General features: G+C 39.2%; 2 long non-coding RNA genes across 2 annotated transcripts; both read right to left on the bottom strand.

The window, feature by feature from the left end:
- Window positions 1-30,724: 30,724 nt before the first annotated feature.
- On the bottom strand, window positions 30,725-52,891 carry LOC134759515 (uncharacterized). The gene is made up of 3 exons (XR_010135795.1): window positions 52,642-52,891; window positions 49,804-49,852; window positions 30,725-38,083 (listed from the first exon to the last, which is right to left on the bottom strand). It is a non-coding gene; the product is annotated as an uncharacterized LOC134759515 (long non-coding RNA).
- Window positions 52,892-53,986: 1,095 nt separating this feature from the next.
- LOC129049153 (uncharacterized) lies at window positions 53,987-61,690 on the bottom strand. The gene is made up of 5 exons (XR_010135794.1): window positions 61,150-61,690; window positions 60,926-61,035; window positions 58,578-58,691; window positions 55,210-55,255; window positions 53,987-54,220 (listed from the first exon to the last, which is right to left on the bottom strand). It is a non-coding gene; the product is annotated as an uncharacterized LOC129049153 (long non-coding RNA).
- Between the last annotated feature and the right edge of the window lie 10,399 nt (window positions 61,691-72,089).

Genomic DNA, 72,089 nt, shown 5'->3' with positions numbered 1-72,089 from the left:
ATTTTTCAGCTCCCAGATCTCGTTTATTTCCTATCAAATCATTTCCCAAGTATTTTTTACATTTCACAGGAAGTAACATGTTTACATTGGTATTTCTAATATAGGATATGATATTAAAAAGTAAAATATAGGCTGGGTGCGGTGGCTCATGCCTGTAATCCCAGCACTTTGGGACGCCGAGGTGGGCAGATCACGAGGTCAGGAGTTCAAGACCAGCCTGGCCAACATAGTGAAACCCAGTCTCTACTAAAAATACAAAAAATTAGCCGGGCGTGGTGGTGGGTGCCTGTAATCCCAGCTACTCGGGAGGCTGAGGCAAGAGATTCGCTTGAACCTGGGAGGCCGAGGTTGCAGTCAGCGGAGATCGTGCCATTGCATTCCAGCCCAGGCAACAGTGTGAGATTCCATCTCAAAAAAAAAAAAAAAAAGTAAACTATAAATAATTCCATGATTCACATATTTTAAAAGTTTTTAATGCAAGAAGGATTAAGTCTCTATAAGAATTTCTAACCCATGTCTTCATAAAACTATGAATTGTGTATACCATTATTGCAGTTTGCCTATGAAAATGTAAGTAAAATTAATATAAATTAAAGATAATTTTCAGTATCTTGGTGACCTCGATTCCTAAATATGAAAGCCTACTCCCTTTTAAATGAAATTTCTATTCCCAAGTGTCACTTGTGATGGCTCTGGCTGTGACTGAGAGTCATTAAATTTGAGGCTATTGCTAAGTAACATTGTGAAGTTGTAGCTCATAAGAGAAACTGATAACTTAGGGAGAGGCTAGGTTTTTTTTTTCATATACAAATCTGCAAAGCAAACTTTTCTGAATTTGATCTTGATTTGTTTCTCTTAAAGATATATTATTGTCAACACTAAACAAGGTTTTTCACTTTTTTTTTTTTTTTTTTTTTTGAGATGGAGTCTCATTCTGTCGCCCAGGCTGGAGTGCAGTGGCACGATCTTGGCTCACTGCAACCTCCGTCTCCCGGGTTCAAGCAATTCTCCTGCTTCAGCCTCCTGAGTAACTGGGACTTACAGGTGTGCGCCACCACACCAGGCTAATTTTTGTATTTTTCTTAGTAGAGACGGGGTTTCTACTAAGGTCAGGCTGGTCTTGAACTCCTAACCTTGTGATCCCCTCACCTTGGCCTCCCAAAGTGCTGCGATTACAGGTGTGAGCTGCTGCACTCGGCCTGGCTTTTCACTGTTTATTTCAGAGTTGCTAGCTAAGGTTGTGTATGTTATATGCATAGGGTACCATTTCACAAATATTACCACACACCTTCCAGCACCTTACATGCAGTATTGTTTAATCCTCTAAACAACACTATGATATAGATACTGCTATTATTCCCATTTTATAGATGCAGAAACTAAGGCTCAGGGTTAAGAGGCTTGTCCAAGTTCGTATGGCTATGTAGTGCCAGGGCCAGACATGTATTCGAGCCCAGGTATGTCTAATTCCAGACCCCATATTCTTCAAGCCTTTCTGGTCCCCTCAATCTTGGCACCAGGATAATGTAATTAGACTCTCCCAGGTCCCTTAAAAATACCTGAAGATGGCCAGGTGCAGTGGTTCATGCCTGTAATCCCAGCACATCGGGAGGCCGAGGTGGGCAGATCACTTGACATCAGCAGTTCAAGACCAGACTGGACAACATGGCGAAATCTCATCTCTACTAAAAATACAAAAATTAGCCAGGCATATTGGTACATGCCTGTGATTCTAGCTACTCAGAGGCTGAAACAGGAGAGTCACTTGAACCGGGAGGCAGAGGTTGCAGTGAGCCAAGATCACACCACTGCACTCCAGCCTGGGCAACAGAGCGAGACTCCATCTCAAAAACAAACAAACAAACAAACCTGAAGTGTTTATTTTAACATAAGACTCTATAAGGACAAAAGTAACAATTGAGGTAAACTGAATTATATTTTGGATGAATTGTATACATATTTTGACAGTTTATTAAAATATATGTATTCATATGTACATGTGTATATACATAATATATGTAATTATAATTGCATAAAGTTTGTATTTTTATATACATATATAATATTCATTATTCATGTTACAAGCCCAGGATTTTGGTTCAAGTCTTAACAGTGTCATTTGATGTTTATCAAATTACTTAAAATTTCTAACCATTCTTATTCTCTTCATAAGTAATGGAGATATTAGTAGGATATATTCCATTGGGTTGTTATTGTGGCAATAAAATGAGATAATTGTTTGAAATGTAGTAAAATTAAAAATAATTTTACCTGCCTCACGCCTGTAATCTCAGCACTTTGGGAGGCCGAGGCGGGCGGATCATGAGGTCAGGAGATAGAGACCATCCTGGCTAACACGGTGAAACCCCAACACAGTGAAACCCCCACACAGTGAAACCCCGTCTCTACTAAAAATACAAAAATTAGCCGGGCGTGGTGGCAGACATCTGTAGTCCCAGCTACTCGGGAGGCTGAGGCAGGAGAATGGCGTGAACCCGGGAGGTGGAAGCTTGCAGTGAGCCGAGATTGTGCCACTGCACTCCAGCCTGGGCGACAGAGCGAGACTCTGTCTCAAAATAATAATAATAATAATAATTTTACCAGCTGGCACCAGAGTCATACTACCAGACAGAACTATCTGGTGTAGGAAAATAATATATATCAAGGGGCTTGGGATGGGGCTGGGGCCAAGGGCTGGAATAATGCAAGAAAAATAATGAAAATGATCAAATTCTCTGCACCATGCATAAGCAGGACTTGGAGGGAAAGAGTGAAGGGAGGAAAGGAAAGAGGGTAAAAGGAGTAGGGAAGAAAGCTGCGCAGCTTGGGAGTCTTAGGAGAAAGGCACCCAGAGAAGACTTTCTCAAGGGTGAGGAGGCCAAATAATTTTACAAAGAATATCAATGTCTACTGTCTGATGTTAGGTTTTCTGTTTTTCTGTGATGTAAACTCCCTCTGTTACTCCAAAGCTTCAGAAAAGTCTGGTGCACACACACACACACACACACACACACATATTCATGCAGAGTGGCTTGAGAGGGAAGTCAAGGAAAGGAGCCACGTGCCCCCATCTGGGCGGGTGCAGAGTACACAGAAGGCACCAGCCACGGAGACAAGGTGTGGGTGAGACAGAGATTCAGGCCGAAGGGTCCCATGGAATGTGAATCCCTAGAAAATCATAGAAATCTAAGGAGGACCCTGAGCATTTCCTCAAGATGTGGGAAAGGGGCTTCCACCAATTTCTGTTAAACCTCAGAGTAACTAGAATCTGGATTACACATTCATTCAATCAACATTTATTAAGTGCCTACTGTGTACCAGGATATTTTACAGGCTCTGGGATTTCTGTGTTGAAGAAGGCAAACTTCCTGCTCTTTTACCTGACTTTCTAGGTGGGGAAGAGAACAGGAGCAGATGAGGGACAGACAGTAAACAAATAAAAAAACTAACAGGATTGTTTCAGGTAGTGGGCATATTATGAAAAAAATAACTAAAATAGGGACTGTGTTGGGAGTCCTTCAGTAGAGGGGTAGGGTGCCCAGGAGTAGGAGTGGGGTGCTTATTTAGATCAGACCAGGTGCTGTTGACCTGGGACCTGAAGGATAGGAAGGAGCTGGCCATGGGTGAACCCTGGGGCTTTTGCTCCAAGCAGACGGCTTGAAGACATGTATAGAAGAGAGCAGTGCGACTGACCCTAACGGGCTAGGGAGAAAGAGACTGTAGTAGTGCCCTAGGGTTTTGCCATAAGAAAATACCACAAACTGGGTGGCTTAAAATATTTATTCTCACAGTGCCAGAGGCTAGAAGTTTGAAACCAAGGTGTCAGAACCAAGGTGGTTCCTTCTGAGGGCGGTGAGGGAGAATGTGTTCCCAGCCTCTCCCCTAGATTCTGGTGGCTTGCCTGTCATCTTTGGTGTTCCTTGGATTGTAGATTGATCATGCCAATCCTCTACCTCAAGCAGCCTTCTCCCTGTGGCTTATCACATAGGCTTCCCTCTGCACGTGTCTGTCAATGTTCACATTTCCCCTTGTTATAAGGACACCAGTCATATGGGATGGGTCTACCCTAATTTTAACCTCGTTTGAATTAATTATCTCTTTATTTCCAATTATCTGATCTCCAAATAAGATCAACATTCAGAGGTAGAGAAGATTGGGACTTCAACAGATCTTTTTGGAGAGACCCAATTCAACTCATAACAGTAAGATATGGAAAGGAGTTGGATTTTATTCTAAGCACCCATGTGAAATGCCTGGCATAGTGCCTGGCACATGGAAAACAATAAATTTTAGTATCATTATTATGCAGAGAACTTATTTAAAAATACAAAATTTAACAGGAGAGTCTTTAAAAACATGAAATTGGATTATGTCACTGCTCTGGCTAAAATCTCTCCAATGGCCCCCTTTTGTACTCCAAAAAAATTCCAAGTCCTCACAGGGCCTTCAAACCCCCTAGGGTCTGAGCCCTTGGTGATCTCAGACCTTGTGTCCCACCAGCCCCCACCTGCTCCGTCCACTCCATTCACCCTGGTCTCCTTGCTTGTCCTCAATCACCCCAAGCTGCCCCTCCCACTTCAGAGCCTCTTCCTGTTTGTTGCTTCTGCCTGGAATGCTTATCTCCCAATATTGGCAAGGCTGGCTCTGTAATGTCATCCAGGCTTCACCTCAAATACCTCCCAACCTTGCCCAGAAAGGCTGTCTCCAAGAGCCCTCTTTAAAATAATGCCCACAGCACTTTCTATCTCCTTCTCTACTGAACTTTTCCTCATACCTTTTACAACTACTTAAAATTATTCTCTCTCTTTCTCTCTCTCTCCACACACACACACACACACACACACACACAACTACACTATATCTAAAAATATATAGTTAATTAATTGTGTCTGTCCTTGCCACCATAATGTCAGCTCCATGAGGACAGGGAAAGGTATGTTCGACGACAGAACCTCAGCCCTTAAGAACAGCACCTGGCACCTAGGAGATGCTCAATATATGTTTGTTGAATGAATGAATCAAGGGTGCTGATACAATCAGAAGTAATGAGGTGGTTGGTGAACCTATTCCCATTCAAGTGCAGTCTTCCCTGTGTCTGTGCCTGCAACCCATCAATTTCCCACTATATTTTTGTTTCACCAATGATGAGTCTTGGTCCCCTATACATTTGTCTTTATTCATTGTAGAGCACTCAGAGATGCATATTTAAAAGACAGATTTTTATCTCAGGAACATGGAGTTCAACAGTATGTTTCTATTTTATTTTGTAGTTTTTATCTAGCTGTTGCATAAATCTGAGTTATGCAGGGATGGCGGATGAGATGCCTTTAAAATACATCTGAATACCTACAGATGCTCTTTTCTGTACTGCAGTGGTAAAGAGATTCCTGAGCTCCAAAAGAGTAATTAAGTCAGATGATTACTGGGAATCTAAAACATTTTCCTCTATAGCATAGAAGTAAATTAAACAGCAATCAAATAGGAAACAGAAATATTTATCGCAATTCGAAAAGTGACTTCAGATGCACTCTGAACCACTCAAGAAAATTAATGAAATACTTTTAAAATCCCATGTTCTTATATTGCTTTGTCTATAGTTCCAAAGATTATAACACAAGTTGATCATTTATTTTATAAAACTGATTTAAGAACAAATAAATTTTGACTATTTCTAACATTCAAATCAGTCTTTGATGGAAGAAAATCTGCCATTAACAATATTCAAAAGAAAAGAATTAATAAGTTCTTAAATTAATTACAAAGACACAGCCCAAAAATATTTTGGAAAAGGTAACATTGCTGAAATAAATTAATAGCTTTCCAATGTGACTGCTCAATTAAATGCAAAAATTTTGCTGAGATTTCTAAAATACAACACATCTCATGATAAACTTACACATATTTAGTTTATGGTACATTAACTTTTCCAGTATACATCTTAGCCTATTTAAAATGGTTCATTACAACTTTTACAAATTACAGTATTTATGACAGAACTACATATTCTCCAGGAAAAAGAAAAAGAAAAGATTATTTAATTTGAAAATGCATGGTACTGGTCAAGCATTTTAAACTATGCAAATAGTTATAAAATGTATTTCATTATTATATAACTCCATTAATTCCCTTGAAGTTCTTACTTTTAAAGAGGCCTTCCTTAAGGGTATTTATTCAAAAGACATCCCTGATTAAATGCCTTTATAAGTAATGAAACTATTAAGAGGAAGGAGGAAGGGAGGGAGGGAAGGAGGGAGGGAGCGAGGGAGGGAGAAAAACAAAAACTTCTGCGTGACTTAAAGATTTCTAAATCCCAGCCAACATACCAGTAATTTCAAATAGTATTCACTACAAACGTTTTAGCAAACCAAAATCATGAAGCCTTTAGAATTTCATTCCCAAACTTGATTGGCAGTGAATTCAGATGTGTATCATGTGTATCTCTTTTGAGCTATTATTATATTTATCATTTGAATTTAGTAGCCAGTTCACCCAGGCTGGCCCATTCCTTCAAGTCAACACTCCGGTATTTTTTCGCATGGCCTGGATAAGCAACTTCAAATAATTTACCATCCAATTCAGCCCAAAGAGGCAGATCAGTAATATACACAAGCTCATTCATTATAATCTCAGAAAAAGTCACGGTGGTATATTATAAGTAATTGCAGCCTGGGAGACTAATAAAGAAAGGTAGCCTTAGAAAGTTCTCTGCATCATAGAATGCTCCCCTTTATTACTTTGCTAAAGGCTTGTTTGGGCTTCATTCTATGTGACAAAAATTTTTCATAATGGGCTGGTAAATGCCCCATGGCGTATTTCAAGGAAAAGAAGAGAATGATTAATGGTAGGATAGCTTCATGCTAAGGTCAAAACCTCTTTTGTGGAGGCAAATAACACACAAGTTTCTACTTACTAGAGAAGAAATGGGAGGGAGGAGGAGTTCCATCGTAGATACAATAAAACAGAGAATGTGTCTTACTCCAAATCACTTCAGAGACGTAGATTGCTCTAGAAACCTAGAGCTAGTTACAGAACACTGGCCTTGAAATGAAACTGCCACTGGGGAAAAATGGAAACAGAAAGGCTTAAATACATTCCCTTAAAGCTCCCCAGGGCTTTTCTTTATGCCCAAGGCATTTCTCGTGGAAACAGCCTTAAGAGACAAGAGTGATGTTTTAAAAATTATCCTCGTTTCTTTGGAACATTGAGAAAAATACTTACGTACTTCAGTTCTTCCACGCCTGCCTGCTTTTTGACTAAAATTTATCTTTAAAATATTTTATTTATCTCTCAGTTGGCAAAATCATTTAATTTTGCCACTCTTCTAAAATGTATGTATTTATTCAATATTTCAGCAATTTTAAAACTTCATAGCTAAATGTATTTCTTAATCATTTATACAAGATGTAATTACTGAGCTCCTACTACGTTCTAAGGATACAGCAATGAAAAGACTGCCAAGTTCCTTATTCTTCTGAAGGTTACTTTGTAGTTAGGGGAGAGGAAGAACTAAAAAATTAATAAATAAATAAATAATAAAATAGCAGGTGGTGCTAGTGCTGCAAAGAATCAAAGTAGGGCAGTATGATAGAGAGGGACAGGTGGCTACCCTAGACTGACCGGTCAGGAAAGTCCTCTCTGATGAGGTTAACAGCTGACCTGAGAATTGAATGACAAGAAGGAGCCAGACATACAAAGATCAAGAAGAAAAAAGCATTTCAGGCCGGGGGAACAGCCAATGCAAAGGCCCAAATGCAGAATCACTGTGGTCTCTTCTGGGGACAGGAAGAAGACCAGGGTGGGAGAGTGGGATGGAATGAGTTCAGAGGAATAGGCATGGACTAAATCCCAGTTCAGAAATTACGATCTACGGCTGGACGCTTGATTGAACTGGGAAACATCAGAGCAACACATTTTAATCTGATTCTAGCCCCTTGCAATTAATACTTCTTCTCCTAATCTGTCCAGTTCCAAAATAGCCTGCACTTCAGTGGCACATTAATTGATTCAACTTCCTTGTTCAAAAATTGCCTTATAGACACCATCTGCTCTATAGAAAAAGTTCAAATTATTTAACTTGACATTTACAGACCTCCAAAAACTTACACTAGCTAAACTATCCACCTTTATGTCTCCTGCTCCACTAATGAATACTCTCCTCTAGCCAAACCTTTTCTCCAACACTCCTTTTATTTTATCCTCTTGATTTTTTCTCATGCCATTTTCTATTGTTCAGCAAGAGCTTTTCCTCCTCTCACCAAATTTATATCCACTTTTATTCATTAAAAGATTTTTGTAACTAGCAAAAGAAAACCCAACACAAAATGGATTAAACAAAAAGAAATTTCTTGGCTCAAGTAAACTAAAAGTCCAAAGTAAAACACACTCAGGCACAGTTTGATTCAGAAGTTCATGATGTTGTTTACTTTGAGATGATCTTGGCTCTGTGTGTTGATTTCATTCTCAGGCTGGTTTCCTTCAGAATAGCAGAAGTGGCTGCAAGAGTTCTAGACCCTGTGCTCAATTGAATCGTGTTCCCCCCAGATTCCTGTCCATCTGGGACCTGAGTACGTGACCTTATTTGGAAACAGGGTCTTGGCAGTGTAATTGCATTAAGATGAGGTCATATTGAATTAGGATGGGTCCTAGTCCAGTGACTGGTGTTCTTACAGGAAGAAAGGAATATGGATTTAGAGACACAGAGGGAGAAGGCCAGGTGAGGACAGTGGCGGATATTTGACTGAGGCAGCCACAAGCCAGGGAACACCAAGGATTGCCATCAACCAGCAGAAGCTAGGAAGATGGAAGGAAGAGTTCTTCCCTAAAGCCTCAGAGGCACCTCAGAAGGCACATCACCTGTCAGCTCCTTGATTTTCGACTTCCAGCCCCGAGAACTATGAGAGAATAAATGTCTGTTGTTTGCAGACAGCCAGTTTGTGGTGATTTCTTACAGAAGTGTTAGGAAACTAACACAGGCCCCCTTTGCTCATGGGCCATCCAGGAGAATAGAGAACCATGTATCTGGCAGCTCCCATGCAAAAGAGCAAAAACTTCTTTTCAGAAGCCTCAGCAAATTTTCCTTATTTCTCCTGTGCCCATGTCTGAATCAATCACTGCATCCAGAGAACTGCCACCTGGAGCTGAAAGAACATCTCTCCTGTTCAAACCACATGGCAAAATGGTGGAGGAGGGATCTCCAAAATAAAACCAGGGTTCTGTTGCCAAGAAAAAAGAGAAAGAAATGCCAAGAGGGTAACCGGCTTATGTCCACTCTACTATTGAAGACAGGATGATTTTGGCTGAAATTTACAGAAAGCCTTTCTCTCACTGGCTAGAGCATTGAGAGAATGTATTGTTTCACACAATAGGTGATCCGGAGGCAAATCAAACTCCAGGCACCACAGGAATGGGCTCCAGATCTGCATCTCCCCTGTTCTCCAGCCTCAGCTTTCCTGCAGGTATCAGCTTTGTCTTCGTGCCATCTCTTAACATGGTCACCAGAAGCAACTGGGGCAACTGATGATGTCTTTTTCATGTCCAGTGGGAGAGAGTAACAATCTGATGCCCAATTATGAAACAAACGTCTTTCCTCTTAGACTGCTTGGACCCAAACTTGGATGGAGTTTGCTTTTCCTGAGACAAGTGTGCTGCACTCCTGTGCCCATTCCTAGATTAATGCCAATTGCTAAGGAACTACCATTTACTGATTGGCATAAGCCTAGTTCCCTGAATGAATCATGAGGGAGGGGAGGGAAGAGATGTTACTGTCACTGGCTTGGCATTAGACTAATTAGGATTCTCCCTTGGAGCTTAAGAGGGAGTTTGCTTTCCCTGAAACAAGTGTGCTGTATGTGGGACGGTTTCTAAAATATGAAAAGAAGAGTGAATAGATGCTGGTTGGGCAACTAATTCAGCCACCACATTATCCTTCCCAGTACATATTGGATCCTGCCTCCTCCATGAAGTCTCTCCAGATTACCCAGAAGCAAACTCTTAGTCTCTGAATTCTTTCAGCCCTTACTGCTCATACCAATATTTCACATTTACCTTATATTCTTTTCTTCTTATTCTCCATCTGCTTTGAATTACCTTATATTCTTAATAATACTTTTATGTACATATTTCTCATCTCCTGACTTAAATTCTTAAAATTAGGGTGTTACCCTTCCCACTATGTTGCAATATATCTAGTACATTACCTTGCCCAGAATATTTTATGCTCAATAAAAACCTGTTGCTTAATTGACTTTTAACAAGCAAAAAGAACCAGGCAGCCTTTAAACTTAGCAGGAGACATATAGATACAGCTCACTAGTTCAATTCTTTCTTCTTCCTAATAGAAATCTCCCCTTGCTCATTATCTCCCGGGAGTCGTTCATGAAGACATATTTGTAGTTCATCTGTGCTTAATAAAATAGTTAGATTTTGGACCTAATTAAATAGTGAGAAACAGTGAAAATACATGACTTGGCTAATATTTTGAGTAAAAATCTGGACAAGATACAAAAACTAAAGCAGGAATACAAATTTCATTATGGAAGCTGAATATGGTAAAGGAAACAAGACCTCTCCAATTGCAAAAAGATGTTTTAGTCACTTTTTCTATTTTAATAATAAGAAGCACCATTGTGCCTATCCACTCAAAGTATAGATTTTTCAGCATCTTCTAGGTCTAACCTAGCACTCAGACATGAATGTTATGAGTTCCATTGCTCAGCACTATACTTTTAAATTTGTATTCTCTCTGAAAAATGATTATATCAGATTTAGTAGCAGAACTTTTAGAATGATTTCTTAACTAAAATCTCAGTGATCTAGCACTTTGATTAATAATTTATTAACAGAATTGTGACCACCTTGAGGACATCTTGAGGACATCTGAAATTTTCTCTACAAATAAATTTCAGTAATTCTGATGGTAATCGTTACCATTAATGAAAAATGTAATGTCCTGATTTAGACATTTACTATGTTTTGAATGTTTTTCCCCTCCAAAATTCAATCTGAAACACAATCCCCAGTGTAACCGTATTAATAAATGGGGCCTTTAAGAAGTGATTGGGTCATAAGGGTTCTGCTCTCATGAACGGACTAATCCATTCGTGGATTACTGGATTAATGGGTTAATGGATTAATGGGTTATCATAGGCTTGGGTTAGTTATCAGAGGGTGGATCTGTTATAAAAGCCAGTTTGGCTCTCTGTGATGCTTTCTGCCGGTTATGACACAACACAATGCCCTCACCAGAAGCAACCAGAGGCAGACCCTCGACCTTGGACTTCCCAGCATCCAGAACTGTAAGACATAAATTTATTTTTTAAAACAATTACCTAGTCTCATGTATTCTGTTATAGCAACAGACAATGGACAAAGACAATAGACAACCAAAAGCGATAAAAGAGGTCAATGTTTTCAAAAAGAATTCATCTTCCAAAGAATGAGAACAAATACATTCTTTACTAAAAAGTAGAAAGAGTTGAGGATCAAATGTCTAGATGAAACCACCTTATTTCCCTCAATGGGAGCAGGAAAATTGGATGCACACTCTCCTATTAACCTTTCTCTAGGTTAATGGAGATAATCAAGCCTGACCTAAGTGCTGAAAATGCATTACCACTTATTTACTACCTGAGTAAACTTTGTTCTTATTTTATAAAAGCATTTGAACCAAGGATCAGTTGGGCTTTAATAGTGATTCAAGTCTCCAGGAACATTTAATGTCCACTGGCCATCTTCAAGTCACTAGACTGAGTAAGGCAAGAATACTGCCAGTAGGTTCAAAACCCAAATTTTAGTTCTAAGAATTTCCAGGCCCATCCTTCCCTCTTGTTTTCAAATTAGGTAGATATTTAATTCTTCTGTAGACCAGCTTTAAGAACTAGGAGAGGTGGGAAAAGAGACAGGTGGAAGGAGGGTATTTCAAACACAACAGCATAAAAATGGTCTTGGCTTGATAGTGACTATTTCTAAGGTGTCAAATTAGAAAAAAAGAGGCTCGATTTGAAACTAGAGGATGAGGCCCCTGGTGGATTATAAATAGTAAGGCCTTTCTTACCTAGCAAGCTTTTAGAAACAATAGAATGTGGTGGTTGAGGAGGCCGTAGGCCTGAGTCCAAATGCCAGCTCCACTCCTTGCTGTGTGACCTTGAGAGGTTGCCTAACTTTCCCAAGCTTCAATTTTCATATCTGTAAAATGACAGTGATAATAGTACTTACTCTGCAGGATGGCAGTGAAGATTAAATTATATAATCCATGTGAAACAGCTAGGAAAGGGCCTGGAATATATTAAACATGCCATAAATGCTAGCTACTATGACAATTACCAGGGGGAAGCCAGCCTGCTTTGGGCCCACTCTACAGCCTCTGGCCCAGAGCTGTCAGCCCACCATACAATTATTTACAGACAAAAAGGGCTGCTTCACTCATTTCTCACTTCCTTGCTTCATTTTGCTTCTAGAATGGTTTATGTCAATGGTTTCATCCAAAGAGATGAAAATAATAATGTCTATTTACATAACATTATCCTTGTTTTCCTTCTTCCCTCAAAAATGCTCTGGTATTATCAAATTAGTCGCATTTTGAAGATGACATCCACTAGAACTAATCAAACTCAACAATCTTTGTTCCTTGATATTACCCTGGATCCTCACCCATTAATGTAACAGCTGCAGTATTTTAAGGGAGACCGGGAACACTCCCACTGCAGACTGTCTGCACTTGGTGACTGCAATCATGATTATTTACTGAATACTAATATTCTGTATGTGTTCTGTGGTTTAGCTTTCTAATGCCAGTGCTTATTCATGGCAGAGAATAATAAATCGTCAGGGAGGAGAGTTGTTCCTGCTTAATCCAAAATCTAGTTCTCTCTAGTTTTCTGCTAATCTTTATAACATTAAACTCTTGCAGACCAAATTTCTGAATAGATATAGTGAAAGATAACCACTTAAATCTTAAACCTCTTGAGATATTGTGGTTTCTAATAAGATATATATCTTTGGTCTTCCTCCCGGCTTCCTGACACACAGCTCCTAGAACCTCTGGGGTCTCCAGAGTGACAATAGTGTCCCTGTATGCTAATGAGATGACCAGTAGCTGCCAGCCCCTGGGTAGCTTCAGGATGGGCCTGCTCACTGAAAAGACCAAAACACAATGAGAGGGTTAGGACTTTCAGCCCACTCCCCAACCTTTGGGGAGGAGAAAGGTACTGAAGGTTGAGTGGATCTGCAATGGCCAATGATGGTAATCAATCATGTCTACATATAAAGTCTCCATAAAAACCCCAAAGGACAGGGTTCAGAGAGCTTCCAAATAGCTGAACACATGGAGGTTCCCCAAAGGTGGTGCACATGGGGAAGGCATGGAAGCTCCCACCTCTTCCCCTAAACCTTACCCCATGCATCTCTTCCATCTGGCTGTTCATCTGTGTCCTATATTATATTCTATATCAATAAACCAGTAAACATAAGTAAAGCATTTTTCTTAGTTCTGTGAGCTGCTCTAGAAAATCAATCAAACCCAAAGAGGTGCCATGGGTCAGAAGCACAGGTCACAACTTGCTCGTGACTGGCATCTGAAGAGGGGGGTAATCCTGTGGGACTGAGCCATCAACCTGTGGTATCTGATGCTATCTCTAGGTAGATAGTGTCATAATTGGATTGAATTAGAACATACCCAGCCGGTGTCCACAGGAGAATTCCTTGCAGACTTGTTTTGGTTGGTATGTTAGAAAAACACCCACACACCTGGTGTCAGAAGTGTTGAGTGACTGTGAGAGTACAGAGTAGAGAGCAGGAAGCAACAGTTTGGTTTTTTTCCTATATCCTTGTATCTCTTGAGTATCAAACTGGGATTTGAGCATTGCATGATCTTCTACTTCTAACAATGAAGTGCTGTTTGAATTTTGTCACTAGGTCTGAAACATACATCTGATGATGTCCTGTACATTTAAACTTCCTTTGTGTTTGAGATGTTACTGACCCTGTTACTTCTTTTGCTTATAAATGTCTCCAAAAAAACAGGAGCAAAATAAAATGCCCTTACCTCATTCCCTTCCCTCCGGGCTGTAGCTCGATATTTCTAACAATGTCTGCATGACAAATGAAAACTTCATTATTTATGTACTTTTCGTACATGATAGAAAATAGATAAACATTTGGTATTATTTAGACTAAGGTTTCAGATGTTTAGCTGAAATTTCATCTTTATATTCTGCTTTTTATCTTAATATCTTGGTGGAATTCCATTTAGAGCCTATATTTATACACACCATTCAAGTGGTAGAAAAAATAATTTAACACAAGACCACCAAATTGAAGTGCCTTTAAAAATCTGTTATATTCTGTTGAGAAAGGTTTTTACTTTTTCAAACCAACTGCTGCTGCTACTGCTAATGATTATTACTCTGCTTTTTGTTAATGCTGTCTAGCTTTATTTCTTTCTTCCAAGTGTAAAATGTGATATATGCTTCATATAAAAATTCAAATAGTGCAGAAAAGCACAAAGAAGACAGTAGAAATCACTTGAACTCCCCTTCTCTGAAGATAGCCACCATTTATTTATATTTTGCTGAAGACAAAATCTTGTCTTGAAGATAAGATTTACATTTTGCCTTGGAGACTTCTTTCTACGAACATGTACATGTAAATGCGATTGGACATAATGTCCTACAACTTGGCCTTTCTAGTCAACAATACTTTTGGACATTTTTCTATGCAAATACATGTAGCTCTGCATCTGTGATTCTCATTATGTCCTTTTTCCTCTTCTAGATAAGAGTATGATGCATAAATTGAATGACATGGAAACATGTATAAAAATGGAGAGACATCAGCATCATAATTCATAATATCATATATCCACTGAACTGATATGCCATACTTTTTTAACCTTATTCCTTCATGGTTGGTGTTTGTTTTCAATAATTTATAATTAAAAGTTTTTTGGGTCTTTATTTCCTCCAAGTTTTTAATTTTTTAACCTATTTGTAGATACTACTTTTATCTTTACCCTGACTCTTATCTATGGTCTGAAATATTTTACACTTGAGAAAGCAAATTCTGATAGTGCTGGATCTGTTCAATTGTAAACCCTTTGTCTGATGCCTTTAATCTATTAGAAAGGGAGTGCCATTCCTTGATAACATGTAAAGCTACCTATGTGAAGTAAAATCTTTATTAGAATATGAAGATTTGTTCTTAACTGACTTTCCTATCTAGCAAACAATGCAAGCTAATGGAAAATTGTTGGTTTGCATGCCAGTTTTCTTTTGGTAATTCTGATAAATTACACAAGCTTATGCAGTTTCCTTTTTATGTTGGTAAGCTCAAGATTTATCAGGGCATGTGGTCACTCATGATTATATTCCAGTCCTCAAAAGTTAACACTTGAAATAAGGTTGAGAAGTTTACCTAAGTTATAGGATCAATCTAATTAGTTAGATCAAAATTCATTTTCAGAAAGGAAGGCAAAGAGATATATTCAAAATTAACATTTCAATTTATGTTTAGAAATATTCATTCTTTTGGACAAACTTCCATATATTTAGTCTGCCTTCCAGAGAGAGAGGCAAGTACATGCAATCATTCACTCACTTATTCAACCCACTAGGCTGTGATGTGCACATCATTGTCCCAGCAGACACTGTATAATTAATGGTCCCAATATACACTGATGCCTTGGGGCTGGGCTAGCCCCAATGTTTTTAGTTTTTACCTGGTTGGTTTCTTGACTTGCTCTTGAGCCAAGTCTATTCTCTTTTCACAGCCATGCCTCTTTCCAGATGAGTCCAGAAGCTGAGTAGCAGCTCAAAATATATCTGACTTGAAGTGAGGAGACCTCAGTGGGATCCCTAGGGAACGTTGACGTACATCTCAGATTTGCTATAATATATTCACATCAAAATGGGGGCCATTTCACCAATCTCACAGAGCTTTTGTGAGTGCTAAATAATGTATATGAAAGACTTGGACACACTGAGGGCCTGTAGGAAGTGTTGTGCTGAGCTACTGTTTTCAGTGTCAAAGCAGAATAATAAAATTCCTTTCTGCTTGCTGTACTGGATGGTTCAAGCCACAAAAGAAAAACAATGGGTAAATCCATCCAGATCCATGTAACTCTCACCTAGCAGAGAATTTTAAGACAATTATTTTCTTGAAAGTCAGACTCCCCTTTTTCTTTTTTCAACACATTGAAAAATATGACGTAGACAACCAGAAAGCAGACACCTTCATTTAGATGCTTTATGGCAGTGGCTAATGTTTAGTTCCTGATTCTTAGATCTTCCCTGGTTCTGAATCACAGTTCATAGGTCCATGTATGGTGATTACATGTCCTTTATTTAAGAGGAGAATCTTAAAAATCAAGGATGGAGAATCTGCAATCTTAGACTTGATTTTATCTTGCCCGTGGAGTGATGGTGTTCTGGCTACCTCCACCGATAACCAGAAAATCATTTCTCCTTGTGGCGAGTTGCTGCTGTGACTGTCTCATTCAGAAGAAAGCTTCTCAAGAAACAGATATTAGAGCTACAAACAACATTGAATCAGCTAATGATTGTGGCAAAATATGTCCCTCATTCCACTGCCCCAAGGAATGGGAGAAGCAATAAGAGGATATATTTGACTAAGTTTCCTCTCATTACCTACCTACCTTCCCATATTTCCCATGTTTCTCCAAGTATTTCTGACATCTTAAAGTTTTCCATCTCCAGTTCAAGTCCTGTCCTAATCCTGTGTCTCTCTTAAGAGAGCACGTTGTAGATATAAATCATTTTAGTCATTAGACTCACACAATCTTAGAGGAAAAATCATTATAATCATTTACTCTGACCCTCTCCTTTTCAGATGAAGAAAGGGTATCAGAACCAAAATTTATTTTATTTTGTTTCATTTTTATTTTTTGAGATAGGATCTGGCTCTGTTGACCAGGCTGTAAGTGCAGTGGCACGATCATGGCTCACTGCAACCTCTGCCTCCTGGGCTCAAGACATCCTCCCACCTCAGCCTCCCAAGTAGCTACGACTACGGGCATCACCATGCCTGGCTAATTTTTGTATTTTTTGTAGAAATGGGGTTTCACCATGTTGCCCAGGCTGGTCTTGAACTCCTGAGCTCAAGTGATCCACCCGCCTCAGCCTCTCAAATTTCTAGGATTACAGGTGTGAGCCACCACGCCTGGCCCAGAACCAAAATTAAAATCAGGTTCTCGGACCTCCAGTCCAAAGCGTTTCAAATTTGCCATATTTATGAGGTAAATGTTGAAGTTACCCACAGTTAGTTTTAAATTAGATGAGCTAAACATTTCCTGTTTGTCTAGGGAAGAAAAGAAAAGACAGAAAGACTTCTCTGCCTACCCTGTAGCATCATGTCTCGTCTAGGACAGTGTATCCACCCTCCCACAATTCATGTCCACTCCAGCAGTTGGACCCTTTTATTGATGGGCTATATCTACACCTGATTAAAAAGTGGAGAAATTCAACCAAGTGACTGATTGTCCTGAGTACCCTTTTTTCTGTCTAACTTAACAAAATCTAAACCTACTGTCTTCACATCCCAGGCAAGAAATGTGTGTTTATGATTCCTGCCCTTCAGTGACTGGTAATGAATAACCATATGTGGAAATCAAAGTCTATATTGCAGTGTTTTGACAAGCATCTTTGTTCAATATCTTCTTCTCATAGGATATTAGATTTTATTTGAATTCTCATGCCAACTTTTTGGCCTCTATTAGAGTATTGTATACTTAAGAACGGCATTGTTTTAAAATTATGGTTTTTATTAAAAATTACTTAGCTTTTTTCTGTATTTGCTATTTTTTTGCAGTAAATTGTGATATTTTCCTATTCTTATTGTAGGAAGACAAATTCACTTTGGGAAGGTAAATGTTACATTTTAATAAAAGCCAGCTTACAGTTTACATGGGGATAGTGAACCTAAAAGGGGAACAAACAGGTGTAAACTTTGACATTTCTCATTCTCTTAACTGCAGCATAAGATTTACCTTTATTTTTTAATATTGGAGAACTTGCCATGTAAATCCTAACATGTGGATTAACTAAATACCTGGGGTGTTCATCATCTTTCACAAATTAAATCCAAAGAAAAAACTTCCTGACACAAGAAAAAATTGCAGTTAAATGGAAAATAAAATAAAGCAAATGAAAATTGGAATGTGGAGCGTTTTGCATGCCAGATAAGAAAGGGCATGCGACAAAGGAGAGCCATTGCTTCCATTTGAGGTTGGAGGGGGAAGAGTCCAAGGCTAGAACCATGTGGCTGACCAGGCTCCTGGGACTTCCATATCTGCACAAGGGATCATGCAAAGGTGAGCTACATAACTAAATGGAATTTTTACTTATAAATTCACATAGTTCATGCAGTGGACATTTATCATCTTTTTAGGTGCTCAGCATCTGCACTTCCTTCCTAGGTTTAGGGATTTTTTCTATGGTGAGTCATGGTGGGAAGCAGGGCCTACCTTCCACTACAGAAGTGGAAGAGAGCGGATATCAAGCTTCTACTCTCCAAGGAATAAAGTGCAGGTGTGTTGCCTGTACTGCCAACCAGGTGCTCTCACTCATGTCTTAGAGACTGGAACAGTTATGGTAATAGGGATTCACTTCAGCTGCACAGACTACAAACCCAGTGACCATGAGTAGCCGTGGAAGCTGAGGGCCTGATTGTCTAGAAGCCCTCGCTACTCAAAGTGTGGTCTGGGGACTTGTTAGGAAGGCAGAATCTGGGCCCCACCCTAGACCTACTGAGTCAATATATTATAGTGCCTTGCACATAGTAGGGTCCTAATGAATATATCTTGATGTATAGACATATGAAAATATATTGAAATTTGATCTTGTGGAAGTTATCTGAATTATATTTCTTCGAAACATAATTATGTGAACAGCCCTTAACCCAATGACTGTACTCTTGAAAACATATTACATGATATTGTGTATAATAAATTGCATTTTACTTGCATTTCATTGATATTTAAAAGACTCTTACAGTGAATCCTTCTGTAAAGTCATTATGCCTTTTTAAAGTGAATAATCACTCCTTCATTTATCTGTTGTTAATATATGTTCCCTAAAGCAGGGCACACCCGCAGTAAAGATTACTGTAATCATATGAGTTGTCACTGAGATGACCAGTGGAATTCTCTGCATGGCCCTTGTTATTTTGATCCTTGTCTGTCTTTCTTTCGGTTCCTAAAGTGCCAGCTCCACATGATCTTGGTGTGTACTAACACATAGCTAAGCAACCAAAATGGATAAGGAAAACAGTTCCCTGTACAAGGTCAGCCAAGTGCTGTAATTCCAAAGCGCTGCACTGTATTCGGCTACCTGCAATTCCTGGACATTGAGGGCAACCTGCCCTTCCCGTTGGCATTGTGCCAGTCTCAAGAGCCTTCAATGGCCATCGCAAGCCCATGTTGGTGGAGTGCCACAAATACAGTGCCTGAGAGAACATAAAGCTCTCCCACTCTCACCTGGAAGAGGACGGCTCCTGAAAAGCAAACTTATTGTTTAAAAGCATTGTTGAAACAAGCTGGAGAAGCAACAGAGTAAGAATTGTGAGGAGGGACAGGAGCTGTTACAACTTTGCCATCAGACAATCAGCCAGTTACCTTCTCAACTGTGTTCTCAGGGAAGTTCCTTAACCCCCTAAGACTTCAGTGTCCTCCTAGATAATCTGCAACTAGTAAGGATGCTTATCTAATGGGTACCATGGGCAGTAAGTGTGAGAATGGATATGAAATACAGTATCAGACACATCATTATTGCTCTAAAATTATTAGCTATTATGATGGTTATATTTCTACTGCAACATGCCAGCTCATCGACAATTTATGAAGACTTTAAAACCAGGCTTGGCAACACACATGGCATAGATAACAGGATGATTTTCAGTGGCTTAGAATCTGATCCCCATCCTCCTGCTCCCAAAACCACAACTTTTAAAAGCTGTAGCCACCATAGATTTTAAGAGGTGTTGTGTTGCAGATAAATAAACACAGACTTTGCCCTCAGATAGATAGGGATTCAAATTTCAGTATCATAGATGTGACTTCCCTTTTCCCTTCCTAAAGATACCCGGATTTTTTATTTAGACATCAGTCCCTGCTCCCCACAACCCATATGCTTCAGGGGAACTGGCCCAGACAGTAGACTTAATGGGCCTATGAGAAATTCCAGCCCCCTTGTCAGGGTGATTGGCTCAAGAATTCAGGCCTCAGCCATTGAGGTCATTAATCCCCTGAGACAAGGACTGATTTAATAATGGACCAATGATATGTGAGGAGGGAATTAGCAGTCATGAGAATGCACCCAGAACACCTCCTTCTATGGCAGCATAATTGACCAAGGGCTCCAGCTGCTGCACTTTGGAATCCGTCCCCAAGTTTGTGAATCCTAAGGAATACTAAGACAGACTAATTTCTGGGAGACACAACTCCTATGTCAGCTGATTTGGTGTGAAGGATTCCCCTAAGATTTGCTTAGACTGCACAGTATAAGGCACTTCCATTCGGCCTTTCTCTCCCTTTCCTTTAATTGAAGTCAAATTTCCATCAGTGCCTGATGCTCTTGCAGCCTTCCCAGCTCCCTGCCTATTTCCATTTACACATTCATTTTCCCTAGTAAAATCCGAGCACATATCAGTCCATCTTAACATCCGCTTCTTGAAAGACCCTAACACCAAAACTTTCCTGGAAGTTTTGAGGAAATAAGTTTCTTTGTTCTTAAGAGGTAGGCACTGGGAAAATGCTCTTTTTTGCTCTGGATTTTATGAATATCATGGAAAGCCTAGAATTGCTCCAGCCATTTTCCTAACAAGAGTTGTCTTCTCCAGGTTAAATATTCCTAGATTCTTCTACCTTTCTTTATACTAAATGGTTTTCAAACGCTTACTATCCTGGGGGTACCTAGAAATGAGAACATTTAGAGAAAACAGAAAGTGTAGCGAGACTATTCTCCGTTGCTTCTCATATTGCAGCATTATATGGCTTGAGCTTTTGGAGGAACTGTAAATCCTTTTTTTAGGAATTTGGTAGGCATCTCCACATATCTGAAAAACTGACACATACAATGCAACAATCAAATGTAGATTCGTTAACTCTTTGGTAAATACAGCAGCAGAGAACCTGGACTCCAGAGCCAGACTGAGTTTTACTCACAGCTCTGCCTCTTACAAGATGTGTGTGCTTGGAAAATGTAATTAACCTCTCTGTGACTCAGCTTCCTTCCCTGTAAAATGTTCTTCTACCTCATAGTCTTCTGTGTGTTACTTAGAAAGTTCTTAGAGTAATTCTATCATATAGTAAGTGCTAGGTTAGTATTAAATTTTTTTTTGTTTTTGAGATGGAGTCTCACTCTGTCACCCAGGCTGGAGTGCAGTGGCGCGATCTTGGCTCACTGCAAGCTCCACCTCCCGGGTTCACGCCATTCTCCTGCCTCAGCCTCCCGAGTAGCTGGGACTACAGGCACCCACCACCACACCTGGCTAATTTTTTTTTTTTTTTTGTATTTTTAGTAGAGACGGGGTTTCACCTTGTTAGCCAGGATGGTCTCAATCTCCTGACCTCATGATCCGCCTGCCTTGGCCTCCCAAAGTGCTGGGATTACAGGTGTGAGCCACTGTGCCTGGCCCTTCTTTTAGTTTTTTGAGACAGGGTCTTGCTCTGTCACCCAGGCTGGAATACAGTAATACAATCACAGCTCACTGCAGCCTTGACCTCCTGGGTTTCAGCGATCCTCCTACCTTTGCCTCTCAAGTAGCTAAGACTACAGGCAAGCACCACCACACCTGACTAATTTTTTAATTTTCTTGTAGAGATGGTGTCTCCCTGTGTTGCCCAGGCTAGTCTTGAACTCCTGGCCTTAAGCAATTCTCCCACCTTGGCCTCTCAAAGTGCTGGGACTACAGGTGTGAGCCACTGTGCTCGGCAAATAATTAAATAGTTTAAAGCACCTCTTATTTGCCAACCCCTGGCCATGCTGAGAGTAAAACTAGGACAAATAAATGAACATCAGAGGATTCCCTTTTAAGTAAATATTGCTAAGAATAGAACAGCTGTAGAAAAAATAAGACTGCTGACTTTGGCCAGGTATGTGTCAGGGATGTTGACAAGAGGCATTCTAAATAGTCTTTCAGCTCTCAAATTCCGGAATTCAACTTCTGAATTCCAAAACTAAGATGTCACATCATACTAGATCTGAGGTTGGCAAACTTTCTCTGTAGAGCGCCAATAATAACTATTTGAGGCTTTTCAGGCCTTGCAGGTTATGTTGCAACTATTTAACTTTGCCATTGGAGTGTGAAGACAGCCATAGACAATGCGTAAATGAACAGGCAAGGCTGTGTTCAAATAAAACTTTATTTATAGACTCTGAAATGTTAGCTTCATATAATTTTTGTGTCACAAAATGTTTTTCTTTTTTAAACTACTTGAACCATTTAAAAATATAAATACCATTCTTATCCCACAGACTGTGGTCGGGCCAATGAGCCATAGTTTGCCACCCCCTGTGCTAAATGAAGCAAAGGAAAAAGGAGGGTCCCAGTTAAGGATGAGATGTGAACTGTGGCTGAGAGTTCCAATGACAAGCAAACAGCTCAGGGAAGGAACTAACGCAGAACCGTTCTTACTATCATTGGCATAAAAGAAGTTCCAGGACACAAGAAAAAGCAAAAATTGCAGTGAGCTGGGGTTTTGCCATATTTGCAACAATGTTTGTTGAGTTTGTTTTATCTGAATAGTAGGGTATACACTCTTCCTGTCTTCCTTTTTTATAAATTTTGAATAACAATTCTTTGCTTATGAGACAGTCTTGTATTTTTTTCCTGCATTCCCTAACCTCTTTGAAGGATATCTACTTGGAATATCTGTTTAATTCTCAACTCTCTTCTTCTCTTCTCAGAAATAACTATCCTAAAAGGCAGAACTTATGAATTCTACCAGCTCTCTTAACTGGCTTCAAATAAAATATATTTAAGGAATTGCTGACATGTTACCATTTATTACCTTTTTTTTTTTTTTTTTTTTTTTTTTTTACTGCTAACAGGAGCAGCCTGGCCCTAAAAGAGACTTGTGCGTGACCCCAGGAGACCCACTGACATGGATCAGGAAACTGCTTTAGAATCCCAGGAACAGGGCTACAACCAAACTCCGTACTCTCCCATTTGCCTATCATGTGTCAGTATCTCTGTATTTTCACTGGTGTATTAAAAATCTTGGCCTGAACAAAACAAAACAAACAAACAAAAATGAAATCCTGCTGTTTACCTAGTTTAGCTGCAAGGACCAGAAAACTCAAAATAACAGTGGCCTAAACAAGATAGACATGCATTTCTATCTTACCTAAATGAAATCAGTAGGTATAAAAAGTCGACAACTGCTGTTACGGCAGTCTCAAAAAGTCCTCAAGGGTCTAGACTCAGCCTCCCTCTTCCCTCTTTGCCATCACTGGAGTGGTCCATGTTCCAATCCACAAGGTGGGGAAAGAAAAAGGACATGGTTTTCTCTTAGAAAAGGTGTGAGAAGCTGCGAAACATTTCTGTTTACATCTCATTGGCCAGAATGTAGTCACAAGATCAAAATCATACCTAGCCACAGGGAAGCTGGCAAAACGTAGTCTCTCAGACGAAGGAGTGTCTTCGAGGGAATGACAAATTATATCTGTCTACTATGCTTGAAATGCAAGAGTCCCATCAGCTAGGGTTCATTCTTGGGAACCACTTCAACTTGTCTTCTTCAGAGAAGCACTTCAGTGGGACCAGAGAGAACACTGTGCATCCCAGGTTGCAGCCACTGGACTCCAGCAACTCAGGGAAGATGCAGCCATTGATACCAGACCTAGAATTCACTAAAGGTCAATGCCTCCAGGAATTTTCATCTGATTTGATGATTGTTTGATGCCCTCCCCATCATGATCCCCAGGAAGACTCCCATGCCATGTGAGTCTCTCCCCTTCAAACCTCTCACTTATAAATCACAGAGGGATATAGTAGGCGTATCTTCTTGTTTTGAAGAGAAATATTTACAACTTCTTGTAGGTAAGTCGCATAAGTCCTGTGAATAAATACACATTTTTTTCTCCACTTTCCCAACCTCCAAAATGTTTCTAAAATTCTTCTGGAATCTCTTGTTTGATCTAAATGTAACATCCATTCATTTTCTTACTATATATTTTGCAAGTGTTTTTCACTTATGGAATCATCAGCTTTGGCTTTAAACAATAAAAAAGGAACCATCAGGCCTTTTCTTTAACCTGAGTGTAAGGTACAGTGAAACAAGCAAATACCTCCAAGACATCTGGACACCATTAAAATCACATTGCTCTGGCAAGGGAGGGTGAAGAGGTGAGAGGATGATTCACGTACTCAGATAGATAAACCTGCCAGAGAGACAAAGCTTCTTGTGGTTTAGATTATCTGATGGTTTGTTTACAACGAGTAAACAAAGAGGTTAATTCCCTAGTTTTTCATTGCTATGTTTTTTGTTTGTTTGTTTTTGTTTTGTTTTCGTTTTGGTTTTAAGGAGCAGGAGTTTAATAGGCAAGAGGGAAGGGAGAAAACAGAAGGAAGAAGCTCCCCAGTACAGAGACAGAGGGTGGGGGGCTCCAAAGCCATGAGAGGAGGTGGCAAGTGCGGTGGACACCAGCCAGGTATAATATGCAGAGGCTGGAGGAGGTGGTATCTAATTTGCATAGGGCTCAGGGGATTGGTTTGACCAGGCATGTCATTCACATGGCCCTGGAAAGAGCTGGCCCTCCCACCCTAGCCTTTTAATATGCAAATGTAGGGCACCATGATGTTCTACACACGTGGGGATATGTGGGGGCGGTCATGTTGCCAGGAACATATGGGGCAAGGGCAAGAAGGCTGCGGGAATCACCATGTTGGGTGGACCCAGTTTCTAAGGGTCTGCTTAGATTTTCCTTTACTATACTAGAGATGTTAATCCAAAAGCAGCATGTTTCATTTAAAAGTGCATCACTACACCCAAAAAGAAGTCCTAGCAGACTCGGTGATAGTAAAACTTTCATGCTTCCTTTTTGTCCATAACTATTATCCCTGCTATAAAGATAATAAGCAAAATACAACAGCAATGGAAACTTTGTCTAATATTTCAGTTAGAAGGTGCTACTGTGTATAACCCTATTGCAAATAGTAGAGTGAGTATAGCAATTCCCACAAGAGTGGTGTAGTAGATAATTTCCATGTAAAATTTTATTTGCCAGATACAGAATTTCCCGTTGGTGGTTTATGAAGTCTTGGTTTTATTTTCCCAAACAAAGAAACCTCCGGGTTATGTGTACCCTACTTACTTTTATTACCCAGCAGAATTTGCAGGATAATTGCCCAGAACTAGTATATTGGTCCAGATTTTTACATTACCCATCCCTTTTTCTTTCTTCCAGGCTGCAGGAGATTACCACTTGATTCACAGGAATAAGCAGGGTTAATCTAAAATGTAGGCAAAACAGCTTAAAAACAATTAATGAGACTAGGATTTAATGACAAATGCATGATAAGCTTTGGAGCCAAATTTTTCTCTCCAGTCCTCATTTTTGGTAAAAACTAATTATGAATGAACTTTAGTCTTATACTTGGCCTGATTATCTGCATGAAGTGCAGCAAGAATGGTTATTTCCACATAGGCGTTTTGGATTGGCTTTGATGAAACTGTACCATCAAGCAATCTCAGATAAGACCTTTAAAGCTGAGCCCATCCATGGGTTTGTATCCTCAAATACCTGTGAGTTGGGTGATCCTCTCCGCTTGAGGTCCCAAGATAAATTCTGAGCTTCCACACCAGTCTGATAATTGAATTTCCTTTCCCGGCCAACACACCAAGATGATACGGCTCTGATAAGTGGAGGAACACCAGGGTTCTTGGTCCTCATGTCGAATTAGAAAAAATGACATGCACACACATGGAGTGGTTTTAAGGAGTGGAGAGTTTAATAGGCAAGAAGGAAGGGAGAAGACAGAAGGAAGAAGCTCCCTCATACAGAGACAGAAGGAGCAGGGGGCTCCAAAGCCGAAAGAGGAGGTCCCCCCATTGCTGTTTTTGTTTAAACACAGATTATAGTCCCAGAGAAAATACTACACAAATGACATAAACTAGAGGACTTAAATGCACACTTTTACACTAGGTTAGCACTGAGCTTTCTTTTTTTTTTTTGAGATGGAGTTTCACTCTGTCGTCCAGGCTAGAGTGCAGTGGTGCAATCTCAGCTCACTGCAACCTCTGCCTCCCAGGTTCAAGCAATTCTCCTGCCTTAGCCTCCCAAGTAGCTGAGATTACAAGCACGTGCCACCAAGCATGGCTAATTTTTGTGTGTGTGTGTGTGTGTGTGTGTGTATGTGTGTGTGCATTTTTAGTAGAGATGGGGTTTCACTATGTTGGCCAGGCTGGTGTCGAACTCCTAATCTCAAGTGATCTGCCTGCCTCGGCCTCTCAAAGTTCTGGGATTACAGGCATGAGCCACTGCTCCTGGCACTGAGCTTTCTCTTTGCTGTTTTCCTTTAAAATGTCTGCACAATGGGTAGTGTAAGGAATAGCTCTAAACTGGGGGAATTTTGCAGGAAATTATCTTTACCAGACCTACATAATTAGATACTAGAATGGTGATTGCAAAGCTGAAAGCAGTTGATTTAGGTACCTTACTTTACTCATAATCGCAAATATTCTGCTACATTATAGTTGATAAGTTTAATAAATAAATGGTTAATGTTTATCTGCACCCATCTTCTGTAATGTCATATACAAATTTTTTGTTGATAAAAACTAAATCTACATTAGAGCATAAACTATATATTTTTGCTACCTTTTAGTTTAAGCCAAAAATTCTAAAATACAGAGACATAACTACAAAGTAGTTTTGAGACTAATTTCCAATCTTCCCCAACAATTTTGTTTTCTTCATCATCTTTTCTATTTATTTATCATCTATTTTTTTTAAAGGCTCTTTCATTCCACATATATAGTGAAAGTCTAGCTAGGCAAGATTCCTTTTGGTTGACTGAACCTTCCCCACCAGCATTCCCTCACCCCATAAGATGTTCCTGGTCCCTTCTCCAGAGGCAAACTTCTTACACCTCTCAGGCTCAGATGGCCCTGTCCCCCAAAGCTCTACCTCCTCAAACTTTCTCCTGAGACTTGAGTCTCCCTCCTTTCCCCATGCAAGCTCTCCACAGAGGAAAGTCTTGGTTTCTCTTTGATGACTTGGCCTTCCTATAAAAATTGTAGAGAAGCTGATTAATAACAGCATGAGGGGACTTTAATTAATTCACTTTCTCCCACCAGGCATTAGACATATGCAGGCTGTGCTACAGCTAAACTTTAAACAACCATGAAATGTCAAAAGAGAGATGTGGCATCCACGTTCCCAAGATGATATGGTGCACGAACAAGCATTTGGCTGGGTTTTAGGAACCTTGTGTTCCATCCTCCCTTCTTCTGCCACAAACACACTGATAGCATGAGGTGGGTCCCACTAATAATGTACATGGCACATTCTTTACAAAGCATCTTCAGATCCGTAAGGACATCTCATCTTCTGCCCGAGCTTTATTTTGTCCCACATCCACTCCCCCACACCATCCCACACACCATCATTATCCCAATTCCTCCAGCTTGCCATCACTCTAAGCAGAAGATAATATTTTAAATTAACCTTCTGAGGCAGGCGGATCACTTGAGGTCAGGAGTTTGAGACCAGCCTGGCCAACATGTTGAAACCCGGTATCTACTAAAAATACAAAAAAATAGATGGGCATGGTGGCAGGCACCTGTAATCCCAGCTACTCGGAAGGCTGAGGCAGGAGAATCACTTGAACGTGGGAGGTCAGGAGGTGGAGGTCGCAGTTGGCAGAGATCATGCCATTGCACTCCAGCCTGGGCAACAAGAGTGAGACTCCGTCCCAAAAAAAAAAAAAAAAAAGTAACTACAACTTATATAGCACCTACTACATACTACCTATAGCAGTATTTAAAGTTACCTCCTTTAACAGTGTTCTAGAGAGGTGGGCATCATCATCCCCATTTCACAGGTAAGACTGGAGCTTAGATTTGTTGTTCTAAGTCACAAATCCACTTCAAGGTGGAGCCTGAATTTGAGCCTATCTATCCATGCTGTCTACACTACACTCTCTAAGCAGCAAATGTCACTCTGGTTTTATTTTCCACACTGTGATTTGGTCCTTCCTTTCACATTCTTGCCTACATAATTATTCTCTCTTCTTTAAACTGCCACTCTCGTCTCCAAAAGAGAAATCACTTTTTAAACTTAAAGTAACATAGAGCAAACGCTACCATTTTGAAACAGGAGCACCTCTCCCTGGCTTCCACAGCACACCCTGAATCTGGTCCATGCCGGGTTCGTCTGGAGAACTAGAGGCGGGGCAAAGATTGTGGACAGCTGTGCCTTTATGAGGGTCAAAGTCTGCCTCCTAGGATTATGAACAGAAAGGAGGAAGTTTACCCATGGCCATATGCTGACTACACAGTGTCCTCCTTCCCTCCTCTCATTCTGAGTCACCAGGGAGTCCCGTCTGTTTTTCACAGGTTCCAGCTGAGGCACCCAACAGCAATGATGTTTTGTGAAAATAGTGTGTGATTTGGATGCAAATGATCCTGGGTTCAAGACCTGCTTCTGTAAAGAAGAGAATACCACACTCTCCTCTCCCAGTCATGTGGGGAGTTAATCGAAACCCATGGAAAGTGCATTGCATAACGTGGGTGTCTGATAAATGCCCACGCCTTTAGCTTCTCCTCTACTGATAACTCTTTTTCCCTTGTCTTCCTGATGTAAAAGGTGAATGGGAGCCTTTATGCCTTTCCCTGAAAGTAGAAGCCAGCCTCACCCCAGCCTGTGAGGCTGCTGAACCAGCCTCTTGCCCTTTCCTGCGTTGCTCAGGGCTTCCACCCTCCCCTCAGGCTCTTTCACCTCTCCCTGTCATCTCTTTGTTCAGTTCTCCACCAAGCCTTCCCCACTACCTTCAGGAAGCTTTGCAAACTGGCACAAAACCCTAAATTCACAGTATAGAGTCTGGAATGCACTCACCACTGCTTGGTGATCCATCATACCGTACTGTTTTCTGCTTATCTTTCTCTAAGACAACCTGCACCCTCAATCTGGTGCCACTTAACATGGCAATAAGAGTGTAGTAAGTAGGGCCACTTCACATGGTCTCATTTATGTAGATGCTTGTTCTTTCAAGCTTGTCACCCCCAATTCAGTATCTACTACAGATACATTGACAGGGCTTGGAAATTGAGCAGACTATGATCTTCCATGCCTTCAAATTGCTGTGTGGGGCTTCTAAGAAGACAAACTTTGGAAATTGCCCCTCTTTTGCAGAGGATTCAGTGGAACTCAGGAATATGCCAGTACCCACCCACCCTGTGGTAGCCAGCCTCTAAAATAGTCTCTAGCGATTTCTGGCTTCCAATACTCACACTCTGATATGGTCCCCTCCCACACTGTATCAGGACTGGTGTGTAACCAGTAGAGTGCAGGAGGAGTGGTAGATACCACTCTGGAAGAGAGATTATGGATGTCATTTGGCCCTGTCTTGCTTTCCCTTGGATCACTTGCTCTGGTGGAAGCCAGTGGCCAGTCTCATGGACAGTTGGGCAGCCCAGTGGACCATCTGACAGTTTGACTGCCACTTCATGGAAGACCCTGAGCCAGAACAAGTTAGTTAAGCTTCTCCCAGATTCCTGACCCTCAGAAACAGTGTGAAAGACGAATACCAGACTGACACATTTTTGGCAAGTTTTTGTGCAGCTATAGATAACTAACACAAACTTTCTATTCCAAATGGCCACTACTTACCTCCCCCTGCAGAAATGTCCACCACTTACAAAGGCATAGCTGAAGCCCATCTAAGGTGAGCCAACTTTACTTATAATTGAAAACAAATTATATGTACTTTAAAAGTATTTGAGTGCCATTTTATTGCCAAACAATACACCCAACAAAGTCAAACAACCTAACTTCCCTTAACAAGAATATCAAGTTTGTCTATATTATGATTGGAAACAAAACATAAAGTATATTTGTTTTCCTAGACAGTCTAAGGTTTCAATGGGTTGCTGTAAAAGAATTTGAAGAAAGCTGCACCAACTGGTGTTTTGAAAGTCAAATACCCTTAGTTTAAGCCACAATAAATGAAATGGAACTAATACATGAAATAAAACCATCACCCTATAAGATTGTTTTTATCATCCAAAGAGAATGTCTCTCACAATAGATTGATGTCATGTACATGATGTAGTTCACACATTCCACTGTCTTCTCTTGACTATTCACAGTGTGCTTGGCACTTGTGTTACTGATATAAAGAAATATTTCCTTCAGAAATTCAGAATCAAGATCATTTATAGGGAAAATAGTAGTAATCCCAATCACCAAGTCACTATTTTGCATTCTGCTTTACCTAGAAACTATTATGTATTATATACTTTAAAATAGTTTATATATATAAAGTATTTTAACCAGAAATATTAATTTATAAATATTTGCTCCATGGAGATCCTCAAAGCAAAAGATTAGGAATGAAGCAAATTTCAAGGAATTTAAAATCAGGGATTTTATTCTAAGTTAGAAAGAAATGTCAGGCACCACTGGTTCCCTAATCTGTAAGGCCCAGTCCGAAATGAAAACACAAGCCTCTTGTTCAAAAATTATTAAGAATATTAAGAGGACAGCTAGAGCATTAAACTAAGCGCTGGGCCTCTGAGCATGGGAACCTATGAGATTGCACAGGTCATATGCCCATGAAGCTGGCCTTGGGGGCAGGATACATTTTGTAGCTTCTTGAAGAGGTCTCTCCAGAGGTAGGTGCTAGAAGCAAAGGACAGGTAGGACCAGGAGGCATCAGTGTATGGTTATTGAGTGACACAAATAATCCTCTATTTATTTAACAGTAACTAATATTTCTATTGTACTTTATAGTTTACAAAACTCTTCTGCTAGATCCAGTATCTCGCGTATTGAAGCAACAATTTTATGAGATATTCATGTCACCCCTCTTATATACAAGGCGAAGTTGGGTCCAAAGAGGTCAAGTGACTCATTGAAGGCCCTCCCCAGCATGGGACCTAAATGCAAGTCATCTGACTTCAAATCCAATTTCATTCCACATGCTCAACACAGCCTGGTGCTGAGAGTTGTGGGTTACAAAGAGGCACAGAACATGAGGTCTGCAGTCTAGCAATTCACTAGTGAAAGGCGGAAGGTACACAGATGGGCATTGACAGTTTGCGTTTATGGGTTGTTTTCACATCTGTGGGTGTGACACACCTTCACGGCAAACACCAGACCAAATTCCAGGTTCTGATTCCTAATTCCTTCTCACCTAACCAACTACCCTCCCTCCAGCAACAGCATCAGACCTCAGTTCTCCAGCAGCTTCTGCACTGGACAAGTACAATGTCAGCCTAGCAATCTCTAGCTCATATTGGCCCTATTATGTTACAAGATCCAGGACTCTGAATTTTCTCTTTGACGGTTGCACAACGTCTTTTAAAATATAAAGCACACTGCTTTATCTTTAATAGCAGCTTAGGCTGGGCACGGTGGCTCATGCCTATAATCGCAGCACTTTGGGTAGCCAAGGCAAGCAGATCACCTGAGGTCAGGGGTTCAAGAGCAGCCAGGCCAACGTGGTGAAACTCCGTCTCTACTGAAAATACAAAAATTAGCCGGGCGTGGTGGCAGGCGCCTGTAATCCCAGCTACTCGGGAGGCTGAGGCAGGAGAATCGCTTGAACCTAGGAGGCAGAGGTTGCAGTGAGCCACGGTCACGCCATTGCACTCCAGCCTCGGCAAGAAGAGTGAGACTCCATCAAAAAAAAAAAAAAAATTCTTTATTAGTACTACTCTTAAATGGCATTACTTATGATATGTTAGCTTTTAATTGGTAACTATATAAGCTTGATTAAAATATTTCCTCAATTCTAATTTATAATTTTTCTCATTTTATATGTTTGCCATGACAAGAAGTCCAATGTCCGGTGAATTACTTCCCTTAAATTCCAGCTTTATTTCTGACTTGCTCCAAGGCACTGGCTCAAGCTCTTAACTTCTATATTTCAGTTTTTCACTGGTGGGTATTGCTTGCCTGGCTTGCAAGAATGCTTGAGAAATTCTGGCTCTAAGAGCATGGGGCATTTGAAAAGTACAAAGTATCATTATATTTATGATTACAACTTGCTTGACAGTTTCATAGTGCTATAATATAGAAATTATGTATTTCAAAATAATAACAGAAATTGTACAGTTTTGGGAATGGGTATTCTGAGATCCAGCAAGAGTTAGAATGCCTTTAAAAACACTGTGAACCTTCAAGTGCTGAGTTAAAACTCAAATTCAGGGACCATTCACATCTCACAATAAAACAAACAGAGAAGACTCTCAAGAATGGTATATGCTTATTCTCAACTGTTAAACTAATAGCAATATACTATGCATTAATATATAGAATATAGAATAACGGTATATATTATACAATAAATCATATACCATAATACATGTAATATCTAATAATATATGTTATCACCTTTGTTTTTATTACTATTATTCTACTTCCTATGGCTATTCCTCATGGCAATTGGATGGGAGTAAGAAATATCAGAAGGGACAAGATAGGAAAGCTTCATAAAATAATGGAAAAAGCATGGCAAAAATTGAGAGAGAGGATGAGAACTCAAAAGGACAGAGAGAGAAAGACAGAACTCTCTTGAGAGACTGCCTCTGGTAGGTTTTCTACTCCTATTTGGGGCCTTTCTCTGTTAGGCACGTGGCTGTTTCTGCTATTTTCCTGGAGCCAAAATCCCAAGAGAAATATCCCAAATATTAAATGAAGAAGTCAAGGTCCAAGCCTTTGCAGAAGATGGTTTTCTAGTGAATGCTCATGGCCCCACCCCCACCCCAGCAATTACATGTGTTTAGTTTTTTCTAAGCTCCTTTTTTTTTCCACATTTCTCCCTGGCTTGTCCCCAAGTAGCCGCTTCCTCCCAATTCATCGTCTGCTTTATCCCCTCCCTATTTCCCTTCATTTGTTTTTCTTAGAATACTCCTACACTCTATTTTGTTTATCTTCTGAGCAATCACATCCTCTATTAACTGAGGTTATCTCTGGATGTTGACTCCCATGTAGACAGCATTCATATTCTTCTGACCCTACTTTAAAAGGGAATTTTAATTAATTATTTATGCATTTTTTTCTCCCAAAGGGTGATCACCCAGATTTTCTAAGGTCCCTGCTGCCGTACTCTATTACAGAATTCCATCAGCTTGAAGACAACTGGCAGGAGCACTGCCCATCCCTGTCCTTATCTAAGGATAGAGATGACTGTCCAACCTGCCTCCACGCCTGCCTGTCCCTTGGCTCTCTTTTAAAATACTCCTTTCTCAATCACTTGGCATCATCAGTTGCAAATTCAACCATGAGAGAAAAAAAGTAAGCTGAACTCTATGCCTTCCTAGGACACTAAATATTATTAAGTTAAGCTCAGCCTTAATCTTATGGTAGCATTAACTTGTGGCTTTTAATTTTATTTTGTACGAATGACTTCTTATAAATCTGTGTTCACCCCAGGCTGCTGGAGCAGATGTGGAAGGAACCATAGAAGAAATGGCATGAAAGCAAAGTGACATTTGCCCTAGATATCCTTCCTCAGGGATTATGTCTCAGTAGCTTTTGGTAGTGTGTGGCCCTGTGGGAATTTCTTCTGCCTCCTCATCTTTAAAACAAAACAAAACAAGCAAACAAAAAGTGATTGTCTTGATTTTTCAAGCATACACACGCCATTTTTTTTCTTTTTTTTTTCCCCCCACTTCTACCCGTTCCCCAGCCCCTATGCAACACTTTAAATGAGTGAAGGGAACCTCTGTGGTACCTCTTTTTAAATGGGCCAAGTTAGTCAAAGGTTGCCTTTTGTTCCAAGGGTTTAAAGCACTTAAGACAGGATCTTGCCACTAAGATGAAGAATAAATGCCAGAACCAGACAAACTGGTGCCTAGAGAGGTTAAATTGCTCATTACAAATGAAGGGCTGATGGGAGAAGTGGAATTAGGCGTTTAGCTGCTGGCTTCTTTCACTAACTCTGTGTCTATGTGCTGAAGGCTCAGGTATGATATTGATAAACTATAGTGTTTCTACAGAACACAGTGAACTTGAGCCACAGACTTCTAATATTCCCTCTTATAACAGCATTATGGGTTTTTTTTTCTTTTATTACTTTACATAATTGCAATTTAAAATGTTTCCATTGTTCCAGGTGATATGGAGTCACTGTGCACTGTTACTCTACATCACCTGGAACTACAGCAAAACAAGAAAGGCCAAATTAAATGCAGAAAACACCTGTTTGAAGGCAGTGGCGGACTGTCGAGGCTAAGAGAACTGGAGAGGCTAAGACTTGAGAGAGCAGAGAGGTGAGCTGATGGCAGAGCCCAGAATCTGAGGACAGAGAAGCCAGAGAACTTCTAAAAGAGACCTGAAGGGTTTCAAACACACAGCTGGCTTTCCCTTCAAAGCATGTGCTGAATTGGGGGTATATGAAGAGTAGAGGTTGAAAAACAGAAGTAGAAAGCCTCTGAAAATCATCAGAGTTTCTGGCAGTCTCAGGAGATGAAAATAGGAACTCAGGACCTGCCAAGGAAGGGATCCCAGTGAAGACACCAGGTTCTCCACTGGGCCAAGGATAGACAGTAACCTGGCCTCACTGCCACGCCGAAAATTAAATCAAGATGGATCATGACCTAAATGCAAAAGATAAAACAATAAAACTCCTAAAGAAAACAGGAAAAGATCTTCATAATCTTGGAGTGAAATTTCTTTTTTTTTTTTTCCTCCCAGTTTTAAAAACAGCATACTCTGCTTCAAAAGCATTTCAACATTCTGAGAGAACTCCAATCTATGTATTAAGGGTAGGGTGTAGGTTGCCTCTGGGGAGAATGGGCAGCTGGAGCTACGAGGAGCGTGCATGGGGGCTTGTCATCCTGGGTGGTTGTCACCCAGGTGTGTTCATTTTGTGGAAACTCACAGTGCTCTATGCCTCCTCTATGCGTTCTTCTGTGCTATGCTGTGCCTCAATAAAAACATTAATAGGAAAGGGAGTCTTAGCATTCTAATGATACCAAAAAAATAACAGAATGTTGCAAAGTGTGTGCTTAAGGTCAGAAGGCTTATGCACCTTCCTTGAAGCAGTACCTATGCAGTATTCTGACAATGAAGACCTCTACAGTTTGTTTTCGAACTACTAGATTTAATTAAAAATAATCAGAACACTTCCCATGCCAGCCAGTGCCCCTTTTCCACAGCTAAGAATGTCAGCAGAATGTTATGTCACCATATAGAAAAACAAGGCAGCCTGAAGCAGTGTAAGGAGGTTTAGCCTCATCCGTGAGCTACAGCCCCCTCCAAAAAGTGCCACCTTCTACAGCATTACACCACCAAGCACAGACCATAAAAAGTCATCTAGTTTGTTTTGTTCTTTTTACAAATTACAGCTGATGTACAGTTGATAACTCAAGACTTCTAATCAACAACACTACCTTACAAATAAGTTTTTTTTTTTTTTTAACTCCAGGAACATTTTTAATTGCCTTCTCTCACAGATCTCTAAATTCATGGAGTGAGGGTAACAAAAGAGTTTCTTTTCATTTTAAAAATGTTTAGAAATGTGGACAACTTTGATTGAATTTCTGGGTGCTTGTGACACCCATGAACACAACATGGAAACCACTTGCATTTCCTGGAGCGCTTCAAAACTACAGTGTGATTATATTTCAATTGCAGAATGAAACCCAGGAGAACAACAGACTCTCAAACAGGAGGTGGTCAGTTACTGCAGTTGTCCTGTATACATGCACATGGAGACAGACGTCCAGTTTTCCTCATTATTCTCTTTCGCATCCTCTTTTTCCCTTTCTCATACTCCTCACCTTACTCTTCCATCCTTTTTTCTGGTGTGTGCTAGATGATCTCTTTATTCCATCTGTATCAGGCAGTTCTTGCACTGCTATAAGGAAATACCTGAGACTGAGTAATTTATAAGAAAAGAGGTTTAATTGGCTCACAGTTCTGCAGGCTATACAGGAAGCATAGTGGCATCTGCTTCTGGGGGGGGGGTCCTCAGGAAGCTTCCAGTCATGGCGGAAGGCAAAAGAGAAGCAGACACTTCACATGGCAAGAATGAGAGCAAGAGAGAGAGCATGGGTTACAGGGGAGCTGCCGCACACTTTTGAGCAACCAGATCTTGTGTGAACTCAGAGCGAGAGCTCACTTATCACCAAGGGGATGGCCCAAGCCATTCATAAGGCATCCGCCCCCATGATCCAAACACCTCCCACCAGGCCTCTCCTCCAGCATTAGGGATTACAATTCCACATGAGATTTGGGTGAGGACAAATAGCCAAACTCTATCACCATCCCTTTGCTTTAGATTATAGTTGGCCACCTACTTCCCATACATCTCCTTCAACTTTGTTATAAGGTAGCTTTTCACCATCACTAAATTTATCCTGCATGTTTTATTTTTCTGTCACTGTATAACAAATTACCACACACTTAACAGCTTTTAACAAAGTCCAGCACGATGTCACCTGGTTCTCCTCTCAGAGAATCACAAGGCGGGAACCAAGCCATCAGCCAAGCTGGGTCCTCACCTGGAGGCTCTAAGTAGACATCGCCTCCAGGCCCACACAGGTTGCTGAAAGAATTCAGTCCCTTGTGGTTGTAGGACTGAGGATCCTCTTTCCTTGATGTCTGTTGGCCAGGGCCTCTCTCAGCTCTTTTAAATTTTCCTGAATTCCTTCTCAGGTGGGCCTCCTGCAACTTCAAGCCGTAACCCCTTTACTCTTCAAATCTCTCTGACGTCGCCTTCTGCCACCAGCTGGAGAAAGCTCTCTGCTTAAAAGGTCTCATGTGATTAAATTAGATCCTGCAAGATAATCTCCTATCTTAAGGAGATTACCTAACCCTGACATGAAATATGACAACCACACTAGTAAGTGATGTCTCATCATATTCCCAGGTTCTGGGGATTAGGGGGAAATATCTTTATGGGGGCATTTTAGGAATTCTACATACATAACATGTCATCCAGGTTTTTGGCCACATCTCCAGTAGAAATGCCTAAATTTGTGGATTTACTATCGGGCACAGATCTAAGTAGAAGAGGAAGGTGGGGCATGAGAGTGGGGTGTTATCATCTTTCTTCTTGCCTCCCTTAGTTGGTCTATAATTCTTTATTTCCTGTTCATAGTATACCACACCATTTCATCAAATTTATATTTCTCTTTCACCACACATTGTATTCCACCTCTCAGTGTATTTCCACTTCTTGGAAACTGCAGTTTACAGGGGCCTCTGGATTATTCTTTGTATTTTCCTCCCAGGATTGTCTTCATAAAGAAAGCATGAGCAGACATCTTGCCTTTTGGTTTCTTGGGGTCACCTTTAGCTATCCTGACTGTGCTGTTTGTACTGTAGGCAACATAATGTACAACAGTTTCTCAGTGTTGCACTAGCTGTTTCCACAAGAACTGTCTCAGGCAAAGATTTCTTAAAACACAAAAAGCAATAACTGTGAAGGGGAAAAATATTGATCAATTGGACTACATTAAAATTAAGAGCTTCAGTTCTTCAAAACCATTAAGAGAGTAAAAAGCCATACACTGAGAGAGAGATTTTCAAACATATGTCTAACAAAGGACTATTATCTGGAATATTTAAAGCACTCCTTCAAATCAATGAGATACAGGAAAATAACTCGATAGAAAAATGGGCAAATGTCAGAATAGATACTCTATGAGAGAAGATGTTCAAACAGAAAATAAACATATGAAAAGGCACTCAACTTCATTAATCAATAGGAAAGCACAGATGAAAATTAAAATGCGCAAATCCCAGTGACTCAGGAGAGGTTGAGCTGGGAGGACTGCAGTCCCAGTAACTCAGGAGGCTGAGGTGGCAGGATTGCCTGAACCAAGGAGCTCGAAGCTGCTGTGAGCTATGATCACACCACTGCACTCCAGCCTGGGAAACAGAGCAAGTCCCTGTCCCTGAAAAAAACAAAAATGTTTTTAATCATATTGCAAAACTACAACATACCCTCCAAAATGACTAAAATGAAAAAGACAGACAATATAAAGCAGTCAGAACTCTCTTATTCTGCTGACCAGAGTGTAAATTGTTACAACTACTTTGGAAAGCTGTTTGACAGTATCTCCTAAAACTGAACATACCCATACCTTATACTGAGCAATTCCACTCCTAAAAATATGCCCAACAGAAATACATATGTGTATCTAACAAATGGCATGAACAAGAATGTTAACAGCATTAATATTAACATAAGCAGTATTTGTAATATTTCCAAACTAGACACAACCCAATAGAATGGATACAAAAATCATGGTAAATTCACACAATGTAGGAGAATAATATGCAAGAATGAGAATAAATAAACTACAGCTACATACAAAAAAAGGATGACTCTCACAAACATAATGTTGAGTGAAAAAAAAAAAAAAGCCCATTACAAAAGAGTATGTCAGGATTCCTTTTTAATAAAGTTTTACAACAGGCAAAAGTAATCTGTGGTTGTATTATTTTGGTGCAAAAGTAATTGCGGCTTTTGCCATTACTTTAGAGTTTGAATCCTGGCAGTGAATACTATGCTGACTTTTATTATGTTGGTGCAAATGTCATTGCGGTTTTTGTCATTAAAGTAATGTGTGCAGGAAAACTGCACATTACTTTAACGGTAAATGCCGCAATTACTTTTGGACCAACCTAACAGAAATGAGTATAATATTTACCCTTGGAAGTGACTGTGAGTGGAAGGAGGCACAAGAAGGCATCTGGGGTTCTGGTAAGATTCCGATTATTGGACTGGGTACTAATTATATGTGTGCATTCGTTTCGTGACTATGAGTTGAGCTGTGCACTTATCTGCGCACTTTCTGTATGCACGTCATACTACAACAAAATGTTTACATTGTGCAGAACAATGTATGTATCCAATATCTTTCCCACCCATGAGTGCAGAACCACACCTGGTTTGTTCACTACAGTATCAGCATTCCCCGAACAGTGTCTAACACACATTGTTGCATGTTGAATGGCAGATTAATGACTTTTTAAGAGAATTTCCTTAATACAGCTGATTTTTTTTTTTGTCCTCATCAGTGGAGCTACACTTACCCGTTTTATCAGATATCTTTTGATATTGCAAGGCAGTTGTTTCAGGTAGACCAGCTTGCAGAGGGGAGAGCTGAGAGCAAAATGCAGTGAGGGAGATGGAAGTTAAGCTCCCTGAGGTCAAGAATTTTATACTGCTTGCTCACAGTGCAAGGTGGTGCTGTTCAGATAACTTTATATGGGTAAGTCATTTAATCCTCATAACAACTAATGAAGCATCTCACAAATGAGCTAACTGATGAGAAAATTGAGGCTTATAGAAGTTTTATAACTCAAGTAGGGAATAACACTGCCAGGATTTAAACCCTAAATATGAGTTTAACTATGGTACTATCTTCTTACCTCTGCACATAGTATGCACTTGAAAAATATTTGTGTAAGGAGTACATAATGGACCTCTCCATCATCCCTTGTGTTTCTCCTCCCCACTTCCCCACACAGGCATAACTGTGTACTTATGATCTGGTCTCAGTGGTGGCAATAGGGGGTGGGGAGCTGGGAGAAGGAGGGCAAGGGAGACTTTTAGCCCAGCCTCCTAGTTTAGACAGGGTGGCAGACATGGACATTTGACATCATCCCCAAGTGAGATTATATGTACAGTTACTTTCACTCATCTGACTGGAGGGAGTCGTCCCTCACACAGCCTTAAACTTGGGTCCCACTGCCTATAGTATACCCTGTAGAAATGCTTCTTTATGTTGTAAATCTTTTGAAAAGCAAAATAATTCAATTGCACTTACTTAAATGCATGTGTTAAGATTACTAATTTCTTAAACATAAACATTAAAAAGTATACCACAGTGTTTGTAAGCCTGTCTTGGCATTTCTTCACTTTCTAACACATCATGAGTATTAAAAATAAAAAAAACGGAAGTGGCTAAGGCACTTTTACTTCAGAGACCCTGACTAATGCCTAAGAAGTTGGTTTCTGTGTGCACAGCAGGATTTTATCTCATGCCAACCAGGGGTTTAACTACCGCTACATGGGGAGAGACAAAAAGTTAGCCCTCGGGCTAATGTGAATCAGTGAAACCCACAGAAAACTGAAAGCCTCATTCAATTTCAACTCTTTACCCTGCAAGGCTTATTCCTAGGGTGGCTTTAAATAGTCACGGAAATGCTTGATTTTACTTTCACTTCCTTCCTTCCCCATCTCAAACCTCTGTAGAGGTTCTTAGGAGGTTTTGATGACTAAATCAGATGATAACAGCAACATCTTTCACTTAGACGGACTTTACAGAACCTTTCAGTTTGGTCTCCTTCGGTCCACTCAAAGGCCCAGGCAACAGCAATGACTACTGTTGTTTGATAGTCCTGCTGACTAACAACCCCTTCTCTACCCCAAAAAATGTGGGAGTGACTTTTCCTTTCATTACAGAATACTAAACAGCCAAGAATGGATCTCATTCCCCGTGATGGGGAGAAGAAACTCAGTACAGTCCAAAGGCTGACAACCTTAGTATTGCCTTAAAAGTGCTTTGCTTATTGATGCCTTCACCTTCAATTATATGGAAAATTTTTTAATGCAGTTTAGCAATTTTACTATTTTCATCTACTGAAAAAAATAAATCCAACACTTCTTTCAACATGCACTATAAGCTTGTGAAACTGTCTAAGTGAATGAGGTGAAGGAATCAATTTTTATTTATTGAAGAAACCAAAAGTGGGGTAGGGGTGGGAAGGAATACATTTGGCAGAGGATGAAGCCGTGTTACTTCAAAAGGGGAAAAAAAGAATATAACATAAAAGGGAAAATATTTCAAATTTGTAAGGAAAAATAGTTTTCACCAGAAAAATTTCCTCATGCTCTCATTTTTGTTTGGCTTTGTCTACCCATGGCATTCCAAGCAATCTGTCTCTTAGCACCACAGCTGTGAAATATATGCACTTAAGGAGACTTCCCGGTTAGCCTCTTCACATTTCACTGGGTTTCATTGTGTGCAATGTCTTGCCATTGACTCTCACACTGTGCTGTGTATACTGTTTCATAATTCTATTTTACAGACTAGCATTTTCATCTAATAGAAGTTAACATAATGAGGGAAATGGTGACAATAATATATGGTCACCAAACCATATTGCCATTTTGGAACAGTTTATTATGTACACTATGATCCATGTTATTCTAAAAGAATGGGTGCATTCATGAGTAAACATAAGTACAGACTTTATAACAGAAATTTGCCTCTACTAGATTAGGAGTTGGCAAACTTCTTTGTCAAGGGCTAGAGAGCAAATATCTTAAGCTTTGTGGGCTATGCTGTCTCTATCTCAACTACTCAACTCTGCCATAGCAGGGAAGGCACCCAGAGACAGTACACAATATAGGTAGACAGTAGACAGCAGACAATATGCAATGAATGACTGTGGTTATCCTAAACTTTATTTACAAAAACACATGGCAGTCATGTTTGTGACACAGTGGTGTAGTTTCCTGACCTCTGATCTAGAAGATAGGTATGTTTGCAACCACAACACAAAGGCTGCCCTGAGACTCTAAGCCCTAAACATCTGTTTGGCAATTTGCCTGAAAAGTTGTGGTACTTTTTTTAGGTTAAAATTAAAATGGCTTTTCTCCTGAGAAAATAATTAAAAGAGTAGGTTTTGGCAAGTAAGTTGAAGGACACACTAGTTATTTTTCTACATCACAATAAAATTAACATAAAACAGGTCATTGGAAATAAAAGAATTTTTTTTATACATTGAATATGCTGCCAATGCCTGGATGAGCCTTGAGCATCAGAGATCTTTGGCTTAAAGCTTTGCCCATGTCCAGAGTCTCCCTCACAGGAATTCGACTGTAGAAGGTCAAGTTCATGTGTTTCCAGACTCACCTCCTCCTTTAATCTTGGTGCCATTGTTGGGCAGTGTATCGACTATTATTAAGGCAAAGCCAAGACTTGTAGAGATTCCGTATGATTTTTCAAGACATTGAAAAATGATTTAATTTCCAATATGAGGTTGATGGTGATAGTCCTTTCCTTTATTTGGGAGTCTTCCTGATGTTTTAACAGACATTTCCCAGTCAAAAATTTGTTTGTTTATTTTACTGTTATCTTTCTTGAGACAGGGTCGTACTCTGTTGTCCAGGCTGGAGTGCAATGACACAATTATGGCTTACTGCAGCCTCTGTCTCTTGGGCTTGAGTGATCCTCCCATCTCAGCCTCCCAAGTAGCTGAGATCACAGGCATGCACCATCACACCTGGCTAATTTTATTTTTTTATTTTTTTATTTTCATTTTTGTAGAGACAAGGTCTCCCTATGTTGTCCAGGCTAGTGTCGAACTCCTGGGCTCAAGTGATCCTCCCACCTCGGCCTCCCAAAGTGCTGGGATTACAGGCATGAGCCAATGCTGAGCCAGGAATTGGTTTAAATTACAAAGAAATGAACTGAAAAGCATCCCATGTCAGGTGGCACATTGTTGAGCATGAAGGGAAAGCAGTGTTATTCCCTTGGCTACCTAAATTTCTTTCTGCACTGAGCTGCCGCCTTAGGCATAAAACACTGGCAGGCAGTAGAAATGATTGTATTACAATATTAGTGCTTGCATATTAACAGAATTTACTCTAAAATATGCAAGTCTCGTAAATTGAAAGATTGTCTTGTTAAAGAACAAGGCTGCCCTGCTGAGTCCCAAGATAACAGGAATAGACCTGCCTTCTTATTTCTCAGAAAACAGGAGGCAGCATCTTGGGCTGGAGCGAAGGGGAAGGATTCTGTCTCTAGAATTCCTTTCCTATGTTTCCCTGGCTGACCCTGGCTTACAGATCTTTCCTTGTCTTAAACTGGGCTTTTCCAATGGCATAGCAATTAAGACAGCAATTTTACACTACTTTTTATTACTCAACGTCTGACTGCGATATTTATTTTCATATTTGGCATTGGACTTTTATCAGCCTTCCTCCTTGAGTTGTTCAAACAAAGCAGGCAGGAGGACAGGTAGCTCATCTCCTGTGTGGTCAATGTCTCTTGAACAAATGAATGAATGAAAATCTGCATTTATTCATTCATCCATTCCATGAATATTTATTGAGTACCTACTGTATACTAGTAAAGAAAACAGGCAAAATTCCTGCCCTAATGGAGCAAACGTTCTTTAAATTCAGAAAATTTTAAATAATGATATTAACTTAACAAGTGGAAAGTTCTATGGAGAAAAGTAAAACAGGAAAGGGGAAAGGGAATCCTATAGGAACTGGGTAGCCTAGTTATGGTAGCCATGGAAGCCTTACATATAGTAGCCAAGGAAGGCCTCACTAAGGAGACATTTGAGCAAAGACTTGAAAGAGGTGAGAGAGAGAGAGTGCCTTGTTGACTCCTGAGGGAGAGAGCTCCAGGTGGAGACAATTGGGGTAGAGCAGAACCCTGAGGTAAAAGCTTGCCTATGGGAGAAACAGCCTGGGGCCTGGAGGCTGAGAATAGAAAAAGGACAAAAAGGAAGAGGATCAGACCATGGAAAGAACTCAGGCATTTATTCTAAATGAGGCAGATCAATCGCTTGCTTTTTCAGGTTTTCAAGAGTCTATTAGGGCATGAGCTGTTCAATGGCTTTAACCCCTCATTCCAATAAAACGAGTTGACCCTACATGTCTGTTATTCTTTCATTGTCTATGTTTAATTTTCTGATGCATGAAATAGGAATAACACCTAGCTTTCCTCACAGAGGTGGTTGAAGGCATCCAATGACCATCAATATGGAAGCAAAAATTTAGACTGTTCAATAAACTGGCAACACAACTATTTCAACAACTTTCTATTAAGCGCCTACTATGGGGAAGGCAAATTAAACCTTTCTGTAAGAGAGGAAGGAAAGAAGATAAAAGAATTGGAGCGGGCTGGAAAGGAAAGCCAAACCAGTAAGATGGGGAAGGAGGAATAAGAAAAGGGAAAGAAAGGTGATAGTTTCATGTGTCTAACCACAGGGATAAAGAGCATGGCATTTGGGGTTGGACTGACCTGGTTTCAAATCTCAGATAGTCCACCTACTGGCTGTGTGACCTGGAGTAAGTCCCCACTTTGAGCCTATTTCCCTCTACGTAAAATTGAGGTTTGACATCTGCGTCAAGGCACATTGTCAGGATTAAGAGAGGTATTGCACTAAATACCTAGCACAATGCCAGCACTAATTTACTTAGTAAATATTAACTACTTTCTTATTGTAATTGTCATCATCAGCAGCAGCAACAGCATCCCAGGAGGACAGGAAACTAGAAGCAGCTCTGCATTTTCTGACAGGAGAAGATAAAAGTGGGAATAAGAAATGCCTCTTGAATGGAAACTCAATTGAGTTTAGAATTCATTTTAAAAGCAGCTGACTGTGAGATTATGCACTGGGACTCAATTTATTACATGAATTGGGATGAGCCTAAAGGGACATCTTTTCAGTAATTCAAATCCCCAGGAAGTTGGCTTAGCTGGGAAACAGGAGTTATCCTGGAGAATATATATCTATAGGAAAGAACATAGAATTCTGGAGAAACTTGGTGATGATTCCAAATTAAAAACAAATATAGAAGACCTTGTGTGACTTGGATAAAGACTGTAATATATTAGCAGTTCCAGGAAAAGTAAAAGACAGATTTGGAACTGAGCAATACAAAAATGAAATAGTGCTGTGCCAAGGAAGAAGGGATTGAGTTAATCAGCCGCCAAGTGCCTTTCCATTTGGGACAGACAACGATTGTAGCTGGCAGCAGGAACAGCCAAAGACTTGATATACATGAATCTCACAAAATTGTCTGAATATATTTTGTTCTGTAATGGGCATCTGCCACTTTTTTGTTTGTCTGGTGTTCCTTACTGCAGAAAACTGCCCCTCCCGAACTCCAAATGATTCTCTTGAGTCTATGGATCAAAGGGCCCTGCTTTTCCCACTACCCTGTGATTCAGGGTGTTCAATCAGAACACCCCATTTCCTGAGTCATAGTGATTGGTCCAGAGGAATACACATGACCCAAGCATGGCCAATCAGTGCTCTCTGGAGTAATTGACATGGATGCTGACCATTGAGTCTCTCCTTTTGAGATTGCTAGCTGTCAGTACCATACGACCCTGGAGCTACCTGAAGCCTTCTTGCTACCATGTGGAACAAGACTAAACATTAGGTCCAAACCTAGGCAAAAAGAATCAAAAGTGAGAGGAGAGGGGAAATGAGAGAGCGGAGAGGGCAGAGGGGAGATTTTGCTACTTCAACTCAAATTGGATTCTTTTCATTTGATTAAGAAAAGCATGAAAGATAAAGCTGATTAGGGAAGGACCCTGCTCTGGCCTCTGGATTTGACCTTTTCTAAACCATTGTGATCCTGAGGATTTGCACGAATGGAATACTTTGGGTCTAATATGATTTATTGACTTGTGTTTTATTTGTATTTTCATCAGTAAATATTTCTGAATATATCTCTAAAAGATAAAGACTCTTAAAAATACCCATGATACCATGATCACCCCTAAAAGAATGGTGAACACTAATTCCTTAATGTCATAAAACTCCCAGTTAATGTTCAAATTTTGGATTTGTACACAAGATTTAAAGTCAAGCTGAAAAAAAAAAGTGTGAAAGAAATGAAGAATTTAACCAAGTGATAAAGGCAATTTGTGGCAACCTAAATAGAGTACACAAATCTCTACCTAGAAAAGATAATTAATGTTTTAAGGTGTTATAAAAGATTTGGGAAAAAGTATAATGTGGGGTTAAAATGGCCAGAAGACATTGTCTGCCAAATCAATCCCAACAAAAAGACAGGATCTTGGCCCCTCATGGACACAGCATATAGAAAAAGACTCAGTGTGTCTGTCTGTAGCTTGGGCAGAATCATTCTAGAAGTTTGTAGCCTATGAACCATGTTTATCTTAAACATCTGATAAATAAGTAACTATATCACAGCCCCAAGTCTTTCAACTGCGTAACTTCAGCCCAGCTGGGATGGTAAAACTGCTCCCCTTCATAAGGAAATGATTTTACAATTATAGGAGTGCTAAAAATTGAACATAAAGATCATGAAGTAAATTGGACCCACCCAAAGCATTAATACTGTTTAATAGGTAGAAACAGAAGTTATAATTTTTGTGTTTAAAGTATTAGTAATGTTTAATAAAACCTAACATTAGGAAATCTGACAAATTGATCTTCATAATTTCTATGTGAAATTTCTAATCAATTTTATTCTCATTATCTTAAGTCACAGAGTTGATAATTTGATAATGTTTATAGACAGTATTTGAATATTTTGACTCATTATGGTTTTAAGGGTGAATTATTAGATTTACGATTTCTTTGATTTTGCTTTTTGAGGCTTAAGTTGGCCTTGTGAGGAACTCAGTTGCTTGATATAATAAATTAGAAGTGTTTTTAAAAATTTAGGGGAACTTAATTGATGGCTTATTACTATGACTATAGAGGATTTTAATCTGCTAAAATTGAATTAATCAAATAAGTGGAAGGATGAATTCAAATTATGTAAAAATTACTTAGTTTATAAGTAAAATCAAAATCACAAGGTGAACTTAAAGTCCTAAGAAAATTATAGTTTCGTTTGCAACTTAATTAAATGTTATTTTAATATTCAAATACCTATACATGGTTCCTTTCTATGCACAAAAGCCTCCACTTCCCACTTTAAAAACACATCAGCACACATGGTAAGGAAAATCACTATGCATATAGAAGCCCAGGATGCAACAGCACTTTCTGTGTAGTAAGAAATGTGTGGTCTTTGTGGGGCATGAAGTAATGCAAACTACATAAAAATATGCACCATACGCAATGCTGACCCAGGCAGACCAGCTTCCAAGAACTAAAATAAAAGCAAAGAATCAACAACTGAGTTGATAATTACCAAACAACCATTCATTCATTTATTGTTTTCTTTTATTCAACAGATATTTACTGAATGTCTACTACATGTCAGGCTCTATTTTAACAGTTTAAGATATAGCTGAAGAAAGGAAAATATAGATTACAGGTTGGATGTGAAAAAGGAAAAAAAGAGTAGATAAAGTAATTGAGAATGAAGGACAGCTGCCAGAAGAAGGCAGCTTTGATAGAGGAAAGACCAGCTTGTCTTGTCGCAGATTCTTAGTTTTGCCCTATGTCAGCAAGCATGGAACATAAGAAGCAAGAATATCTCAAGACATCCACTGAAGGAAGAAGAGGAGCAAACAAAATAAGAAGACAAAAACGACAATAATGTATTCAGTAATAATAGATGGCAGACACAAAAGAAGGAACATTGGAGGGAAAAAGTAGTAGGGCCTGAAACAAGTGGCAGAGGTGGACAGCATAGTCATCACCCAAAACAAAAGCAAGTGGAGGCGGGGAGTTCAAACACAGTCTTATGGAACTGATTAAAATGACACAAATATGGGTAAAACACAGCATAAAGTAGGAAGAGGCAGTATAAAAAATAAGAAGAAAAAAGTAAAAACCCCCAAAGGGCTAAACCTATGGAATTCTGAGAAGAAAATATGGATATGAGTTGAGACACAAGAAAGAACATTGAATACTAGCGAATCTTATTCCAAAGGACTGCAGTCGGGCTCTTCCTTTTGATCTGGAAGGGAGACCCATGGTACAGTTGCAGCTCGAGAGGAGAGGCACACAGTCAAGCCACAGAGGAAGGAGATGTGCTTTTGGGAAGTCCTGATGACCACACCCCTGGCCAGGCTTTCCAATGGTCCATAGGCTGCCAGCCAGAGAAATGGAATGAGTAATGCGAATTATGATAATTGAGGAGAGTAGTTGTGTTCTGATTATTTAAAAACTATTCCTAATATACAAGCAAAATATTCATTCTAGAAAAATTCTTTGAAAGAAAGATAATCAAATCAAATATGAGTAAAAGAAAATTCACAATCATAAACAGCGATGTTTCTGAGGGAGAAAATGCCACTGACATTTCTAATTAGTCATTTGAAGTTTTTGTAGGAATTGCCCACCCAGTCCCATCCCCGCCGCTAAAGTTGGCAGTGATGTTCCATATACAGGACAGGTAGTAAACAGGACTGCCAAGTCCCAACCAAGAATAAATATTTCAATCAGCTAATGCAAGATATTCTCTACGGGAAATATGACGGCAAGTTCTGTAAAGGGATCCTCTCAAGTATTCATCAGACTACTGATTATCACATGCATAAGAGGAAACAACCGCAGATAAGGAAAAGAACCATCCCAAAGGATTAAGGGGAACAGTATCAAGTTCTTACACATGACTGGAAAAGGGCTTACTTTCATCAGCCTGACTAGAAAGTCTCCTAATTCATGAATCACTTGGTAGAGTACTCAAAGAGATCTTGCCTCAGTAGTGGGGCATAATTAGCCCTAAACTAAACACTTCTCTGGTCCTGATTAACAAATCGTAAAGGTTTGATCCCCAAAAACAAACTGTTTCCAAACAACTCAACTGCTCAAGAATATTTATAGAAATGAAAAAATTCAACACTCAATAGGAAAAAAATATACAATGTCTGGCATAAAATAAAAAAATGACCAGGAAGGCAAAGAAGCAGGAAAACATGACCATAATGAAGGGAAAACAATCAACTGAAACCAAACTAAACCTGAGGCAGATGTTAAAATTAACAAACAAGGATATTAAAACAGCTATTACAGCTATATATGTTCAAAAACTTAAGTAGAGACACTAAAAGATATTAAAAATATACACATCAAACTTCTAGAAATGAAAAAATATGTTTGAGACTAAATGTATTTTAATGTATCCCCTTATCTCAAAATACAGTCAAATTGGGGGTTAAGGTTTTGCCATATGAATTTTGGAGAGACACAATTCAGTCCATAGCAGCATAGTGTACCTTTTCCAGACTTTTACATTTAACACATTTTTTTTTTTTTTTTTTTAGTATGGGAAGTATTTTTCTTTTATAGGAAGAATAGAGTTGAATTTTGCTTTTTTATGCAATCCTGACAATCTCAACTGGGGGAGTCAAAATAGTGTGTGTGTGTGTGTGTGTATGTGTGTGTGAATCCATCAAAGTTGTAGTTAATAAACCAACAGAGAAGATAAAATGAGTTAATAAAAATAATCCAAAAGAAGGCAGAAAAAGTACAAAGGGAGAACAAATAACACATGGAATAAATAGAAAGCAGATAGCAAGGTGATAAATTTAAACCTTAGCATATCAATAATCACATTAAATGTTGTTATTATCTTGACCCCCCAACTGAGATTGTCAGGATTGAGTAAAAATGCAAAATTCAGCTCTACTCTTACTATAAGAAAAACATTTCACATACTAAAATAAAATGAGTTATATGTAAAAGGATGGAAAAGCTATACCCTGCTGCTAGGGACTGAATTGTGTCTCTCCAAAATTCATATGATGAAATCTTAACCCCCAATTTGACTGTATTTTGAGACAAGGGCATTAAGGAAGTGATTAAAGTTGAATGAGTATATAAGGGTGGGACTCTAATCCAAAAGAACTGGAAAGGAGGAGACACCAGAACTTGCTCTCTTTCTCTCTCTCCCCACCCTGCTCTCTGCTTGCACACAAAGAGAAGGCTGTGTGAGGACACTACAAGAAGGTAGCCACTCACAAGACAAGAAGAGAGACCTCACCAGACACCAATTCTGCTGGCACCTTGATCTTGGACTTCAGTCTTCAGAACTGTGGAAAGATAAATTTCTGTTTAAGTTACCCAGCCTGTACTGTTTTGTTATGGTAGCCGGAACAGACATGTTAACATGCTAAGACTAATCAAAAGGAAGCTGAAGTGGCTATGTTAATGTCAGAGCAAGAGCAAACAATATTAATATCACTGGGAACAAGGAAGGTCGTTTCATAATGAATAAGGGGTGAATTCATTGAGAGTACATAACAATCCTAAATGCTTATGTACCTAATAACATCAATTTAAAATACAGGAAGCAAAAATTCATTTAACTGCAAAGAGAAATAGATGACTCTACAACTATAGACAAAGATATCAATACCCCTCAATAATAATAGAACAATATCAGTAAAGATATAGAAGACTTGAACCAAACTACCCAACAACATGACAAATTGGCATAGAACACCTCACCAAACAACAGCTGTAAAACACATTTTTTTTGCAAATGCACATGGAACATTAAAAAGATAGTCCATATTGTGGACCATAAAACATGTCTCAATATGTATGAATGAATTCAAGCCCAACTGAATATTTCTTCTAACTCTAATGGAATTAAATTGGAAATCAATAACAAAAAGTTTTATGGCAAATTTCCAAATACTTGCCAACAAAATAATACACTTCTAAACACCCCCATTGATAAAAGAAGAAATCAAAAGGGATATTAGAAAGTATGTTGAACTAATTGAAAATTTAAAAAAGAACATATTGAAATTTGTGGATGCCACTAAAGAAGTACTTTAGGGGAAAATTTATAGTACTAAAATTTATAGTACTAGTATTATATGTATAGTACTAAAATTTATAGTACTAGTATTATATTTATAGTATTAAATACCTCCAGTAATGGAGAAGAAATTTCTCAAATCCATGATCTCAGCTTCCTCTTAAGAAGCCAGAAAAAGAAGAAAAAATAAAATGCAAAGTAAGCAGAAGAAAGGAAATAATAAAGATCAGAGTGGAATTCAGTAAAATAGAAGTCACAAAAACAATAAAGCTTAATGAAGCCAAAAGCTGAATATTAGAGAAGGTCAATAAAAATAATAGGTGTCTAGTCAGACTGATAAGGACAAAAATGGAAAACAGAAATTACCAATATCAGGAATAAAAAAGGTGAAATCACTACAGATGCTATAGATAGTAATAGGATAATGAGTACATTGTGAACAACTTCATGCAAAAATTATTATTTTTTAATTTTCACACTATTGGAAGTTCAAATGCCAAAATTATTGACAACTTTGATGAAATGAAATAATTTTTTAAAACTTTGGGGGTACACAGTAGGTGTATATATTTATGGGGTATATGACATGTCATACAGGCATGCAATGTGTGATAATCATATATGGAGAATGGGGAATCCATCCCTTTACGCATTTATCCTTTGAGTTACAACCAATTGAATTATACTCTTTTAGTTATTTTAAAATGTACAATTAAGTTGTTATTGACTACAGTCACACTATTCTGCTTTCAAACAGTAGGTCTTATTCATTCTTTCTATTTTTCTATATCCATTAACCACCCCCACCTCCTCCACAGCCCCCCACTACCCTTCCTAGCCTCTGGTAACCATCCTTCTACTCTCTATGTTTGAGTTCAATTGTTTTAATTTTTACATCTCACAGATAAGTGTGATGTTTATCTTTCTGTGCCTGGCTTATTTCACTTAACAAAATGATCTCCAGTTTCATCCATTGTTGCAAATGACAGTATCTCTTTCTTTTTTATGACTGAATAGTATACCATTGTGGATATGTACCACATTTTCTTTATCCATTCATCTGGTGATGGTCACGTAGTTTGCTCCAAAATCTTGGCTATTGTGAACAGGGCTGCAACACACATGGGAGTGTAGATATCTCTTTGATATACTGATTTCCTTTCTTTGGGATATATACCCAGCAGTGGGATTGCTGGATCATATAGTAGCTCTATTTGCAGCTTTTTGGGGAACCTCCAAACTGTTCTTCATAGTAGATGTACTAATTTACATCCCCACCAACAGTGTAGAAGGGCTCCCTTTTCTCTACATCTTCAACAGCATTTGTTATTGCCTGTCTTTTGGATATAAGCAAATTTAATTGAAGTGAGATGATATCTCATTGTACTTTTGATTTGCATTTCTCTGATGATCAATGATGTTGAGCACCTTTAATTTTTCAAAGGACACAAGCCACCAAATCTCGTTTAAAAAGAAAAAGATAATGTGAACAACCCAATATCTGTGAAAGAAATTGGATTTGTAGATAGAAACCTTCCTACAAAGAAAACTCCAGACTCAGCTTCAGTGGAGAATTATATCAAACATTTTGAGAAGGAAATAATATCAATTCTGTATAAACTCTTCCAAAAATTTGAAGACAAGGAAATAACTCGCCACTCATTCTATGTGGTGAGCTAAATACCCTAAATACCAAACAGACAAAGACATGAAAAGAAGTAAAACCACAGAGCAATATGTCTCATGAACATAGATGTGAACATTCAAAACAACATTTTAAGGAATCAAATCCAACAACACAGAAAAAGGGTGATACATAATGACTAAGAGGGGCTCATCCTAAGAATGCAAGATTGGTATAATAAAAAATCAATGTAACTTATTATATTAACATATCAAAGAAGAAAAACCATACGATTATATCAGTGGATTTCAAAAAATGACAAAATCCAACAGCCCATTCCTGATGAAAATTTGTAGTAAACTAAAATAAATGGGAACTTCCTCAACCTGATAAAGGGCATATACAAAATAGTATAACTAATACCATACCTAATGGCGAAAGACTGAATGCTTTCCTTCTAAGATCAGGAACAAGATAAGAATGCTCGCTCTCAAACTTCTATTCAACATTGTATCGGAGATTGTGGCCAGTGCAGTCATAGAAGAAAAAGAAATAAAGAGCATTCAGACTGGATAAGAAGTAAGACTGTCTTTCTTTGCCAACAACATGATTGTCTATGTAGAAAAACTGAAGAAACCTATAAAAAAAAAACTTGCAGGACTAATAAGTGAGCTTAGCAATTTTACAGAATATGCTATCAATATGCAAAAATAAATTTTATTTCTTATATTGTCAACAAATAATTGGAAAATGAAATTTAAAAAATAACACAATAGGATGAAAATATGAAATATTTAGGAATAAATCTAACAAATACAGGCAAGATCTTTTCATTACAAATTACAAAGCTGCTGAGAAAAATTTAAAAAGGCCAAAATAAATGGGAGAGGTGTACATTGGTATGGGTGAGAAGACTTCATATTGTTAAGATGTCAATTCCTCCTGAATTGATCTACAGACCTAATGCAATCCCAATAAAAATCTCAAAAGGTTTGTTTGTAGAAATCAACAAACTGATTCTAAAATTCATATGGAAATGCAAAGGACCTGTAAGAGCCAAAACAGGCTGGGCACAGTGGCTCACGCCTGTAATCCCGGCACTTTGGGAGGCTGTGCCAGGCGGATCACCTGAGGTCAGGAGTTCGTGAGTAGCCTGGCCAACATGGTGAAACCCCATCTCTACTAAAAATACACACAGACACACACACACACACACACACACACACACACACAATTAGCCAGGCATGGTGGCTCACGCCTGTAATCCCAGCTACTAGGGAGGCTGAGGCAGGAGAATCGCTGGAACCCAGGAGGCAGAGGCTGCAGTGAGCTGAGATTGTGCCACGGCATTCCAGCCTGGGCAACAGAGCAAGACTACATCTCAAAAAAAAAAAAAAAAAAAAGAGTAATAGGACATATCTGAGAACAATCTGTTGAGATGTAGCTGATATTACAATCTGAAAAACTGAACAGAATTCCAAAATAAAGCCGTGTTATTTTAGCATAGTAAAATGTAATATAAAGTGTACCACGTGTCTGAAATTTAATGTCTCTGAAGTAGCTAGGAATTTTTGTAGCTCCACCAACCCATTCTACCACATAATCATTAAGATTACAATTAAACTAGCTACTAAAACTTAACAAACGAGGAAAATGGAACCAACAGAAAACTAAACTAGGTTAATTTGTAGAGAAATGATAACTATGCATAGATTTTTTTAAAGAGACAGGTCTTATTTTAAGGATTTTTAAATTGAAGAATTCATAAAGCGGTAAATTTTTGGGAATTTATTGATTTGCATTTAAAAGGAACTGCTGACAAAGATTCACTGGTAATAATTTGAACAAGTTGGAAAATACAGTCAACATTACTGAAACACTACTAAAATAATTACAGGACAGAACAAAACTTCTTAGATGCTGTCTTTGATGTGAAAATTGACTGCTTCTTACTTTTCTAAACACACGGTGGTATAATTAACAATATTCAATCACTTCTGTTCTTTCCTGCAAATATAAAAATTAAAATACCAATTAAAAAACTAAAAAAAAAAAAAAGAGCCAAAACAATTTTGACAAAGAAGAACAAAGTTGGAGAACTAACTATGTACTTTCAAGGCTTATTATAAGACTAATCAATACAGTCTGATATTAGAATCAAGATAAACAAATATATCAATGGAACAAAATAGAGTCCATAAATAGACCAACACATATTTCAGCAACTGATGTTTGGCAAAAGTACAAAGGCAATTTGGTGAAGAAAGGAGAGACTCAACAAATGGTGTTGAAACAATCGAATAAATGTATGCAAAAAAATTTAATTTTGTTTCATACCACACACAAGGATTAGCTTTAAACTGATCATAGACTTCAATACAAAACCTAACACTAAACCCAACAGAAAAACTTTGTGATCATAGGTTATGCAAATATTTTGTAAACATAACACCCAAGCACAATCCATAAAAGGAAAAAAGGTAAAGATTGAGCCTCACCAAAATAAAAAACTTCTATTCTTCAGAAGGCACTGTTAAGAGAATAAAAATTCAAGCTACAGATTGGAAGAAAATATTTGTAAAACATATCTTTAATGAAAGCTTTGTATCCAAAATATATAAAGAAAACTGAAATCTCAATAAAAAGAAAAAAAACAATTTTTTAAATGACCAAAATATCTGAACAGATACTTTTCCATAAAGATATACAGATGACAAACAAAAACATGAGAAGATAGTCAATATAAATTGTCACCAAGGAAATGTAAAATAAGACTGCAATAAGATACTACAACATAGCTGTCAGAATGGCTGATAGAGTTGACTGCCAAGATAAGGATGTGGAGAAACTGGAATTCTCATATACTGGAAAACACTTTGGAAAACAGTTTGACAGTTTCTTAAAAATTTAAACATATGCCTATCATATAATCCAGCCATTCCACTTCTAAGTATTTATCCAAAAGAAGTTAAATCCCAGCCCACACCAAGACTTACTTTACACATGAAGGATCACAGCAGTTCTATTTGTAATAGCCAAAAACTGGAAAAAGCAAAACAAAAACCAGATTTCCATCAACAAGTAAATTTGTTAATTGTGGTTTATCCACAGAATGAATGTATTGTTACACAGTATAGTGTGAATAATCTCAAAATAATCATGCTGAATGAAAGAAGCCAGATGTAAGGGTACATACTATATGATTTCATTGATATAAAATTCTAGAAAATGCAAGCCAATTTATTGTCACATAAGCAGAACGGTGGTTGCCTGAGACTGGGGGAGTGGGAAGAGGTAGGAAGAAGAGATTATCAAGGGGCATGAAGAAACTTTAGAGCATGATGGTTGATGGTTGTGTTCATCATCTCGATTACTGTGATAGTTTCAGGGGTGTGTACCTAAGTCCAAAATGTATCAAATTGTTCACTTTAAATATGTGCAGTTTATTGTATGTCAATTACACCTCAGTAAAATTGGTAAAAACTAAATAAAAATAGTGCTTGCATATGAATTTTTAAAAACCCTTAAAATAGGACAAAATAGAAATTTCTCTGAAGATTTCTTCCATAACTCTGAATATGGTTATGCCTGTCTTTACTTACTTGTCAAGTTTAAACATTCGTTGATCTCTCATTTAAAAAAAATTGAAAAAATAAATTTTCTCAAGCTACTACCTCCCTTTCCCAATCTCTGCCCATTAAATTTTTATTTTTTAACTTTTTAAATGTTTTGTGTTGTATTTTCATTTAATTTTGTACCTGATAAAGAATTGTATATATTTATCATGTCAATATGTTGTTTTAAAATATGTATACATTGTGAAATAGCTAAATTGAGCGAATTAACATATGCATTAGCTCTCATACTTAACATTTTTATGGTGACAACACTTAAAACCTATTCTCTTAGAGCAACTTTCAAGAATACAAAACATTGTTATTAACTATAGCCACAATGTTGTACAATAGATCTCCTGAATGTATTCCTCCTGTCTAACTGAAACCTTGTATCCTTTGACCAACATCTCCCTAATCCCCCTCCCCACATTTTCTTTATCCATTCATCCACTGATGGACACTTATGTTGATTTCATTTCTTGGGTACTGCAAATAATGCTGCAGTGAACATGGGAGTGCACATGTCTGTTTGGCATACTTATCTCATCTTCTTTGCCTATATACCCATAAGTGGGATTTCTGCGTAATATGTAGATTTATTTTTAATTTTCTGAGGAACCTCCAGACTGTTTTCCATAATCAATGTACTAATTTACTTTCCCACCAGCAGTTTACAAGGGTTCCCTTTTCTCTACATGTTTAGATGTTTTCCATCATCATCATCATCATCATCATCGGTAACATATGATGATATAGAATAATTTTTTATGTGCCAAAGACTGTTCTAAGCAGTTTATATATATTAACTCTTTTTATTTTCAAATAACTTTGTAAAATATTAACTACTTATCTTAATTTTTTGCTGAGAAAACCAAGGCACAGATAAGCAATTTGCCCAAGTTGAAGTGTGGGGCAAAAATTCAAACGCAGGTGTTCTGGCTCCAGGATCCATGCTCTTAACGACTATGTTATACTGCCTCAGTGTGATATCACTAGAATTAATAAATTTATATAAGACACTTGAAACCCTATTTTGACTTCTCAAATGTAGACACAATATCTCTTAATTCTTTTTCTGATGGAAAGAATCCAACATCATTACATCTTTTTCCTTTGCTCCTTCCCTCTCTCCTAACCTCCACTCCAGTGTACTATTGTTTTCACACTTGTCCTATAACTACAATTAATTTTTGATGCATTGTCTATAAATTGATTTTTTAAACTGAAAACTGAAAAGTAGCATTCACAGTATTCGTAGGGAGATCATTGTTCACTGCAGAACCAAGTACAGCTGTGCCCTTGAGCCTATAGAGGAGACGTAACTCTTGTCAATAAACTTTTGCTATTAGAAGAAGAAAATTACTTCACAGTTTGGAGAGTGTTTGGATGATACCTTATCACAATGATCTACCATGCCTTTGCCTTGTCACAAGACCACTCAGCTTCTCAGTCATTCAATTTATAGAAGAAATCCACATCCTCCTGAAAGAGATTCTTCACAGAGCATCTGACTTCTGGTTCTAATTTAGACTGATGGCTTTCTAGGCCTGCCTCAAGGTTGTCATCCTGGAATTATATTTTGTTACAATCTTGGGTAAGATCCACTGTTCCTTAGAGGCCATGGCTTCCTCCTACTTGGATTCTTTTTTGTTTTGCTTCAGTAATTCTTTCAGAAATAGTCTGTGGGTGGCAAATGGTCTGAGTTCTTGCATGTTTGAAAATGCCTCACTCTTGATTGACAGTTTGGCTAAGTAGAGAATTTTAGGTTCAAAAAACATTTATTTTACACATTTTGAAGGCATGCTTCTTGTTTTTTCTTAGCATTTACAGTTGCTGATGATCTATCTAACACCAATTGGATTCTCATTGAGTAATCTATTCTTTTGGCTTTTAGACTCTTCCCTTTATTCTCAATATCTAAAATGTCACAAGAATGTGCCTTGGGCTAAGTTTGTTCATTCATCCTATTTTGCATTCTCTAGGGTTCTTACAATCTCAAGTCCTATTTCCTCACTTAAGGAAAATTCTCTCTTATTCTTTGTTTTGTCTCTTTCCAAACATCCCTTTGGATGTTTCTCTAATCTCTTCACTTTTCTCCCACATTTTCCATGCTTTATCTTTTTGCACTACATTTAGAGCAATTTCTTCAACTTTTTCTCCCAGGTCTTCCCTTGAATTTCTAACTTTAGCAATTACTTTTTCATTTTAATAACGATTTATTTTTGTTTTAGTTGTTCTTTCTTAGCAATCTAATTTTGCACTAAAAATGCTTTCTCTTGACTTTTGTTTCCATGAGGATACTACATAGAATAACTTTAAAGAATATTCTATGTCCTGAATTATCTATTTCCTCCAGAGTCAGTGTATTTTTTCTCTCAACCTGCTCTTTTGTCCTCATTTTTCTTCAGATTTTCATAATCTTTGGCTATAGATTCATACCTACAACTGAGGTAGGTCAGCTCATTCAATGCAGATAGCTCGGCCTTGTCCAGCTCTCTCTTGTCTGCACAAGTGGCTGTCACTGGCAGCCTTTGCTTTAGACCTCGTAGTGAAAGAAGAGGAGGTTGGAGGTCCCCCTCCCTACTTTTCCCACTTCCCAGCAAAAATGGTAAGAAGTTTACTCAGATGGGGCATCACCCCAACTAGGGCTCCTTCTCATGAAGACTATTCAATTATTTTAAATATTAGTCCTCTGGTTTTAGCCTGAGCATGTGATGCAGGGAAGGAGAACGTGGACTATGACTCACGCAGTTATTCCACAGTTGATTTCTTTCCAACTCTCCTTTCATACTCCAAGTGTTGAGCTTCTCTCTGGGTCTGTTGCCAGGAAAAATAGCTCTAGCCTCTACTGCAGCCTTCTCCTGTGAATGTGATTTAACCTGTTAATACAATTCCAAGTATTTCCACTTTAAAGAAACTTGTCTATATCCCTAGTTCCTGATGCCCTTTCTTCTGTACCGAGTAGTCTTTAATTTATTACTCTTAGTTCTTCTTTGCTGACATTTCTATGAGATTTAAAGTAGAAAGGAGATATGTGCTGTGTCTGCCATCTTGAATGAGAACTCTCTTTGCCTCTTTGGACATCTTTGTGCTTTTCTCATTTTGAGGCAAAAGACTCCATATAGCTTCTTCTCAAGGCCATAGGACAATACAAACAATTCCTTAGTTTATCTTCTACTTGTCAGCTCTCCAAATATTTGAAACTAGTTTTATATTCTCCTATGGTGTCCAGGATAAATATTTCTAATTCCACTAACCATACCTCACTGAAATTTTGGTACTATCATTCCAATCATTTTCTTCTGAACTTTCTCCACCTTCTTAAATAATTCAATGCAATACCTAGGGTACTAATGCTGGAAACTACTTCAGAGTAACCTAGTCTTCCCTACTACATCACATATCCACAATGGCCAGCTACTTCCTTCCCTTCCCTAGGCAAATAAAATTAATGTTACATCTCTACCAGCTGCTGTGAAAACTCTGTGCAATGGCGACATATTTAAAAGCCATGAAATTATAAGAAAATAGAATTTCTGTCCGAGAGTTTCCAGGCCCCCTAGCATAACTTCTAACTTGTACATAATTACTTTATCACAGAAATTAACGTTATTCAAAAATTCTTAGTTTTAGTCACTTTGGAAAGAATAATACTATGTGTTAAGAAAGAAATTTGGGATAACTGTTTCTAAGCTGATTAAAGTCTGCAGTTGAAGCCACTATATACATATATACATATATTTTTTTCTTCAGTTATTTGAACTGCAACTCCAAAACTCCAACACATTTCCCATTTCTCATGAGCAAAAATGAACACTTTTCTAAGAGCCTCACATTACTGTAAAATTGCCACTAATTAAAATGTGTGTAATATTTAAAAATCAATAAAAAAGAGGATAAAGGTAAGTATTATATCCACCTAAAACAGTATCACTATAGTGACATCCCTTTATAATGTTAAAGAAAATTAAATAAAATATTGTCTTACAAAGTTACATGGTACAATTCTCAACTAACACAAAGATTTTTCTAATATGTGTAGCTTCCTTGGAATTTTCTTTGCCCCAGTTCCTTGGAGAGCCTATTTGTAAACCCGAAAAGAAAACGGTTTTTAAATATGTGTAGGGAAAGATTTATTTCAGATGTATTTTTAAAACAAGATATTTAATAGGAATTTAAAAATCTACATATTTGTTTATCTGTTGAAAAGAATTAAGAAACTATTACATGCTAAACACTAGCGATTTATTAATACAATGAAAAAACTTTCAGTCTCTATTCTCATAGGTCTTGCACAGGTGAAAGATATATTGATTCAAATTTGTTAAAGCACTTTTTTTTCTACACTTTGTTAAGGGAGATTTAAATGCACACCAAATGTATGCCAGCCTCCAGAAGGCAAAAAGCCTAGCAGCGGCCAGGTACGGCGGCTCACACCTGTAATCCCAGCACTTTGGGAGGCCAAGGCAGGCGGATCACAAGGTCAGGAGATCGAGACCATTCTGGCTAACACGGTGAAACCTCGTCTCTACTAAAAAAATACAAAAAATTAGCAGGGAGTGGTGGCGGGCGCCTGTAGTCCCAGCTACTCGGGAGGCTGAGGCAGGAGAATGGCGTGAAGCTGGGAGGCGGAGCTTGCAGTGAGCCGAGATAGCGCCACTGCACTCCAGCCTGGGCGACAGAGTGAGACTCCGCCTAAAAAAAAAAAAAGCCTAGCATCTTTTCCATTCTCTGGGTCCAATGGACTGTGTCAATAACACTTGTGCAGTGTTGGCTATGAGGATTCAGCAGTGAAAATTTAGTTGGAAGTTAAGAACACACCTCAGGAAAAAATTATTTCATTACCCCATTCTTATTTTCTCTGATCAATGAGAATTTGGAGATCAGGCATTCCTGTTTCTACAGTTGCATGGCGACACCTGCGTGCCCAGTATTGGTGGTCCTGTGGAATCTCCTACTTGTAATACTGGGTCTCCTGCAAGCCTCCTAAAATGCATGTTCTTTGCCCTGGACAGCCATCTTTAGTTCACAGGGCACACCTGCTCATTCACATTTCCTTTCCTTTGCCTGAAATGCACTTGCTATTCTCATTTACCTGGAGTCTTCTTACTTCTGTTTCAAGGCTCAGCTCAAACACTGCTTCCTCGGGGAAGCCTTCACTGACTCGCGGGGTGGTGAGTCAGCTCAGTGGCCTTGTAGCAACAACTGTGAGAAAAGACAGAGCAGGAAATGGATCTCGGCTCTAGCTCTTACCAGATGTGTCGTTATGTAAATTTTCTGAATCTTAGTTTTTCCCATCTATAAAATACAGATACTTACCTTGCAGGGCTGTTTTGAGGATGAAATGCAATGGTGAAGATAAAGTCCCTACACAGAGAGCTTGGCATGACAGCACACAGTGTTTTCTGTCCTCCTTGTTTTTAGCCACACCTTTGAAAGGCAGGAACTTAAAATCTCATGTTTAGATCCACCATGGTCTCTATTATGGAAATCATTTGGAAAACAATAATATGAAGTTCAAATTAAAGCCAGCATTATTAATCAAAGCTTGTTAAAGATTTTCCAATTATTTACAAAGATCTTTCACGCAAAGTATGACTATGAAATAATTAGAATGATCTTTTACTTGAAGTGTATGCAAGCAATACTTTCAAAGATGCTGATCAAAAGCCTCAGCACTCTGTGTGAGAACCTATAAATTTTACATAGAGGTCAATGCTATATTCTTAGCAATCACATCTGCTCTTTTACCTACTTTACAAACTCAGAGGTAGGCAGGAAGTACACAGTACATTGATAGCAAAGATTCCCAGGGAAAATAACAATATAAAAGCAATAACTTTTTTTTTTTTTTTGAGACAGAGTCTCGCTCTGTCCCCCAGGCTGGAGTGCAGTGGTGCAATCTCGGTTCACTGCAACCTCCACTTCCCAGGTTCAAGTGATTCTCCTGCCTCAGCCTCCCGAGTAGCTGGGATTACAAGCACGTGCCACCATGTTTGGCTAATTTTTGTATTTTTAGTAGAGACAAGGTTTCACCATGTTGGCCAGGCTGGTCTCAAACTCCTGACCTCATGATCCGCCCGCCTCAGCCTCCCAAAGTGCTGGGATTACAGGTGTGAGCCACCATGCCCGGCCAGCAATAACTTTTGTATTTTATAAGAATTTGCATTACTTCGAAGTCTTTCACTCATGTCTTAAACATTCTACAAACATTCATACCTCTCACAACATCCCTGTAGCAGGTCAGTAGTGCTCAGTTGTCCCAATTTCCAGAATTGTATGCAAAAGTCCTTTAACATCAGTATAACAGAGTAACAGAGTGATGCTGGGTATGGTTTTTTGTTTGTTAGTTTAAATAGGAGGTCAGGAAGATGGAATACTCCTCAACAGGTGAGAAGCTGTTATGCCTTTCCAAGTAGTATTTGTTTCCCATGGGCTATATGTTTTTCGTCAAAATTTTTACTCTGTTTCAAGAAATTTGGGAAACATCAGTGCCTTACTCACTCACTCACTCACTCGTTGTGGTTAAAAACAGACTTTCAAGTGTGAATCCTTGGTTCAATTCCAACTCTACCACCTTTTAGCTATGAGGCCTTGGATGAGTTACTTCCTCTGTGTTATGGACTGAATGTTTGTATCCCTCCAAAATTCATGTTAAAGCCCTGTCCTCACTGTGATGGTATTAGGAAGTGGGACTTTTGGGAGGTAATTATGTTTAGATGAGGTCATGAGGGTGGGAACCCAATGATGGGATTCATGTCCTTATAAGAAGAGCAAGAGACCAGACTCCCTCTATCTCCATCACGCAAAAACACAGCAGGAAGGCAGTTGTCTGAAAGCCAGGAGGAGGGCCCTCGCCAGAACCGAATTTGCCAGCACCTTGATCTTGGAGTTCCCTGTTTTCAGACCTGTGAGAAATAAATGTTTGTTGTTTAAGCCACTCAGTGTATGATATTGTGTTATAGCAGTCCTGGCTAAGACACTCTGTCTATGGTTTAGCTTCCCCATCTGCAAAATGGGGATAACAATAGTACCTACGTCAGAGGGATATAGAGAGCAGTGCCTGGCACATAATTAGTAATCCTAATTATTAGGAACTATTCTTGTTAGCTCTGCTTCCTATTCTAGGCACTGAGATGCAATGGTGAACAATGGTACTCAAAAGATATTTTGCAGATGAATAATGCAAAATCATAATAGAGTGAAGCCATAAATATAGATTTTTGGATACCCAGGTGGTTTTGATGAATGACTGATGTCAGAGGAGAAAAATTTAAACATTCATATGAGTAGCCTCAACAACAGGCTCATTTGCCCAACAGCAGAAATTTTAAAAAATGAAATTATTTGCCTAATATCACAGAAGACAAACCAATGAAAGTAAGCCAAGTAGCTTTGTGCCCAAGTGTTACTTTTTCAACTTGGCTGTAGTATGCATCCCTTTTTGTAAGCTTATAAACTTTATTTAATTGTCAGCCAAATACACTGACTCTGCAATGAGGTCATATTTGGAAATATATGTATCAACATTTAAACAACTCAAAACCATAAGAGAATCTCAAATACTTCAGCCAAATTCTGTCTCAGAATTGAAACGTGTGACGTAAAAATTAGGGGAAGGCATATTATGAATTGGATCACTGTGTTATGCTACCTTTTATATCTAATGAGTACAGAGTACAGGCATTCAGGATGCCATCACTAAAACCGTTTGCAGCACAAACCAGTTCTAACCACTGCTGAAAGTTCTAACACTACTAAAAAATACTCAAGAGAGTATAACTACAATATTTACATCTGCCTACAAGAACATAATCATCTTAAGTCTCAATTTTAAATACTGGTATTTTCTTTTAAAGTTCTTCAAAGTGTGTGTACTGTGAAAAGGGGAATTTAAAAAGAATTACTATTGAAAGCTGCAGGGTAGTTGGAGCAAATTAAGGAAGGTGTTTAAAGAGTAAATGTAAGTAATTGATAAAAAGTGAAAATAGCACAGAGGGCTAAGGAACAGAGAGAGGCTGGAGGGAGAAAATTACTTCCAATTGAGAAAAGGAGAATGTGTGCATTTGACTATGTGCTCTCTTCCTTTTTATTTTTCCAGAGACGATAAAATATTAGGAACTGTGAGTACTTCGAAAGTTAATTGGTATTAAGAAAGGCCTTTTCAGAGATCAGCACAGGTAATACCATATTTACTGTGAAAGAAATTAAGGGTTGGTTTCTTTAATAACTAATAAAAATGGATTATTGACAAGAGAGAATAGAAAATCCAGAGAGAACAGTGAAGTCTTTTTTCAAAATACGGTAATGGAAAGCTGCCTTCAATGGCTGTGAGTCCTGAAACCACAAATGGTTTCTCAAAATCTCTGAACAAGCCACACACACAATATAATACAATACACCACACACACGCACACACACACACAAAAAAAACCTCTTTCTCTTTCTCTCTCAAAAGTAGTGATTATAAAGGTGAGAATTAGCTATTACTCAAAAGTTCCTTTGCAGGCAGGTATTATGTTACCCTCAATTTTGCTTTATTTAAATAGCAAATTAAATTTAAATACAGAGTTCTTTAATATTTTTGCTTCTGGTGGATTTTGGTTTTGGCAAAGAAAAATAAAGTGAAAGGGCAAATTTGTGCTTTTTTAAATTCCATTTACTCAGTGTTCTCATAGTGGCAACTTATAGGGGTTACAGATAGAATAAAATTTGTCATTTTATTGTTCCCTATATCAATGTTTCTTTCTGGAGGAAATGAATCCCAAATATGTGTGTATATCCAAAATATTCATTAACGTGTTATTAAACAGATAATATGCCCTAACATGTTTATACTGATTTTCTCTTGATATTGTAATAAGTTACCAAAAATGTAGTTGTTTAAAATAATATGAATTGATTATCTTACAGTGTTTTAGGTTAAAGATTCAATACAGTTCTCACTAGGTTACAACCAAGGTGTCAATAGGACCTCATTACCTTTGCCTCCTTCCACTTTTAAGGATTACATTGGACCCGCCTGGATAATCCAAGCTCCTCTCCCTATCTCAATGTCAGCTGATTAGCAACCTTAATTCCATCTGCAACTTTAATTCCTCTCTGTTATGTGTACTCAGTGCTCTGGCTACCATAACAAAATACCACAGGCTGGTGGCTTAAACAACAGACACTGATTTTCTCACAATTCCGGAGGCTGGAAGTCCAAGATCAAAGTGCCGGCAGGATCTATTTCTGATGAGGCCTCTCCTTGGTTTGTAGATATCTGCATTCTTGCTGTGTCCTCACATGGTGTTTACTCTGTGCACACATAGAGAGAACGTGAGCTCTGATGCCTCTTCCTCTTCTTATAAGGACACCAGTCCTATTGGATTAGGACACTGATGGTTCGGCTGTGTCCACACCCAAATCTCATTTTTTACTCCCACCTGTTGTGGGAGGGACCTGGTAGGAGGTAACTGAATTACGTGGGCAAGTCTTTCTTATGCTATTCTTGTGATAGTGAATAAGTCTAATGAGATCTGACATGCTCTCTTTGCCTGCCACCATCCACGTAAGATGTGACTTGCTCCTCCTTGCCTTCCTCCATGATTGTGAGGCCTCCCCAGCCATGTGGAACTGCAAATCCACTAAACCTCTTTTCTTCCCAGTCTCAGGTATGTCTTTATCAGCAGTGTGAAAATGGACTAATACAGTACATTGGTATTGGTAGAGTGGGGTGCTGCTGAAAAGGTGCCCAAAAATTGGAAGCGACTTCAGAACTGAGTAATAGGCAGAGGTTGGAACAGTCTGGAGGGCTCAGAAGAAGACCGGAAAATGTGGGAAAGTTTGGAACTTCCTCGAGACTTGTTGGATGGCTTTATGCTGATAGCAATATGGAAAATAAAGTCCAGGCTGAGGTGGTCTCAGATGGATATGAGGAACTTGTTGGGAACTGGAGCAAAGGTAATGCTTATTATGTTTTAGCAAAGAGACTGGTGGCATTTTGCCCCTGCCCTAGAGATTTGTGGAAATTTGAACTTGAGAGAGATGATTTAGGGTATCTGGTGGAAGAAATTTCTAAGCAGCAAAGCATTCAAGAGGTGACCTGGGTGCTATTAAAAGTATTCAGTTTTACAAGGGAGGCAGAGCATAAAAGTTTGGAAAATTTGCAGCCTGACAATGTGATAGAAAAGAAAATCCCATTTACAGAGAAATTCAAGCTGGCTGCAGACATTTGCATAAGCAACGAGGAGCCATATGTTAATCATCAAGACGATGGGGAAAATGTCTCCAGGGCATGTCAAAGGTCTTCACAGCAGCCCCTCCCATCACAGGCCCAGAGGCCTAGGAGGAAAAAGTGGTTTCATGGGCTGGTCCCAGGGTCCCCATGCTGTGTGCAGCCTAGGGATTTGGTGCCCGGTGTCCCAGCCATGGCTGAAAGGGGCCAATGTAGAGCTCAGGCTATGGCTTCAGAGGGTGCAAGCCTCAAGCCTTTGTGGCTTCCATGTGGTGTTCAGCCTGCGAGTGCACAAAAGTCAAGAATTGAGGTTTGGGAACCTGTGTCTAGATTTCAGAAGATGTATGGAAACACCTGGATGTCCAGGCAGAAGTTTGCTGCAGGGGCAGGACCCTCATGGAGTACCTCTGCTAGGGCATGTGGAAGTGAGATGTAGGGGGAGAGCCCCCACACAGAGTGCCCACTGTGGCACCACCTAGTGGAGCTGTGAGAAGAGGGTCACTGTCCTCCAGACCCCAGAATGGTAGATCCACTGACAGCTTGCACTGTGTACCTGAAAAAAGCCGCAGACACTCAATGCCAGCCGATGAAGGCAGCCAGGAGGGAGGCTGTACCCTGCAAAGCCACAGAGGCAGAGCTGCCCAAGACCATGGGAACCCACCTATTGCATCAGCGTGACCTGGATGTGAGACGTGGAGTCAAAGGAGATCATTTTGGAGCTTTAAGATTTGATGGCCCTGCTGGATTTCGAACTTGCATGGAGCTTGTAGCCCCTTTGTTTTGGCCAATTTCTCCCATTTGGAATGGCTGTATTTACCCAATGCCTGTACTCCCATTTTATCTAGGAAGTAACTAACTTGCTGTTGATTTTACAGGCTCATAAGCAGAAGGGACTTGACTTGTCTCAGATGAGACTTTGGACTGTTGACTTTTGAGTTAATGCTGAAATGAGTTAAGGCTTTGGGGGACTGTTGGGAAGGCATGATTGTTTTGAAGTGTGAGGACACGAAATTTGGGAGGGGTCAGGAGTGGGATGATATGGTTTGGCTGTGTCTCCACCTAAATCTCATCTTGAATTCTCATGAGTTGTGGGAGGGACCAGGTGGGAGGTAGTTGAATCATGGGGGCAAGTCTTTCTCATGCTGTTTTCGTGACAGTGAATAAGCCTCATGAGATTTCATGGTTTTAAAAAGAGGAGTTCCCTGCACAAGCTCCCTCTCTCTGCCTGCTGCCATCCACATAAGATGTGACTTGCTACTCCTTGCCTTCCTCCATGATTGCGAGGCCTCCCCAGCCATGTGCATCTGTAAGTCCATTAAACCTCTTTTCTTCCCAGTCTTGGGTATGTCTTTATCAGCTGTGTGAAAATGGACTAATACAAACAGCATCCTTACAACCTCATTTAACCTTAATTACTTCCCTAAAGGCCCTATCTCCAAATACAGACACATTGGGGGTTAGGCTTCAACATATGAATTCTGGGAAAACACAATGCAGTCAAAACATCATGCAACCTAACCTGTTCACATGTTCTGAGGATAAGGACATGGACATCTTTGGCCAAGCCATTGTTCTGTCTGCTGTGATGCTGAATTGTGAACACCTGATGGTGATATGCTCAAGGTCAAATGAGGGAATCACAGTGAGTCTGAGCTCAGACTGGGTGAGCAGGAGGAGGAGAAAGACACTGTGTAGGATGGCTGCTCTTTTGCCTTTTTTCCCAAAGTGGTTATAATAGAAGCTTGGGCCACTTCCAAACAGAGAACCAACCTTCCTCTCTGGCACTGGTTCGCGGAATAGCAACATGAGCGCTTACTCAGAGTAAAAGGTGGAAGTGGCCATGGTGTCAGGGCCTCTAAACCATGGGATTATCAAAATAGCAGCACTGTGGTGGCTCGCAGGTGCCCAGAAGTTAATCTGAACAATATTAAATAGTGTATGCTGAGCAGATCCTGGTCAGGGGCCTGGGGGTCAAGTACTCCATCCTTGGTTTTAAAATTCTCATTTCAAAATATCAGGATGCATGGATCAGACAAGAAATAAGCGCAATGTGCTATTTGTTATAAGGGAGCATGTCTTGAAAAAAGTCCAGAGAGAAGCTGATTCCCAGAGTGGGACAAACCTCTCATCTTTATGTTCCCTTTTTATCATTCATGAAGGTCACTGGGCTAATCAGCCCATTACTCATCATTTGTGCGTCAGGACACACAAGAATGTAGCCATCTTGATAAAAGGCCTCACTGCTCTCCAAAGGAAATAATTAGCCTAGAGGGTAAGAGACTTGCAGATTCCAAACCTAAAAGGAGATAGGGAGTATCTGAAATAGGAAAACAACTCAACTGTAGCTCCCTTCTACCTTGTCATCCCAGAGAGGCCACCTCTTACTGCTGGCCAGAGGCTTGTTAATGAATGTTTACCCAGAAGTAGCTACCATTCTGATATCACCCACAAGATCAAGCACTGAAAGTATAAAAGAAAGGAGACTAAGATGATTAAGAAATACTTTCTGTCCTTTTCCCATACCACTGAAGGCATACACACATATGGACAATTATCACATTAAAGAACAAATTAGTAAATTATACTATAGCTGGGTGTGGTAGCTCATGCCTATAATCCCAGTACTTTGGGAGGCCGAGGCAGGTGGATCACTTGAGGTCAAGAGTTTGAGACCAGTCTGGCCAACATGGTGAAACTCCGTCTCTACTAAAAATACAAAAATTAGCCGGATGTGGTGCCACATGCTTATAGTCCAGGCTACTTGGGAGGCTGAGCCAGGAGAATCGCTTAAACTCGGGAGGTGGAGGTTGCAGTGAGCCGAGGTCTTGCCACTGCGCTCCAGAATGGGTGACAGAGCAAGACTCCATCTCAATAATAATAATAATAATAATAATAATATGATATAAAAGCATCTGTGCTCTTCATATCATACAGGTTTGTAAAGGAAAAACCCAACCACCTATACATTAACTGAGATTTAGTCTCAGCCATATCCTGAACACAATGTCCACGTGTCAAGACAACAATTGAAGCAATGCACACTGAAATAGAAGTCTATTATTCAACCACTAAACTGCCCCTTCCTATGCCTACGGAATTTGCTAATTAGCAATAAGACATTGTTAATCAATTACAGCATTGTTTTCTGCTGAACCCTAAGGAAACTGCATAATCCTAAGGCAGGGTTCTAGGCAGCCACTACCAAGCATTCAAGGTTGGCACTAGAAATGATACCTATTTGCCTTCCTGGCATACAACATTTCTAATTTCTCCCTGTCCACTGGCTTCTTTTTTACTTCCTCCAACACACATAAGCCTTTATATTCAATAATAAACAGTTGTGGAACGCCTACTGCATGCCAGTGCTGTTTAAGGCAATAGGAAATACAGAGGTAACAAGAACTAGCATAATGTAACTTACACTTATTGAGGGAGACAGACAATAAACAATCATTAAACAGATAAACAAGTTTTTTCCAGACACTGATCAGTGTCTTTTTTAAGACACTTAAAAAAAAAAATAAACAGGGTAATGTGACAGAGAAGGACTAGGGGTGGGGGAAATGGGCACTGGTAGAGTGGCCAAGGAAGTACTATCTAAGCAGATAGTGTCAGATGTAAGTGATAAACAGTAAGACATCAACCACACAAGGAGAGAGCGCAGAGGGGTTTCAGCAGAAGGAGCAGGAAGTACTAATGTCCTGAGGCAGGAATGAGACAGACATTCAGGAAACACACAGAAAACAGATGTGGCTGGAATGCACTCAGCCAGGGAAGAATGGAACCAAATGACGTTGGAAAGAAGCAGGAGCCCAATCGCAAAGGGCTTTGAAGGACATGTCAAGGAAATTATCCATGTTATCCTTAGTGTGATGAGAGGTCAGTGGAGAGTTTAAGCAGAAGAAAGTACTAGACTGATTACTTTTGCCTACCTGGAAAAAATACTCACTTGCTCCACCTTTGCTCATCATCTTTGTCTCCATCTCCCCACATTCACGGCCAATGTTCATGAGTGGGCCTGTACCCACCACACCATTTCCTCACCACCAGCCTCCAGGCACTGGGTAATACGTTCCATTTCCCGCACTCTCTCCAAAACTCCTTCTCAAAGGGTTCTGATGGCTTCCTTTGTGCATATCTCTCTTGAACCCCCCTCCCCAAGCACTTCACTCACTCACAAACTTTTACTGAGGCCCTGTTTTGTCCCAAACTTTATGTCAGTCCCTGGGGATCGTCCCTTTATGTCAGCAAGAAAGACAGTCCCTGGACCTCAAGGAACCCAAAGTGTGACAATTAAACCGGCCTGACCACTCAATTCTAAGGTCTATGAAAGTAGGCACTGACATGAACATGGCAGATGGCAGCCTCTCAGTTCATGTGATGAAGGCTGAGTGAGGGGGACAGGCAGGGCAGAGGGAGGAAGCACAGCTAGAGACATGGGGACAGCAGGAGTGAGCCAGGCCAAGGAGAGGGCCATATTCCAGTTGGTGGAAACCAGAAGTGAGAAAGCACCTGGCAAATGTAGGAACTCGTTCACATGGTTCAATAAGCCAGGAAGCAAATTTCCTCCCTATTATTAAAGTGCTCTGTTTACTTGGTCCATAGCAGTTTTCTTTTGGTTTTATTCATTCCTTACAAATGTTTTTCTTTATAATAATGTATTGAGTTTTTAAATGTATTTTTAAAATATGGTCATTGTGAAAAATGATTAAAAATATATAAGAAAATTAAAATTAGTATCAGCTACCTGTTAATACATTGCTGTATTTCTTTCTAATTCTTTTCCCAATGCCATCTCTGCCTTTGCCTGCTTTGGTAGGGAGGACATTCACTTGTGTGCCCCCTTTTTGTTTAATATTACACTGTAAACATGTTGTTCACAATTCATATACTTATAATTTATTAAGCAATCCTCTGTTAATAGATACAAGGTTTTTTTCTAAGTTTGTGCTAGTAGATACGATTATTCTTGTACATAACTCTTTGTTTACATCATGGATTCTGATACCAATTTCTGGAAGTAGAATCAACAGGTAAAAATGAATGAGCATTTCTAAAGCTCTTGGTAGAGATTACCAAGTGCCCTCCAGAAAGGCTCTGCTAATTACGCCCCAGCAGCATCAGATGAGTGCTTTATATCACTCCACACCCTTGCTAGCAATAAACATGGTTGTTTAATTAATTGTTGATATTTTGTGGGTTAAAAATAAACTCATGGCTTTAATTTTTATTACTTTGATTTATAATTTAAAATTTTTTTGGTCCATTTATGTTGCTCATGTAAATTTTTTGAAGGTATTATTGTCTCTTTTTTCCACTGGAATATTAGCATTTTTCTTACTGATTTTAAATGTCCTTTATAGATTAATTACATTGCATCTGTAATCTTTATATAGTCACAGTGTAAAAACACTTTTTTTCAGCCTACATTATTTCAATTACAAAAATAGCAACACAAATGGTATCTTCAGAATCCTGCGTAGCCTTATCCCCACCTCACTTCACTTCCTAAACAGAACTTCTGGTGGAGGACCATTCTTCTATCAAATGATCTCTCCCAACTCCTCCCAGATGGTTAGAAGTCCTCTGTCTCATGGAGTGGCACCATCTCCATATGGCTCCCCTCCAGTTTTTCTCCATAGGAAACCAGAATGATTGTTTTTGTTTGTTTTTTAATTTATTGTAAATGCATCAATGGCTTCCTGGTGTAATCAGAATAAATTCCCAGCTCCTCCAAACGGTCTGTGTGGCCTTCTCCAAGGTCCGGCATTGCATTTCTCTCCCTCCTTATCCTGCACGAGCTTTCCCCAGGCTCACTGAACTGCAGACTTGCAAGCCTCCACCCCGTGCTCTGGCCTGCTCCAGCTTCTTCCTCCTTCAGAACACCACATCCACACCACTATGCCAGAGTGGCCTTTGCTGACCTCCCAGTCTGTTATTCTTTCTCACGAATCTAGCTGCTTCTTCTCATGCTGGGCACTGCTTACAAACTATAAACATTTTATGATTGTCTGGTTAACAAGTACCTCCCTTACTAAAA

Source organism: Pongo abelii, chromosome 10, assembly GCF_028885655.2.
Source record: "Pongo abelii isolate AG06213 chromosome 10, NHGRI_mPonAbe1-v2.0_pri, whole genome shotgun sequence".
Classification (NCBI taxonomy): Eukaryota; Metazoa; Chordata; class Mammalia; order Primates; family Hominidae; genus Pongo; species Pongo abelii.
Note: the sequence above shows the minus strand (reverse complement) of the source record. Positions and strands in the feature narration are given on the sequence as shown.